This window comes from Zingiber officinale, chromosome 2A (genome assembly GCF_018446385.1).
Source record: "Zingiber officinale cultivar Zhangliang chromosome 2A, Zo_v1.1, whole genome shotgun sequence".
Classification (NCBI taxonomy): Eukaryota; Viridiplantae; Streptophyta; class Magnoliopsida; order Zingiberales; family Zingiberaceae; genus Zingiber; species Zingiber officinale.
Window position 1 is genome coordinate 168446043 of NC_055988.1, and position 72089 is coordinate 168518131.

The window sequence follows — 72089 nt, forward strand, 5'->3', positions numbered from 1 at the left end:
AGCTGCGTCTCTTGTTCTCGGAGCAATCTTCCGCTCCAGCTTTCGTCCCTTGGAACCACCGCGCGCTTCCTTCTCGTCCGCCGGTGTACTCTTCCGCAGCGCCTTATCCCTCAGACACACAGCGTGCCGTCCTTCTCGCTAGCTGCGTCTTCCGCTCGACTACCTGTGCTCCTAAGCTCCTGCACACTTAGACACAAGGTTAGAAACAGGACCTAACTTAACTTTTTGATCACACCAAAACAACCTTGGGGTTCCAACACAAAAGTTCTATGGATTGTATAGTTGGCGATTACCGCTCGAATGATTAATACATCATCGTGAGGAATTTCCACTCCCTCCAGATCACTAGGGTCGAAACTGATCTCTGGCCCTTCAGCTCTTCCTTGCTGCAGCCAACAATGTAGATCTCGAGTCGCCGAGCATGCGACTTCCTGACCTGGTTAGAATCTCCATCGGTTGGGCCACCGACGATCATCCCTATATCTCCCTGAGAGGTGTTACTCCGGTTCTCTACCTTCCGAGCCGAATGTTTGTTCCGTTCGATGGAGGCTCAGGCAAGACTTGTGCTCCTATGTTGAAGCTGATGATGGCATGGCTTGGTTGTTCTCCTTTGTTCTTCCCTTTGGACGCCCAATTGATGCCTTTGTCGTCGATCAGGTGATGGGGATCGATGATGGTATCCCCATGAAGCCGGCCTGCTAGCTGCCAGGTCGTAGCAGTCCCGAATATTGTGCGTCACTAACTGGTGGAAGGAGCAGTACATTGGCGTCCATACCTTGCCCCTTGTAGCCTTTGGACGAATGGTCACCACATGCTGCACTGCCTATGTCCTGGGCTCGTGGGGTGGCGGGGCTCTTGACCGAGGCCCCTTAGGTGGTTGATGACTACTCAATTGACACCGCTCGGATGCTCCTACGGGCTCGGTGGTCATCTCCTTCTTCCTTACCACCTGGGCTTCTTCCACATTAATGTATTCATTAGCCTTCTTTGGGAGATAACCAAAGTCCTTCGGCGGTCGTCGAATGAGCGGTCAGAAGAACTCTCCTTCGGTGAGCCCTTGGGTGAAGGCGTTCACCAACACGTCTGAGAAGACCGCTGAAATGTCCATCGCCACCTGATTAAAGCGTTGGATATATGCCCTTAAGACCTCTCGGGGCCCTTGCTTCAGCGAGAATAGATTCACACTCGTTTTCTAGTGGCGGCGACTGCTAGCAAAGTGATGCACAAAGGCTACTCGGAAGTCCTTGAAGCTGTGGATTGAGCTATTTGGCAACCGTTTGAACCACTGTTGCACCGATCCAAATAGCATGGTAAGGAAGACTCGACATTTCACCCCATCCGTGTACTGGTGAAGGGTGACCGCCTTGTCAAATTTGGCAAAGTAGTCGTCAGGATTGGTCACTCCACTGTACTTCTCGATCATCAGTGGGGTGTAATGCTTTGGCAGAGGGTTATTTAGAATCCCCTCTGAAAATTGTTGATTGACCCGCTCGAGCAAGTCGTCTTCCCTTGGCGCTTTACCCTTTTGTCCTTTCCGGATGGGTACATCATCCAAGGAAGATCCCTGGTCTTTGTTTGCTCGGCCCTTCTTTATTGACGGAGCTCAGAATTGTGCTCGATGCATGGAATGAAATCGGTGCATTAGGGGCTTCCCCATATGTGCCAATCGGTTTTTTGTTTGGTTCCCGAGTGGAAATTTGTTCTGTTCAGTCCCCTTGCTCAGCTTGGCGACCTGTCGCTGAGGCTGCAGGCTCCTACGTTGGGTGATCGGCTAGCGCCTGTTGCTGTTGTTCTATTATTTTCGCCGCTCCGGCCTACACCAGCATGTCTAATTCCTCCTACGTCAGCATCACCGTCGTGAATCGTCCAACGTCATTCATCATCTCGTTTGGATGCAGGTTACATTCCCACAGACGATGCCAAAATGATCCTGTTTAAAGGCGTGAAGTTGGGGATGTAAGCGGCTCTGCTGACTAGGGCGCTAATGGTCCTCGCTCCTCTCTGCAAAACAAAATCAAAACCAGGGAAGGGGTATCTGCCATTGGTCCTCCAACGCTCATGTTAGAAATGAATCCTGGGAAGAGAAATTGAGTAGAATGATTATCTTACCGGAGATGAATCCTCCCTTTCTTTTATACCTTTTTTCATGACCCTCCGTCTTCCCTTGTTTAATGCTATTAATTATCAACAGAAGACAACTTTGTTTTGGCTTACCACATTCATGGAACCGGTATTAATCACCGGCAACATTTAGGCCGACCGAACACTGGTTCATCCAGTCGGCCGACCGGACAGTGATTCATCCGATCGGACGGTGTACCATCTTCCGCTCGGGTTATGTGAGTGAGCCCTGTTTAGCCCTGACGTTGACCACCTTGACTTTGAACCCTAACGTTGATCGTCTTAACTTTGACCTATACTGTGACAATTGATCCATGTCAGATGAGCTCCGTCTTATCGCCGCATCAAGTGGTAAACAAGCCAAGTTAAATTAAGTTTTGTGATGTTAAAACTTGTTTGATAAGCAAGGTTATATAGATAATGTATGTGTAATGCTTATTTATGAGTTCCTAGCTCCCCTCGTCAATTTATGTTGATATTTAGTTCATTCATCCAAAACTGAATAGATGATGTATATGTCATACTTATCTATGAGTTCCTCATCTAGAGGAGAGTGTAGTGAACCCTTATCCATCGTGGTGTTATACAGGGTAAATAAGGATTGGAGAAGTAAATTTGTTGAAAATATGAATAAGTGAATATCTCGAAAGTTAGTTTTAAGTTTGCATAAGTTGTAGATTAATAATAATAATAATAACAATAAACAATTCAATGATTATTCTAATATCATTGGAACATATTTACGTTGTTTAATAATCAACTCTCAATTAATTTTATACAATAAAAATTTAAATTATGTTAATATCATTTTTTTCATGTCGAAAATAATTTCAAAATTTATTAGTAATTTTAACTTCTTATCCTTCTTAAATCACAGACACATAACATATTTTCTACTACCTGCATCGCTTCTTCTCGTCACCTCAATAATTATCGGTTCTTTATCATTCTCTCCTCCTCTCTTCCTCTTTAATTTTTGGTATAGTTTTCACCTTCTTATCCTTTTTATATCACAACGAATTATTCCATCTGTTTCAGCTCTTCTGCATATCAATACAGTCGCATCCATCCATCTAAATCTCATCGATTTTTCGTGAAAAATCACAGTCACATATATCCATCTCTATATTTCATCAATTATCTCATCGGTTCAGGTGATATAAAAAATTCTCATTAATATAATTAATAACATAATTTCTACTTTAATTTCGGATTAAAATTTTTATAAAATAAATTATATTAGCATTGAATAATATAGTTTATTTATATGACAGTAAATATTTATTTTATATAATTTATGTATATTTATATATTATATACGTATATAATCTATGCATATTCATATATTATATTATACATGTAATATGTGTGAACGATAGCTAATATATTTTGTGTTAACCTAAAAACATGCCCATCTCAGTCTCTTCTTGCCTAAAATACCTACATATATATACATAGTTGACACCTAAATTTCTTTTGTGAATAAATATTTAATTCCCTAAACAAATATGAATTTATTTTTATATTTGATTGTAAAGATTATTTTATAGCTATTTCTTATAATAATTGTTGATAAGTTAAGAAAAAAAGGTCACACCAAAGATAGGTCAAAGTAACGAAGATCAATTAATATGGAAGTTAAAGTTAAGAAAGATAAAGATCAGGCGAGGTCAGTCGTCTGGCTAAGTTATGGTCGAACGGACGACATGCCTAAATGAGAGAGTAGGGCCAAGTGGACAGCTTAAGGTGGCGAGATGAACAAACAGTACACTCCCGGTGACTGTCCTTACTGAGCGTGTCACGCCCCAGAGGAGTCCCCGTCCGAAGAAATTTCGACAACATCTCCCCTGTACGGCAGACAATCTGAAACTTTCTACATATCTCCATACCTCAGCTACATGCGGCTGGAATAATAACAATAAATATAACACAACCACACAAACATCCACGCAGTTATATATAATCAAACAAAGCAGTAATACTCTGACTCGAAAACCACCCTACTCAACTACACTCGTAAAGCTCAAAACCGATGAACTCACCTCTTCTGCCGTCTAGGCAGGCATGTAGTAGAATAAAATCCAAATCCAAATCCATCGACATAATAAAATCTGTACCATGTCCATAAGTAGATTAATCCAAAAACAAAACAAGTTCAAAACATAGTCTATGAAAGAAAAACCAAAAGACTAATCATATCCTCGAGGTCTGCAGGGACCCGCAACTGGAACTCTCTCCTGACAGCATCAACCTGAAAATATCAACAATGGAGGCGGGGTGAGTCCAACACTCAGCAGGTACAACTGATATACAAAGTAGGGAAACAACACCTAGCACTAATCATGCGTACAGTCTCCTGATAAGAAAGATAAAAATGCATCTGAAGTAAACAGGAGAATACTGTACTAACCAGTCCCGAGTATAAGGTCAAACAATCCGAGTGATATAGGGATCCTGTATGTATGTCAAACATAGGTATCCAAACAATATGCAGATATAAATGCAAAAACACAAACACAGCAATAAATGCATCATGCATATGATGCCAATGATGCGCCCTGGTCACCCCGACGCCACGATCATCTCACACAATAGTGAGGCCGAGTGGGTAGGGTTGTGACAACCGTGCACTCTGTCGTCACTACTCCCCGATGAGTGACCGAGTGGACGAGATGTTGTCGAGTACACCTATCCTCCTACCCCAAATCATAAATGGGGAGCGCAATGCTCTCAACTCCGAAGACAAAGCGGAGGCTTTCAGGATAACACTTGTGTCACACTACCCATGAGCGGACCAACGGTGCCTAACAGAGTCTCTGCTGCAACACACTCTGCCTGAATCGACCACTAACCCATGAGTGGTGGTGTGTGCAGATCCATGTAACTGGCGATGTGCTCAACAATAATGGAGTGGACTATCGCACAGCATGCAATCATGCATATGGTGTATGGCAATAACCATAAAAACATCCTGACCAAATCCATATATATAGAAAAGTGCACCCTAGGTCAACGAATCATATCGAATCAAAGGTACACAGAAGGTATAAAAACCTAGGTCCGGAACATGGTGAAGCATGGTATATCACTACCCCCTATAAGCATGTATAAACAAATAAAGTATACATGGGATGCAAATCAATCAATCATATATCAAATAATAGGTAGTGACTAACCGAAACAAATAAAGGACATAATTAATGCAACTTGTTAAATTCACTACTATGTATATCAAATGACATAAGTCAAAAGTACCCGCCTCCAATAGAAATGTCCAAATCCGACATCGAGATACTCGTCTCACGTCAAAGTCCTGTATCAATCAATGTGAAATTTTATTTAGCTAAAATCCAAAGAAATGGCTAAATAAAATCCTCAAGCCTGAATTAGGGTAAACCCTAATCAACCTAACCATCTAGTATAATTCACCCACAACCAAAATAATCATACCTAACCAATATCAAGTTCAAAATATGAACTATAAGTTATCATATATCAAAACGTACCTAAAATCACCCATAATAAATTACATTTATGTAACAATTTGTACCTATAACAACATGTATCAAGAACGTGCCAACTCAACCATACTCCAAACCCTTACATTAGGGTTGCTGGACCAAAGATTCTGTTGGAGACAAAGGTTGCTGCTCAAGCAGGAAACTCCACCGACTGTCCAAGCAAGAATCAAGATCTGTGATCAGCCACATAAAAATCAAACCACAACCCTAATTCCCAAACCAACCTGAGCACTTACGTAATTTTCCTCTTTTCAACGATGGCAGCAGATCCAATCAAATGGTGGGTGGTGACATTAGGTCAAGTTGCTGCCCAACAAATCAACATTTCTAAAATCATACACCTAACATAGTTAAATGCCTAAATCCACAATAAATTCCTCAACTAAATAAGATTAAATCAATGTTTACCCTAAACTTGTGTCGGTAGCTTTCTTCCTGCTGGCATCTGATGACGAAGAAGGATGACCCGATAGAGAGGTCTCAGACACGGCTTGAAGGGCTTCGACAGAACTAGGGCAGATCAGAAGGGCTCTGCCCCACAACAAAGAACTAAGCAGTGGTAACTGCGGCGGCGCTGAAATCTCCACAGCAAGGGGTGACGGGCCCCGGTGACTAGCTAGGCACGAGCACAGAGGAAGATGACCGGCGCTGCTCCGTGCGTCGCCGGCGGCAGTGGCGACGGCGGTGCGGTCCATCACTAGGGCACAAGAGAAGAAAGTCTCGGCCGAGGAAAAGTAGGCGGACGGCGGCGCTGGCTCCGTGCGTCGCCGGCGGCTAGGGCACCGAGACGGTGTCGCTGTGGTGGTGGCACTAGAAGAGAAGCCTAGGGCACAGCCGCGACTGGTGACGGACCTGGTGGTCGGCGCTCCTTTGCTGAGGACAGGTGGTCGGTGGTGTGCGGTCAGCACTAGTGCTCGGCACAGAGAGGAGGTGACCGTCAGCACTTCTCTGGGCGGCGTTGGCTGTGGCAGTGGCGATGGGCGTCGCGAGGAAGGAGACAGATTCGGCGAGGATAAAGAAGAGGGGAAACCGCTCGGGATCAGGGGGAGGAAATTAGGGCTCGCGGGGAAAGAATAAGAGAAAAAGAAAAGAAAAAGGAAAAGAAAATAAATCTTTTCCTCATTAAAACAGGGTAGCCTAAACAGGCTTTTTCCCGGACCCCGTTTTTATCCCCGTGAACTTATCCATACGAGCTCTGAAAAATTCCCGAAAAATTTCCAAAAATTCCGGAAAAATCCCTTATTAATATTCCCTATTTCTCCGGTATTTTACATTCTCCCCCACTAATAAAAATTTGGTCCCCAAATTTCAGTATCTACCATCAGCAAGTATTAATAACAGGTATAAAGTATAAATGCTGAACGGTAAATTAAATCACATACCTCAAGTGAAAAGATGAGGATATCGAGCTCGGATAGTATCCTCGAGCTCCCAAGTAGCCTCCTCGTCCGAATGATGCTGTCATCCGACTTTAACCAGCCGGATAGTCTCGTTCCGTAACTGACGCTCCTTCCGGTCCAGAATCCGTACCGGAATCTCCTCATAAGTAATGTCAGGCTGTACCTGAACTGGAATATCTGTCAGCACATGAGTCGGTCAGGTACGTATCTCCTCAGCATAGATACGTGGAATACTACGTGAACGCCTGCCAAGGACGGCAATAGTGTCAACCGATAAGCTACTGCTCCAATCCTTTCCGAGATCTGGAAAGGTCCAATGTATCGCGGAGCTAGCTTACCTCTGAGGCCAATCTCTTCACCCCTTTCGTGGGTGAAACTCGCAGAAATACCTTGTCGCAAATGGAGAACTCTAAGGGTCTCCGACTCCGGTCAGCATAACACTTCAGGCAGTCTTATGCCTCTGACATCCTGTATATGATAATATGGACCACTTTGCCTCACGTTGAGCTCTATGAGGTCTTAACAACTGGGTCTCTCGGATTCTCGTCCTGATCGACGACTAAGCAACCATCGTAACAAGACTACCCTGCTCGGTCTGTCCCTGCTCCTCAAGGTCTAACTCGGAGAAACCCTGAATCAAGTCTGTGACCACAACTCGGTGGCAAGCTAAAGTCCCTCTGGACTTCTAGCTAAATGCATCGGCAACCACATTAGCTTTTCCCAGGTGATAGCTAATGGTACAATCATAATCCTTCAGAAACTCCATCTATCTCCTCGGTCGAAGATTAAGTTCCTTCTGAGTGAACAGATATTTGAGACTCCGATGGTCAGTGAGAATCTCAATGTAATATCATACAGGTAATGCCGCCAAATCCTTAGGGCAAAAATAATAGCGGCCAACTCAGATCATGAACTGGGTGTTTCTTCTTATGCCCCATCCACTATCGATAAGCATATAAGAATACTCTACCGTGCTACATAAGAACAACACCCATACCCTGTAGAGGCGCGTCGGTGTAGAGGACAAATCCGTCCTCTTCATAAGGTAAAACCAAAAATCAAAGCCAACACTAGTCTCCGCTTCAGCTCCTAGAAGCTGGTCTTGCAATCCTCAGTCCAAGTAAACTTCACGTCTTTCATGGTCACGCGTGAAAGTAGCATAGCTATGCGGAAGAAACCCTCGACGAAAGGTCTGTAATATCCTGCGAGTCACAAAAGACTGCGGATCTCCTACACTGATTTCGGCTGCTCCAAACGGTAACAACCTCTATCTCCTGTGGAACCACGGTACACTCCTACTGGTGACCGTGTGTCCCAAACATCATAACAAAAGACAATCCAAACCAGCACTACTGATAATCACATATAGATGTTCTCGTCGAATCATCTCTAGATCTATGCAAAGGTAGTGTACGTGACTCACCTCGGATCCGTAATAGATCACAACATCGTCCACAAAGATAATGGAAACCTATCCAAACATTCTCGACATACCAGGATCATCGAGTCCCTGAAAACATCTAAGGCACTGTAAGCCTATATGGCAAAAACCAAGACACATAATGTCCGTATCACAGACATTCCTATCCATAAGATCTCCGATAATAAATCGAAAAATCTGATCATCAATAACATAAATCACCAAAGAATAAATCCTCCAGGGTGAGAGCAACGCTCCATCACAGGAAACACCACATATGTGGGAGCAACGCTCTACCACAAGAAATCCTCAATATATGGGAGCAACACTCCACCACAAATAATCTGAAATATGTATCTGCAATAAATATAGGAGCAATGCTCCGCTACCAGCAATCCGTGATATGTGGGAGCAACGCTCCACCACAAAACAATACCTATGTACCCTAAGGCACCTAACTATCCAGCTAGAGACTGTACAAGATCTCTCTACCACAATTCGCTGTGGTTAGCCTAGGATATAACAACCTAGTAACTAATCAAATCCATCATCAACTCTATCAGCATCCTAGTGGGTCACCCACTGATAGGAAAATTAGTTGATGGGTTAATTCAACAAATGACATGATGCAGTCACTCCACATTCTGCATTCAGTATAAGTAGAATCATCATACTGCTACCAATGTATACACCTAACACACATGCTCACACAACATATGTATGATCAACAAAATCCTCCAATTATTATACACCAAACATACTCACAACTCAGGTATAATCAGTATGATACCTCCAACAATACATATCGAACACGTGTGCAAAAATCAATGTAGGTAAAATCAACAATACACCTCAAACAACACTCACATGACATATCTTCACCTATGCCAAGAGTATAACCAACATATACTTCCAATAAAGCATACTAAACCCAGGTGCACTCACAAATCAAACATAATCAAAATGTTACCTCAGATACCACACCAAACACATATGTACATATCCCAACTCAGATTAAATCGACAAAATGCCTCCATCAAAACACCACTGATGTACTTATACTACATCTCGGATTTAATCAACAAGATATCTTCAATAATACATCCAGATACATACACCGAACTACATATCTATAATCCACAAGGAACTTTCAAATCATATCAGAACATGGATACATATACTACTTGCAAATGGACAGTCTACCACAGGACTCCTACAACACATAACAATCATAATATACATCCAACATAGACATGCAAAATCAGCATACCAGCTCAATCAAAGAGACCAACCTTATGCTACCAACACTCATGGGTTACGGGTATATCTAAACAAAATTCATGCATATGTATCAAGCATGAATACATCAATCAAAAGCAACCCAAAATAAAGCATCCTAATCATCCAGTAACATCCCTGCTCTAGGTTCAAAGGAACTGGTATCGGAACAAGAAAGATATACACACCATGGTATAACATTGCAAGTCAATATCATAGACTACCAAGACTATATCTAATGGAAAAAAAAAATTATCATCATAAATCCAAATGTACTCTCCCAGTATACACTAGTAACGATTATATCCGATAAGTGTTAAGCAATTTGCTCTACACTTCCTTACATCAGTGGGGTGACATATCCCAATGCACCCTCTAAGTTATCCCACCAGATATATACAGTCCACGGTCAAAGTCTTCACGGACTAGGATACATCGATCCTCTAAACCAATCCAAGCCGATAATGATATATGGCTAAATCAGTCCTTTCCACGTCAGTATAAAACATGTACTCAAATGTGCTCTAAATACATAACTAAGCACAAATAACCTAAAGGTTCAAACCTCTAAAAATAGAGTATGGCAATCCTTTACTGATCAACCAACAAAAACTAAATCATTCATCTACTAACTAATCAAAAATACCTTAATCCTCCACAAGCAACTAAGGTATATCCAACCACATAATACCATATGCATAAATGTATACGACCCAAAAGATAAAGTCAGAATTCAAGATCATCAAAACACTCTCATTTTTATCCTCAAAAATATCAACCCACATAATATCAGATGAATCAGTCTCTACTCCACATGAGAGCAAGTTAGCATTCAAAACATCAAATCATTATTTATCCACATAGTCCAATATCAGAGGAAGCAAATATCAATTTTATCATCCTGTTAATTAACCACAACTAACCAGATATATTAAAATCTCATGGGCACACTCAACCGTAAACTCTCTAGCACCCGATTAATAATCTGATCACCAACTATAAACATCAAACCTGTGAATATCATACATGACACTCACTATGTCACCATCAACAACAACCCAAATAATAGATCATCAAAATAGTTATCCACTAATAGATCATCAAACAACCACATAACATTTACTCTCATAAATCATTAGAAATCAACACATCACAATATCTGATCTTCCAATATCCCTCAACCTCAAATCATTCTCAACAATGATCAAACATGATAACTCTCCAATGCCAAATTTTCATCGTATCGGATACCCTATTATCCAAAAGATACGAGTATAAAAACTCTACTAGCTAAGTCAACAGGAATATATAGGTATCATCCATTAGCCAGCTAACAATAGTAGAGGCTGGTAAGTGCCTCCATCTCCTAACCAACTAGTAGCAACAAAAGCTAAAACTACTGGTGGTAAAATATATAAAATCATCAAAGACTATAATCCTTGATCTCTATTAGGGTCGAGCAAGATCAGTGGCTAACTCATCACATGTAATATGGGCTACAGCAACCAGACAGGTACTAAAGATAAAGTGCTAATACATGTCATAACTATCATAAAATAAACATCATACCTATTTACTGTCTGGAGATGTTCCGTCGCTGTCCAGTCCCCAACTTTTGACCTCAAAATTCCGAACGAGAATATCACCGGAAATCCAAATAAATCCGAAACGAAAATCCGAAACATAACCATATCGAAAATCCGAAAATGCCCAGTTTAACTCGCAAACCTGGCTAACCCAAATATCCAGAATACCAACAACAGGTATCTGATAAATCTCCAGAACACCAAAAGCAGGTATCATAACCCGCTCTGATACCAATAAATTGGTATTAGATAAATCTCGAAAATCCATAATACAAAAATCCAACAAGTATCGCCAAACTTGGCGCTCTGACACCAAGTAAATAAATTGGTATCATGTTATCCCAAACATCCAAAATACGAAAACAAAAGATCGTATAACTGTTGCTCTGATACCACTAAATTGTCACGCCCCAGAGGAGTCCCCGTCCGAAGAAATTTCGGCAGCATCTCCCCTGTACGGCGGACAATCTGAAACTTTCTACATATCTCCATACCTCAGCCACATGCGGCTGGAATAATAACAATAAATATAACACAACCACACAAACATCCACGTAGTTATATATAATCAAACAAAGCAGTAATACTCTGACTCGAAAACCACCCTACTCAACTACACTCGTAAAGCTCAAAACCGATGAACTCACCTCTTCTGCCATCTAGGCAGGCATGTAGTAGAATAAAATCCAAATCCAAATCCATCGACATAATAAAATCCGTACCATGTCCATAAGTAGATTAATCCATAAACAAAACAAGTTCAAAACATAGTCTATGAAAGAAAAACCAAAAGACTAATCATATCCTCGAGGTCTGCAGGGACCAGCAACTGGAACTCTCTCCTGACAGCATCAACCTGAAAATATCAACAATGGAGGCGGGGTGAGTCCAACACTCAGCAGGTACAACTGATATACAAAGTAGGGAAACAACACCTAGCACTAATCATGCGTACAGTCTCCTGATAAGAAAGATAAAAATGCATCTGAAGTAAACAGGAGAATACTGTACTAACCAGGTCCTGAGTATAAGGTCAAACAGTCCGAGGGATAAGGAAATCTTGTATGCATGTCAAACATAGGTATCCAAACAATATGCAGCATATAAATGCAGCAAACACAAACACAAGCAATAAATGCATCATGCATATGATGCCAATGATGCGTCCTGGTCACCCCTGACGCCAGTCGATCATCTCACACAATAGTGAGGCCGAGTGGGTAGGGCTATGACAACCGTGCACTCTGTCGTCACTACTCCTGATGAGTGACCGAGTGGACGGGATGCTGTCGGAGTACACCTATCCTCCTACCCCATATCATAAATGGGGGAGCGCAATGCTCTCAACTCCCGGTACACGATGACGAGGAGGAATCCCTGCTGGATAACACGTTGTGTCACACTACCCATGAGCGGACCAACGGTGCCTAACAGAGTCCCTGCTGCAACACACTCTGCCTGAATCGACCACTAACCCATGAGTGGTGGTGTGTGCAGATCCATGTAACTGGCGATGTGCTCAACAATAATGGAGTGGACTATCGCACAGCATGCAATCATGCATATGGTGCATGGCAATAACCATAAAAACATCCTGACCAAATCCATATATATAGAAAAGTGCACCCTAGGTCAACGAATCATATCGAATCAAAGGTACACAGAAGGTATAAAAACCTAGGTCCGGAACATGGTGAAGCATGGTATATCACTACCCCCTATAAGCATGTATAAACAAATAAAGTATACATGGGATGCAAATCAAGCAATCAATCAATCATGTATCAAATAATGGGTAGTGACTAACCGAAACAAATAAAGGACATAATTAATGCAACTTGTTAAATTCACTACTATGTATATCAAATGACATAAGTCAAAAGTACCCGCCTCCAATAGAAATGTCCAAATCCGACATCGAGATACTCGTCTCACGTCAAAGTCCTGTATCAATCAATGTGAAATTTTATTTAGCTAAAATCCAAAGAAATGGCTAAATAAAATCCTCAAGCCTGAATTAGGGTAAACCCTAATCAACCTAACCATCTAGTATAATTCACCCACAACCAAAATAATCCTACCTAACCAATATCAAGTTCAAAATATGAACTATAAGTTATCATATATCAAAACGTACCTAAAATCACCCATAATAAATTACATTTATGTAACAATTTGTACCTATAACAACATGTATCAAGAACGTGCCAACTCAACCACACTCCAAACCCTTACATTAGGGTTGTTGGACCAAAGATTCTGTTGGAGACAAAGGTTGCTGCTCAAGCAGGAAACTCCACCGACTGTCCAAGCAAGAATCAAGATCTGTGATCAGTCACATAAAAATCAAACCACAACCCTAATTCCCAAACCAACCTGAGCACTTACGTAATTTTCCTCTTTTCAACGATGGCAGCAGATCCAATCAAATGGTGGGTGGTGACATTAGGTCAAGTTGCTGCCCAACAAATCAACATTTCTAAAATCAGACACCTAACATAGTTAAATGCCTAAATCCACAATAAATTCCACAACTAAATAAGATTAAATCAATGTTTACCCTAAACTTGTGTCGGTAGCTTTCTTCCTGCCGGCATCTGATGACGAAGAAGGATGACCCGATAGAGAGGTCTCAGACACGGCTTGAAGGGCTTCGACAGAACTAGGGCAGATCAGAAGGGCTCTGCCCCACAGCAAAGAACTAAGCAGTGGTAACTGCGGCGGCGCTGAAATCTCCACAGCAAGGGGTGACGGGCCGCTAGGGCACAAGAGAAGAAAGTCTCGGCCGAGGAAAAGTAGGCGAACGGCGGCGCTGGCTCCGTGCGTCGCCGGCGGCTAGGGCACCGAGACGGTGTCGCTGTGGTGGCGGCACTAGAAGAGAAGCCTAGGGCACAGCCGCGACTGGTGACGGACCTGGTGGTCGGCGCTCCTTTGCTGAGGACAGGTGGTCGGTGGTGTGCGGTCAGCACTAGGGCTCGGCACAGAGAGGAGGTGACCGTCAGCACTTCTCTGGGCGGCGTCGGCTGTGGCAGTGGCGATGGGCGTCGCGAGGAAGGAGACAGATTCAGCGAGGATAAAGAAGAGGGGAAACCGCTCGGGATCAGGGGGAGGAAATTAGGGCTCGCGGGGAAAGAATAAGAGAAAAAGAAAAGAAAAGAAAAAGGAAAAGAAAATAAATCTTTTCCTCATTAAAACAGGGTAGCCTAAACAGGCTTTTTCCCGGACCCCATTTTTATCCCCGTGAACTTATCCATATGAGCTCCGAAAAATTCCCGAAAAATTTCCAAAAATTCCGGAAAAATCCCTTATTAATATTCCCTATTTCACCGGTATTTTACAGAGCGGGAGGCATGTCCATTCGGCGAAAGAGCCCTCCGAATACAGAAAAGCAAGTGAAGGAAGATTGCGCTGTTCAGCACAATCAAGTGAGCACGACTCGGTCGAGCAACCATCGGTAGACCTACAGTAGGACCCACCTATGTATCCCCTCGTACCCTTTTGGAGGTTTGTGTCACTAATAATAGAGCATGTTCCACGGGTCAATCGTACGATAGAAGCTTCCAGCATGTCACATCTGAGATTATGCATGCTCGCTTAAAGAAATGTGTCAGAGACACTTTTGGACTTGTCTTTTCTTAGAATACTTAGAAAAACATGTGTCTGCTTTGAAATGCGTGCACCTTGAGACTACAGTAACACTATAAAAGAGGGTTCCTATCTATAGGCGAAGATATGCGCAACTTTCTTATTTCATACGCTCTAGTTACAGTTTTCTACTATTTTCAACTTGTCGAAAATTGACTGGAGCATTAGAGGGTCAATATCGAAAACTCCTTCCCGACCTGACACTGACGTCTCTTGTGTTACAGGATCGCGTGGAGTCTCCACTTTGTTAATCTTAAAGTTGCATCTCTAATTTATCATCTTTTCCACTTTCGGATAGGATCAATTATGAAAAAAAATATTTTCTAAGTTATTTCAAAAATAACTACTTATCTATTCTATTGTGTAAATAATGTATTTGCTTGACCTAATAATGAATCATATGGGTTAGACAAATTAAGCAAACTTGATTAGCTGAGCAAGTTGAATGCGATTGAGGGCCAAATAGGCCAAGCAAGTTAGGTGGGACGAAGAGATGATAGATTATGTAATATAGGCAGAGTAGTCATGTAATTGACTAAGTAATTAATTAGTTGGGTCGTTTGAAACCTTATTGTGTTGATCAAGTTGATTTGATTGGCCAAATAGATTGATTGAGTTAAGCTAATTTGTCTGGATGAATCAATTAGGCAGATTGAAACTAGAGGTGTAAATGTGGGCAAGCTGCTTAGATACAATTAAAGGTACGTGCAAATTTTGTCGGGGCCACGTGCAACCTGACTGGATTTAGATCCAACGCAACTCGTGGTAGGATGAGGCATGTTGTATTAGGCTTGGCTTGGTCCATGCTCGAGCTAGGCCACAGTTGGGCTAGGCAGGGTTTGGGCCATGGGTCAAGCCTATACATGTGAAGTCAAGGAAAGTCTTACTACATATTTATTAATTATTAAAGCAAAGCAAGTTGCCAAAAATCCATACGCAATTACGCAAACGTGTAATTGTTGAATGAGAACACCAAGAATGTTGAACAATCAAAGGGAAGTTTACAGTACAGAAGACTTGTCGAGATGCTCCCACTCCCATGCAATTTTTTTTTTTTTTTTTTTTTTTTTTTTTTTTTTGAAGAAGAAGATCAAAGCAAAGTTTTAAGATTAAAAGAAACACATCTCAGAGATGGACAATCAAACTCCTAATTGAACTCAACAAATTAACATATCTAAGAGCTATCTATGCAACTAAACTGATTCTAAGACTCGAATGAACATCCATAATTAATAAAGAACATAATTTTAAAATGTTGAATGGTTTGATATATATACAACTGATTGATTAATTCGATGTGTAGTGGCTGCGCTTCTTTTAATTTTCATGTGGCTTTAATTTTATCTGTTAAATAAATTGAGAGAAGCAATAGCCCAGCTAACAAAATAATGGGAGCCATGATCTTTAGAAAGAGCGGGATGGGGATAAGGAGTGCCAAGCGGAAGATGACAGCCATCACAAGGTTCACCGCAGAGAAGCCCATCGCCCTCTCCTGTACCTTTGCGAGCTGGGCGCCAGGATGGCTGAGGACGGAGTAGTAGATGAGGCCGACGGCGGTAACGAGGGAGAGGCAGGCGAGGCAGGTGCCGGCGGCGTAGAGGAAGACTCGTTCGGTATGGTCGAGCGCTTGGGGGGTGGTCAGCAGAAGCACGACGGAGATGGTGAGCAGGGCGATCGCCCAGTTGTAAGCCATCTTGCCCACACGTTTGAAGTCCCTCTCGTCGTCTTGGGCAAAGGGAGGCGGAGGCTTGGGAGCGGACGGGGGCGGGAGCAGAGGCGGTGGAGTTTGGGGATTATTCTTCTCCTTCTCCTTGGGTGAGGGTTCGCCGGTGACTCCTTCAACAGAGACGTGTTGGACATTTAGGGGCATGGCGGGTGGCGCGTCTTCGGTAAAGATTATAGAGCGATGGTTATGGATTTTGTCTGGGAGAACCAAGCTAAGCTCGTGGCATTTTATAGGGGAGGGGAACGGGGAACATTTTAATATTGCTACTATCAAAAAATCACTCGGTGCTCGAGTCATTTCTTCGACGGGAGGCCTGCGATACATCAAATATAAATCAGCCTTTATACCACTCAATTCTCAATTCTGAAGTTGAGACTAAATTCTCACACATAATTAGAATCCATGTTTATCTATTTTCCATTCACATTTCTAACAAAATTTCCTTTCTATGGTATTGCCTAGAGCATTGTTGCATGGCTACCGCTCACTGCCGCTTGGTTTCTAATCCTCGGTGAATGCTCTCGTATTTGGAAGAAGGAAAAGAGGATCGCTGCGTGGTGGCTACCGCTCACGGCCGCTTGCTCTCTAACTCGTGCCATAAATCTGTTGCTCCCATATTTGTAATAAAGAATGGGATGGAAATTTCCCAGAAATTTCTTTGCTTGTCCTTGCTTGGAATTTCTTTGCTGGTCCTTGCATGGAAATTTCCCAGAAGTTTCTTGCTTGAAATTTCGGAATATTTTTATCCACGCCTCTGCTTTCTCATCCTCGTCCTTCTTCTCCAGTTACGTCATTAGCCAGATTTTTCTTGTGTTTGAAGGAAATGGAGAGAAGAAACATTTGATTTTCCCTTGCATGTCCACTCATAATTTGTTGAATAAAAACGCTTCCATCATTTACATAATCATCAGGATGGGCATCTCATTTCTCATTAAAGTTAATTTTGATTTTATGGATAATAATTTAATTAAAATAATACTTCACTAGTAAAACAAATAATGATAATTCTATATTTGATCATAATCACAATTGACCATGTAAAAATTACATGTAGCTTCTACGCATGGTAGAAGTTTCGCTAGCTTTTATAATTATAACTTTATATTATTTTAATTTTATTTCTATGAATAATAATCTAGTTAAAATAATATTTCAATAAGTAAAATAAATTTATAGATTATATGATACTCATTATATTTTAAATGAACATAATTTAACTATGATTGAATGTATACTAGAATACATCTTCTACCACGTATAGTACCTGTTAATTTTTACATATTGTAAAAGTTAACCAATAACTTTTACGCATTATGAAAACTACTAAGTAGGTTCTACAGTAGCATTAAATCTGGGATTCTTTTGCGATAAAATCTTCTAAGCGCCTGTTTATTTATTTATTTTTTTCCTCCCAAAAAAACATAGGTTCAACACTGTTGGTTCAATTGGACTTAGCCATCTCCATCTACCCGACTTCTAAATTGAACTGTTTTATTGGCCATGTCCAAAAAGGTGGGCCCTTTTAATATTAATAAGACCTGAGACATTATCGATGTAGAATTAAGAAGATAAAAAAAAAAAAAAAAAAGGTTAAAAAACAGAAGAAGAGAGAAGGCGACCCGGTTCGGGGAGGGAAGCAACAGCCGGTAAATATATAATTTCACTATTAAATTGATTGATTTAGATCTTCTTACTAAATTTAGAATTAATCGAATCTAAAAAAAAAACAATCCGACCATTGAAGCTGAAGTGGTGGCGGGATCGGACGGCTGCCGTGTGGTGGGCCCATGGAACATCCGAAAACACGCAGTGTGATTTACTTTTCTGAATAATCCCTTTTTTTTTTTTTTTTTTTTTTTTTGTCAGTGCCCCGCAACTAATTAATTTGATGTATAGCTTCGATTTTATATACATCAAATTAATTTAGTTTTCAATTTAAATTTTTTTCTATACGATGATTATGTTTTTTCAGGTAAGATAATTATTTTATTATTAATTTTTAGTTATTAGGTGATTCATCACTTTGAAGAGCATATAGTATTTAACAGGAGGACTAAAATTAACCATTTTAAATAAGTTTTGTTTGTTTATTAATCAAACTCATATGATAAAATATTATTCTCACACCATAAATAATACAAAGTTTTGAACATCGATTCATGTCAATAGATTGGAAAGGAAGACATTACAATGATATTTTTTATGTACCTATCTAAGTATTCATAATTAATATTTACATTTCTTATAAAAAAACATAAGTTCATTATTTAAATATAATTTAAATTTATACATTATGAGAGAAAATAATAAATCATGGCAAATTCAATAAAAAAAATATTTTTAATCGTCTTTATAAAACAAGGAAGTTATATAGAAAAATAGTATAATTATGTACAAGCAATTTGATCTTCTAGCTCCTTTAAACATGCCCAAAATTTCCCTTAAATAATCATGAGCTAACCATGTGAAAATTTTAATTCGTTTTAAATGAAAAATATTGCAAGCAAAGCAAAAAAAGGTTTTATTTGTAAATTTCAAATATTTTTTCTACTCATTTTTCTAGATATTTCTACATATTACAAGAAAAGCAAAAAAATATTTCAAATTTATTTGTTTTCTCATTCTGATTCTTCTATTTTCTTCTCCAAGGACATGATCAATTCTCTTGTGTTTGAAGGAATTTGAGATAAAAAAAATTTGAATGAAGATTGGTGTTATTTTTGATACATGGATTTTACAATTATGTGTGCAAGGGCATGTCTCGTTTTCTTTCAATTTATTTATTTTTACCCTTTTCCTCCCCTAAAAACAGAGGAAATGATAGGCAATGTTGGGCCGACACAGAACTACTGGGCCGAAAGCTGTTTGTGACGTTCGGCCACTTTATTTAGTAGGGCCGAGCTACGTCTGTCTGCGAGACCTATGGATCAGGCCCGTCCAGAGCTCTTTTTACATTCGTGAATAATTTTTTAATTATAAAAAAAAAATAAAATACTTATTTTTATATTTAATTGTAAAGGTCATTTTTAAACATATTTTTTTCGTAATTATTAAAGAATAGCAATTAAGCCATAATCAGCTCCTGGCCCAATTCAGATTTCAAATAAAATCTATATATCCCAACAAATTAATATACATTTTTCATAGAGCTATTTATATATCTATACAACTGAACTGACTATTACTAATCTTCGACGAGAGACATGAACAACAACAATTGAAACTAGCTAGTTACATAACAATGATAAAGAACATCCTGACTTTAATTTGATGTATTTTCCTTTTTCATGGTAGAGCATGCAGGAAGAGTAGTGATATGCGCTCTGTGAAGTGGGAAAAGCACTAACGGGGTGAGCACGGCCACGGCTACCGTGATCGCTAGGAAGGGCAGGAAGGGAAACCGAAGTGCCAAGCGGCAGAGGAAATCGAGCAAAAGGATCAACTCGGAGGAGATCACTACCTTCATCTGCGCCTTCGCGAGCTCGGCGCTGATCAGTTGGATGGTGTTGGAGTAGTAGACGATGCCGAGGGCAGTGGAAAAGCAGAGGCATTCGAGGATGGCCGTCGCGGCGCAGAGGACGAACCGGTCGGGGTAGCGATCGGTCAGTCTGGGGAAGTTCTCCAGAAGCCCGAAGGAGATTATCAGAAGGGCGCACGACCACGATAAGGCCGTCTTGTTCTGGCGTTTGAAGTCAGGGGCGCCCGAGGCGTTGTACTGTAGGGGAATAAGACTACTGCTGTCCGGTTGGGTGCAGGGGACGTCCACTCGGTGCGTTGGCAAAGGCGGCGGAGTTTGGGGATCGATCTCCTTCTCTTTCTCCTTCTCCGGTGAGGATTCAGGGAAGACTTCTTCTCCTTCTTCATTTCTTTGACCAGGGAGGAGCATGGTGGGTGAGGCGATGAGCTAGGCACAGCCTTTGGATGACCCGACTGCTTATACAGACAGCAATGAGAATATTTTCATTTTGCACCCTCGGAGTATTCGATTCTACAGTTTGTTTTATAATCTTTTACAGAGAGGTTAAAGTAAAATAAAACAAGATACCGAGAAGTAAACTGAACAAGTTAAAAAAATGAAAAAGAGTAAGTTTGCTGAGATGTGAAGTATCTCTGATATCTCTAACACACCCACTCACTTTTTCAATGAGAATGTAGATTTATACATTAGGAGCAAAAAAACAAGTAAATAAATTGGGACAAATTCATTATATATATGTATTTTGTAATCAAAACAAAAGGAGTTATAAAGGAAAATAGTCTTATTACCTTAAATAATCATATGCTAAACTTTCTTGTATTGGGGCCTTGATTGGGCTCAAAGTTGATCTGTTATAAAATTACAATGGATCGGATAACTATCAATTTGCAACATTTTTCTATGTCACAAAATTTAGTAATCTTTTTTTTTACTATAAGAAATAGGATGGATATAGAATAGTTATTATTTAAAAAATTAACAAACTTAAATATTATTAATTATAGATATAAAATTTACATAAAATTCATCAGGGAGATAGAATTGAAGGGAGACAGATCTTTTGATCCAAAAAGGCTGGACCAGTTCATGGTCCAACCTTTGTATTAGTAGGGAGCAATGCGTCCCCACCTATTAACAGGTGGAGGTCATTACCTCCCATCAATCCCTTTATCCCGATCTAAGAGTGGACCAGAACAAGAGGACCAGAAGATTCGATCCCGAATTGAAACATGCGAAGAACCCTAGCGGAGAGAAAAACTGAGTGAGTATAATTCCCAATCCATTTTCCCATTTAATAGATCCAAATTATTATGCATGTTTTATTTATTTATTTATTATTATTGTTATTATTTGCAACGATACATTCCAAAACAGAAAAGGCCAAAACAGACACTCAATGCGAATCCTGAAGCAGATTTCTGGAAGCAAAAACACTTACAGTAATCAACATGCACATGTCTACTCAAACCCTACACTTCACTCACTCACACTCATCCTAGTAAAAGCACTTCCATTTTATCTTTTCAACTTGTGTCTAGTTACATATCTCACCATGTGTCACACAAGGCAAGTCGACAATGTGGTCCGACCCCTGATCGGTTCGGTAGAGTATAGTTAAATTGGCATCCCTAATTACCAACCTAAACAGTCACTTGTTGACCAAAATGTAGTATCCTCTATGATGCACTTACTATAATTGAACTATAGCATCTACTTATTTTGTTTAGCAAAACTTATGTAAACTAGGGTGGTAAACCGTCAAGTTAAGGTTTGTGGTATTCAAACTTGTTTGATAATAAGGTAACCAAGTCAATCCTAAAATGAACCAAGTCGTTAAAATAATTCTTCAAGTTTAACTTTGTTTCTTTTTTACAGGCTTAACCTTGGTTCGTACATGTTACAGAACTTTCAATTTAAGTTTCTTTATTTTTTGAAACTTTTGCATTTTTAAATTTACTTGATTGGTTGTTGAGCTTGATAATATAAATTTATTTGTTCATTTTAATTTTTTTATTATTTATTTACTATTTTTTATATGAGTTTTGTTGATGAATATGATTCACAAACAATATTTGTTCATGAACATTAACGAGTTTAATATAAATGTATTCAAACTTATTTATTTAATTAGTTTAATGAGTTATTCAATTTTATTTATTTAATTATCATGTGTGTATTTAACAAAAAGTAAATAAACTTTTACTAAGTCAAACGTTTGGAATATTTACAACCCCTACTTAAAATGAATTTCTTTCGCAAAAAATTCCCATTGAGCTATTAGATTGAAAGGGTTAGATGAAACTCATTTAGCTTAGATTGATTCCACTTAAGGCGAGGCATCCCATACGACAAAATCTCCTGTCTCCTCGAAAATTTTGTGTAAATTCTCCCTAGGATTCTCAAGTATACACGAGACGGCTAGCCGATAGCACTCAAGCATCGATCGGCCGGATCGGGAGGGACCAAATCATGATCCCTAATCATTATATAAAGAATTCCAAAACACACAGCCAGCTCTGAATCATTGAAGGCTTGTTGGCATGAATTGAACTGGGATGGGTACTCAGACAAGAGGGAATTAACTAAGATTAATTAAATGCTGGAAATTAATTAAGTGATGATCATGATGGTTTTTAATTATTAACTGGGGTCGACTCTGCATGCATATCTCAGTACTTGTTATGTCGCTTTTGGATGCATGGCATGTGACAAGCGAGATAGGCCCCATTTTATTTTTATAAATTAGTTAATAAATAATTAACTTATTAATAAATAATGGAACATGAGTTTGCCATTTCGGCAATAATATTAAGCAGTGTGTTCAGCCTTCACTGACCATCTCTTCCTCTTGTCGGGGTGATGTATGATCTAGTTTAGTTTGGGGTTTGACCCGATCGAACGTAACTACCGTTACGCCCGTATTTACTTTTTACATTGTGTATTTATGTTTGAGATAGATAGATATAATGGCAATGTATTAGGGCATGAAGGTGATTAGGTTGGATTTTGATTTTTTTATTAGGGTTTTTGAGTTGTTACAATGAGTATCAAAAGCTATTCAAATCTATTTATTTTTGGATTTTTAAACCTCAAATGCATTGTATTTCATCCATAAAAACGAACCCGACATCGTAAAACAATCTAACATTTTGAATTGAGTCAATTGAATCGAGTTCATCATGTTATTTCTTGTGAACACTTCAATAGATACATGCTAATTAATACGCTACTAATTTAAGATGATTGATACTAATAAATTACTTAACTAAATCTTTTTAAACTTGAATGACAATGGATCCAATATTCAACTTACAACACCATAACAATAAAACAAAATGATAGATATACAGTTTGATCATTAATCCTAGTTTAATAAAACCTGAATAATTCAATAGAAAAACAAGCAAAATGCATCATTATATTGCTAATCTTCTCAGACAAGTGCCAACAAAAACACTGCAAATAACCCTAATTCTGAGCTAACTTCTTCAACTTGCTAAATATAGATCGAACAATAATCTTTTCTTCAAATTATGGGGGCTGTCAATCTTGATCGAACAAACTCTATTGACTGATCCCATCAGATAAAAAAAACTAGAAAAAAACCACAACTCCAGTCCAAATTTGAAAACCCTAATCAGTGAGAGGCATTAAATTCTACCTGCAGGCCAACCCTGTCAGCGCCTTCAATGCTCACCAGTGTCCTATTATTAATATATTTCACGATCAAATTTTGAAGAATTTTGGCAATTAAATCAATAACAAAAGGAGATGAAATGAAGATCGATATCCATGTAATGAATAAAATTATTTACAGGAGTTTAATTTTTGCTTAATCGCATCGAATAATTATTGATTAGACGTCAATGATCTTGATTAATTTGGTTTGTTGCTCAGTGGACGTCGCAGCGGAGGGCGGCCTTGATCTTGAGCAGCGTGCAGGAGACGAGGCCGTTGACCGTCTCCAGCGACTCCGCCGTAAGCTCCGCCGTCCGGTGGCTGACTTGGAACGCCACTGTCAGAAGGGAGCCTCCGGCTGGGGTCTCGGCGTCGGGGAGGATGGCGAAGCCGGACGGCAGGATCGCCACGAAGCCGTCGTCGCCGCCGTTCATCATGTGGTGCAGCGCCGGCGCGTCCACCGCCGCGTACACCACCGTCGCGCCGGCGGCGTCGCTGCACGTCTCCTGCAGGATCAACTGCTGCGATGTCTGGAAAATAATAATAATAATAATAATAATAATAATTAAATTGCTTTCTATTTGTAATTTTTTAAAGAGTTTGGATGTGATTGTAGTTGTGCATACTGAGGAGCGCAGTAAGGACACGGCGTTGACGGAATCGTTAGCGGACGTGGCGACGTGGGCCATCTCGTAGACGGCCCCACCGTTGGCGAGAATGTCCCACCGACACCGGAATCCCGCGTCGCTGAGGAAGTCGAAGAGCCGGCGCGGAACCACCGGCAGCCACACCGCGGTGGCGGCGCTCAGAACCACCCCCGGAGGCTCCCCTGCCTCCGTCACGCTCTTCCGCATCGACACCCGCACCGCTTCCTCCGCCGACTGCGCCTCCTCCACCGCCACCTGCTCCACCGCGCTCCACTCCCCTGCCGCCGCGGCCGCGGGCCGGCGCACTACTCCCGCGCAGAACGCCAGCGTCATCCGCTGCGCGAGCTTCATTATTCTCCGCCGCCCGACGCCGGCCATCATCGCCGCCGCTAAATGCAATGAACAAGTAATCAATCGCGCGCAGAAAGCTAACGACGCCGGCAAATAAAACAACCCATACCGGTATCGTCGCCGGAGGCCGCGGCAGGAGACATGAGAAGGCGGAGCGACTCGCACCTGCGATGAAGTCCCGCGACCCATCTTCCGGCGCCGAACCCGAGGCCGGATCGGAGCAGCGATCGGTACATCGGATGGACTCCGGCTTCGTCGTACTCTGCGTGCTCCACCCATATCAACTGTGTTCAGATACGGCATCGCCGTTAAAGATTTTACTTTTTTTTTTTCTCATGAATCACAAGATTCGACATGAACAATAAAAAAAGTAGAAAACGAGGAAATATAAAATTCGGAAAAAGGGGGAAAATTTTGAACCTTGGAGTAGCCATTGGGCATGTCTTGCACCAAGCAACCGGAGGGCAGTCGCCGGCAGCTCGAAGAAGCAAGCCCGCCGTCGACGGAGATATCCACGATGGCCCAAAAGCCGTCGGCGTGCTGCTTACAGAACCTGAGGAAGCTCACCTCGCGGACCGCTACCAATGGCGACAAGATTTGCAACTCCGCTCGCATCTAAATTATGAAATTTTAATCAAAATCTGATGAGAATAATGAAAACAAACTGCAGTTTATGGATCGCTCACGATTTGAAGCGCGCCGTCTCTTGTTCCGGCGACGCCGCTGGATATTACTTCGGTTGCAGTCGCTTTGGCGACGATGGTAGAGAACATTTCCGCCCATCGATCCTACGGAATTTGATGGAAATTGTAAGTAATTAATGGAATATATGCGCGAATCTTATGTCATTAATACGAAGAAGAGATTGATTGTATTACGGGATCCATGAATGTCTCGACGAGGGCGACGCTGCTTATCAGCACGATGCCGGTTTCTCTCGACGCCTCCGACACATATGCCGCCGGCGATGGCATGATGAGGCGGCGGAAGTTTCGGTGGTACTGCTCGTGGTTGAGAGTTTCTGCTCCGGCGACGCCTTCCACGAAGCTCCGGACCCAAAGCGGCTCCTCCATCTGCGCCATGGCGACGAGCTCATCCATCGCGGCCAGCGCAAGGTCGACCACCAAGCTCTGATCGCTTCCCATCGTCGGTAGAGGCGGCGGCGCGATCGAACTCATCAACGGGTCGTATTCCGGAAAAACGGTGATGGAAGGTGCCACCGCGAAGCTGTTTGTCATCCCCACGCCGAGCTCGAGCATGGAACTCGGCGCCTGCAGGGAGGAGATATCGATGGGCTTGCCGAGGAACCTGCTGGCGAGGGTGCAGACGCGGCCGAGCTCCTCCTTGAGTCGCGCATTCTCGATGCGGAGCTGTTGCTCTTCCATCGAGATCTCTCCGAGCACCGCCGGAGATCCGCAGTTGTCGCACACCGGAGTACACATCGCCTCACGGATGGCCATGTTCTCCGTCCGCAGCTTGTCGTTCTCTTGCCGAAGAATCGTATTCTCGTGTCGCTCGATTTGAGTCTACGTACACAATCGATCGCGTCAAACCCCAAATTTTAACGCAGAAATCGAATCAAAATGCAATTTTTAACAATGAATCACTGAAGATTAATATTTTTCACCTTCATTTGGGTGCGTCTGTTCTGGAACCAGAACTTGACTTGCCGAGTCTCCAAGCACAGCCGCTTGCTGAGATCGTGCCGTTGCTTCTCGTCGGGGTGAGGACACTCTTTGAACAATCTGCAAGTACATCAATTGATCAGAAAGAAAAAGAAAAAAAATCAAATCAAATCATCGATCTATCGATCGCGCTTACGCTTCGAGTTCTTGAATCTGCTGCGGAGTGTGACGATGGTATCGCTTCTTCTTGCGAGAATTGCTATTGTTGTCGTTCACCTGGTCTAGATCGTCTCCGGAGATAGCTTCCAAGTTGTCGCTTCCCGATCTGCTTTCATTCTCATCTTCTCGGTTCCGCTTGGAAGAATCCCCATCGCTGCCGCCGCCGCCGCCGCCGGCCATCATTGGCTGCACGACAAAAAGGCGCCGTATGAAGCAAACTTTGCAAAAAAAAATCGCCATCAACTTTCAGTCGATTACCAGTCCGAGAGAGAGGCCGGAAGAGATAAAACCAGCGTCGCCGGACAATCTTAGTCGCGGCGGAGACAACTTCCCGACGGTCATGGCTGCCGCCGCCGCCTTGCCCCCAAAACTCTTCCAAGACGCTTCCTTTTTCTCTCCGGCCCGATCCCTCTCCTCCTCGCTTGATTGCGCTCTCATAATCTCAATCCCCAGCCTAAGATCAAGTTTTTACCGACTCTGGCTGATATGACCTCGATCAACAGTGATCAGAAGAAGAGAAAAGGTGGACACAGATCAAAAGATACTGCACAAAACAAAGGAAAGAAGCAGAAACGCAGCGATCACTGATCAGAGAAGGAAAAGCGACGAACTTTACTGCAAAACCCCCTCCAACTCCGCCTCCTCTTTCCTTTATCTGAAAAAGAGATCAAAAAAGCAAACCTTTTCCGTCTCCTTTTCCTGATCACCGCCTTTCTTTCCTCAAAAAAGAAAAAAAAAATCAACTTGAACCCCCCCTCAAAAAGATGGTTTCGATCGAGGATACACGATCGAACGCGATCGATTAAAAAGGCCGTAATTTTGGACTCTTCGGCTGCCTCACACATCAATAATAACAACAGCAGAAACACGAATAAGAACAACCAATAGATCAAACTTCGTCCCTGTTCATCCGACCCTACCAGCGCATGTCCTTGAGCGCAGATTTCCATTTCTTCGGATTTTAAACATAAGCAAAGATCCAAATCCAACATGACGATTAAAAAGAGTTTGACTTCGCAGGAGTCTTACTCCCCGGTCGAAGTTTAATGGCTCTGCTTCAGCTTTCCGACACCAAACTGCTATTTTTTTTTCGGATTAAGGGATTAAAAAAATCAATAAAAAAATGAAGAAATTTACCAAATGAAAAGGATGGGAGTGAGACAGCGATGGCGACGGCACGAAGATTGAGGAGGAAGAGAGGAGGAGGATTGGAGGAGGATCGATGGGAAGAAGGCGACCCACGAGGGCTATAAACTTGCAGGAAGGGGTAGATACTTACGGGTTTGTAACCGGTCCGGTTCAGGATTCTGAGCGCTTGAACCGAGTGCCGCCGGATCGGGGAGGGATTGATTGACTCACACGTTGAGTCGGTGGCAGGCGGTGGTGCGCGTCTCCGGTAGCTGGAGCGTGCCGGCGAGCGGGGAGAGATTAAAATAAATGGGCGCGTGCATCCTATTTCTTTTCGATGCTGCAGAGCATTTTGTGGTGGCTGACTTACAATATCATAGATAGCCGTTGGATTCGATGATGATGATTAACCGGTGGCCGTGATGGTGAAGCTGTGCAATATTGATTATGCCGGATCCGAAAATTAAATGGGAGCAAGCAGGCACCGACATCCCCAAAACTACGAAGTTTCCTGTATTGCTTAATCTTGTTATGCTTACAATGGCCGTTCGATCTGGCAGTGATGAAAAATTGGTGAGATCTGTACGTCGGATGTTTCGGTGATGACAGAAAAGTGCAACGAAGATTGGACCGGATCCGTCCCATAACTTGTTTTTTTTGAATAAAAAGCAGCTTCGATATCTTGATCTTGCAAAGTAATGTATCACCGTTGGATCTGGAGCGGATGATAAAAGGGTCCAATCTGGCCGTACGATTTGCTCTTGGTGATGGAACGGTGAGCTAGAGGTAGGACTGGAACCTGGATTCTCTCTCCCTGCTCATTGGTTGCCATGCATGGCCAGGCGTTGACTTTGTTGTCGGACATTTTGACTGTGTTTTTTGATTTGTTTTTAAAAGGGTAATTTTGCATGCAGTCCCTATTGACAAACAAATCTTTGCATGCAGTCCCCACCCATTAAAATCATTATTTTCACTCCCCAGTTAAGTATCTTTACCAAATTGCCCATGATATTTTTAGGTACAAAAAGTCTAAAAATCAGTATAAATCCTCTTAAATTGAGTATATTAACTTAGAATCTAGTATATTTTTTATCAAATTGAGTACGATTCTAAACCCTAAACCCTAAACCCTAAACCCTAATCCTAAACCCTAAACCCTAAAAAATAAGAGGAACAATTTTGATAGAAAATATACTCGATTTTTAATATAAAGTACTGACTTTAAGAAGAATTATACTCATTTTTGGACTTTTTGTACTCAATTTTGAAATTTTTGTACTAAAAAAATCTGAGGAGCAATTTAGGTATCAATATTTGCATGAGGGAGTTGAAACAAGTAATACTTTGCATGCAGGGAGTGGAAACAAAGTTTTTTGGACATGGAGATTGCATACAAAATTAATATTATGATTGGGAATTTTTCTCTAATTTACCCTTTTTAAAATCTTTATGGAAATAAAAAAAGAGGGAAATTATATTTAAAATGATATATAAAAGGCACCTTACTTTTTATGGAGTCGCAGAAAATGACGATTTAGTCAAGGTAAAGTTTTTTAGGTTTGGAAAGTCAACTAGGAGAAATATATTTAGGGTAAGTGGCTATCCATTGCATATATTATATATATTTGTGAAAAGCTATTGTGAGGTGGATAATTGTCGTGAATAAAACGGCGCTTTACTATTTTTAGCCTTGCGTTGCGTATCTATGTCTCATATTACACCTTTCATTTTTAAATTCCTTAAAATATCTTGTAATAAAAATTAAAATATTTATTATTTTAAACTTAATGCTCTATGGTACCATAGAACGATCCCCTTATAGGTCAAAGAGAGGTAAACATCTCCACCTATGTGATTCGACTTTAGGTCTATAATCTATCTAAACAAGCTCGATATTTGTGGCACGGGTCAAATTCTTAGCTCTACCTAGACTGCAGGAGGTCCTACGAAACCCAAATGCTTGACTACCCAAGCACCTTAATTTGACATTGGTCATTAAATCCTAAAGTGTCTGCAGCACAATTTAATAATCCAACATATCAGATTTATCATCTACCATAAAAAAAAAAATACTCTACATTATGTCATAAAAAAAAATACTCTACATTATGTCATAATTGAGAATTGAATCACAAGTAGTTGAAAAATTATAAGAGCATCCTACAGTGGCACAATGGCTTGGAGGCTTTGAGTTACTTTAACATTAGAGCAATATGTAAAATCGTCACCTTAGCGACTCCTTCAAGTTAGTCATACGCTCTCTAAAAGAAGTAAATCATAAGGGATATTTATTTTAGCATAGTCACACTTTATATGGAGGAGATTAGACACCCAGTAAAATATTTTGCACCCACTAAATATTGACGCTAAAATCTTTTGAAGTAATCATTCATGCAAGGACCAACTAAGTCAACCCATGAGAACTTCAAGTTACTCTAACATTTATGTAAAGGGTCATATGTTGTGATCCCCCACAATTACTCCACGTCATTGAGAGGAAATAAATTAAGAAATCGAAGTTAGCCATCATATGAGAGGATAATTCCTCGATCTTTATCAGGATTTGACCCTTGTTCAATTCTACAAATATGTCATGTGATAACTAACTCGACTACGCAGAACATTAAGTTACTCTAACATGTGGTAAAAAAGACGATTCGCTTGCCCCCACCATCCCCGCCAAGTCGTCTCTAGGTTAATACAAGTAACTATTAGTCATTAGTGCAAGTGGCGAAGGCATGGAGAAAGACATACTCGGACACACTGAGTTTTGATCTCAAGATCTTATATAACAACGTCCCATATTTTAACCATCGCACCATCCTTAGGGGCCATTAAGTTACTCTAACATGGTGGCAAAAGGCGCTACGCTCACCCCAGCCCCCCTGTCAACTCGTCCAAGTCGCTTGCCCCTAGCGCCCCGATAACCCGTCCCAGGGCCAACACGGAGGAGGTAAATCACGAGTGGCTACTAGCCTTATGGAATTGTGACTAACACATAAGAGAAGTATTTACCTCAGTTATATCAAAATTCAAATCCTAAATCTCATAATAATAGTACCTCATTTACTAGTTACTAGATCGTCCCGAGGCTACGTTAAGTTACTCTACCATGGTATATGATATGAGGGCTATAATCTCTTTTCTATTATTTTCTAGATCATGTCGGTCTTTAAAAATCTCATTTCTTTTTCTTGTTTTTTTTTGTTTTTTTTTTGTTGTTGTTGTTGTTGTTGTTGTTGTTGTTGCTGGAAGACAAGAATTTTCATCATTTCTTTTATCTTAATGATAAAAATTAAAAGGGTATGTTTTAAAAAAAACTCTAAAGTATTTTGATAATTACAAGGTGATTACAATTTGCTAAATTATCAATTCATTTTTTATCATCTGAACTATTACTGATTTTTGTGACAATATTACGTGGAATTTCATCATACTCAATAACAAACACATTAAAATAAATCATAGATAATTACGAAATAGTTAATTAATTTAGAATTCCAAAAACACAATCTTTATTCAATTATTAGTGATTAGGATTGGGCACATATTTATGGACACACTTAGAATAGTTTCAAATTAAAATTAATGACCATATTTAATGTCTTTTGTCTTTTCCACTAATTGAAAATAGACGTGGCTCAATACAATAATTAAGCTACTTTTATCATATTTAATTTGTTTATATTATATCAAAATATATAATAAAAAAATTGGAAAGTTTTCATGAAAATAAAATATCTTTTTTTTTATTATTGTTTGAATTCAATATATAGGTGAATAGGCCTACAATAGTAAGTTGTCTTTTTAATGACTTTGCAAACAAAAAAAAGGAATAATAATTATGTGATGGTCAATTAAATTAGTTAATGATCGAAAGCATTATAAGTATGATTATGGTCATGTAAAATAGTTCTACATATGTTCATTTAATTGGTTCTATAGTACATTTCATTAATTATCTCTTTAATCCCCTCAAATTGATGGACTACATCATTAAATAAAGATATATAACTTTTCAACTAATATTTCAACAGTTAGATTTCATGCCCCACTTGAATTAAAAGAACTGTAAAATAAATTTAAAATACAAATATAATAAAGCAATTATAAATAATTTTCTCAAATAAATTTTATTAGTTTTGCTTTGATTTGCATCAACTACACATTTTCACAACAATGTTATTGTTTTTTAAAATTTAAAACATAGAAAGTGAAAAATACAAAATAAAAAACACTTCTATATGTGTGTATATATAAAGAAAATTTGGAAAAATGTTTTAATCTATATATATATATATATATATATATATATATATATATATATATATATATATATATATATATATATATATATATATATATTTCAATCAAATGAATGATTAAATTCATCTTGCCTCACTAATACAAACATAACAACAATTGAATTAATGAAGATTACAATAGCACGCAAGGTTTTCAATGAATATTATCATAATTAAAATTTATAATAAATAAAATGCTGTGATTCTTTAGGCCATATGAGAGCCACGCAATGAATTGTCCATAACCATAAATAAAGTAGGCAATTAAAAAAATCAAATTAATAAAATAAATAAATAAAATGATGTTTATTTGTTAGAAACATTCTTATCTACAACATGATTTATGTGACATATTGTCCCACATAAATTGATTGGAGCCACATAATAACGGACGATCATATTGTGGTGTAATTATAATGTACATAACTTGATGGGATGGAAATTAATATAAATATTTGGAGCCATTTGAAAAAAAGAACCTTAAAGGCTGCTCTTGTCCTTATGGAAAATTGCAACTCGGGGCTTGTTTTTATCTCATATTTTTTCCTTTTCCTATCTTAACTTTTAGTAATCCAAATTTAGTGGTTTGGATGCATTTTATGCATGCACGGTTCATCTTGGAATTGCTCGTGTTCTAAGAATAATTCCAAAGAATTAGGAAGGAGGGGAATATTTTAATAGTTTTTGTCTAGTCATTATTAAAAGTTTATTTAAGTTTGACAAAAAATATGATTGAATTTGTTTGGTAGTGTCTTGATGATTGATCTTCTAGTGGGGAAAAAAAATGGATATTGTTATTAATTTCTATGTGGCCATATATTCATACCACGAGTCTATTGTAAGAAAATAGAATAAAAGAGGGGCATAATTAAAAATTCATGTTGGATTGGGTTGAGATTGATTGGGGCCGGCCCATTGGCCCATGGCCTAATGGACATCAGCCCAAATATATTTTAGCAAACGAGTCAGCCCAACACAAACAAGTTTAAATTCGAATTTAGTCAACTTATATAAATGTGGCAATATACTAATTTTCCTCTTAAATTCAAACCCAAAAGGAGTGCTACTTGCTTACTGAACATGATTAACTCTGGATTTGTGAATCTGCTGTGTTTCATCTTAAATCACTTAATTGAGATCTTAATAACATCTTAATCAAGTTTAAGTTAAATTTAAATCAAGTTAAAAGTCATTAAAAAAAATTAAGCGAAACTTGAATAATCATTTCAAGGTGGCAAAAGACGAATACGTTCGCCCCTAGCGCCCCGTCAATCCGTCCCAGGACCAACACGAAGGAGGTAAATCATGGACGGCTACTAGCTTTTGGAATAGTGACTAACACATAATGAAGGTATTTACCTCGACTTTGCCGAGATTCGAATCTCAGAACTCATCATGACAATACCTCATGTGCTAATCACTAAACCGTCCCGAGAAGACTTGAATAATCATTTCAAGCTCAGTTACTTTATCAGAGTCCTCTAACAACTCTAAAAAATAACACACTGCTGTGCTGATCATGCAACGAAGAAGAGTCGAGTGCCACAATGTCTCACTTGGAAAAATCGGAAGGATGTCTCTGATACTGCATTTGGATTTCTTGACTGTACGAATGAAATACGATCTTATTTTCTTCATGATGATTGTCTTTTTTTCATTCATCATTCATTCATATATTATATATAACATTTTTTATCCTGCAAATTTTGTCTGATCCACGCTCGACAACAGTGTGCCATTTTGTTTGTTTGTATCCATTACTGAATTTTTTTCTTCGATTAAACAGAAATGATTGAAGATTAATTTTATTTATTCTTCAAGATAAGACTCAATTTCTGTTTTTTTGCCAACGTGTAGCCAATTTTGTCCATGCGCCTATATAGCAAAGATCTAACTAGATTTGGCGATGTATTCTTATCTCCGTGCCTATATCTCTATACCTATACCTATGCGTTTTATCAGTGGTCTTATTATTATTATTTTTTAATTCACACAAGATATACACAAATTTTTCATCACCCACCCACCCACTCACCGACCCACCGAATCAATTGAGAAGTGTTTACGATAAACAGTTCATCATTTTTACGTTAACTATTCATTAAAAAAAATTATCGGAATTATTTGTGAGAAAAAGAGAGGTAAATTCGGTACTGAACGGTAAATTATGAGGAAAACACACAGATACGTTGAATTCCGATCCCATAATTTAATATGATAATATTGCAAACCAAATAATATATATTCGGAGATTTACAGGAAATTAATTGAATCTAAATACTCGAATTAAATTCAACTTATAATTAAGATGACTTGAGTAGATAATCTCAAGCTGCCAGCAAGGGTTAATTTTCTGACCTCAGAGTCTTGGTAATCAAAGTGTCCGAGCAGACTGAAGGATAGACAGACAGAGCGGGAGATCGGTCGGGCAGATTAGAAGGGCGAGTGGCCGACCCAACAGATGAAGAGTCCAACCGAGCAGACAAACAGAGCAGCGGACCGAGGCCTACGATCGACGCAGTTTCCTTGAAACAGATTCGTCCTACCTCCGGCTGTGTTTCGAGGTTTTCTCATATTGTTTGTTTCCCAGGATACAAAGGTAAAACCACGAACGCAACTAAGCACTAGTTGTTCGTGGCGAACTGAGAATGCACCTTGAGTGCTATCATAAGTAGTTTAGCCGAGCGGATGCACAACTAAGAGAAAAGAATCGGGGAACGAAGGTGGAGGAATTCTTTTGCTTTTGCTTCGCTATTATGATCATTTAATGTTGAGTTTAATTTAGTCATTAAGGTTTAATGTCTTCATTAATATCGAAACGTTACAGAATCATTATTAATGAGATTAATATCGTCATTAATACTGAGACGTTACGAAATCACCATTAATGAGTTTAATGCCGCCATTAATATCGAGACGTTACGGAATCAACTCTGGCATTCGACATGCGCAAGTCGTGCTAGTGCACGAGTCAACCTTGGATCAATACAATCCAGACCCTGGATTTGCACCCACCCCTGCGCACTCACGCGTGAGAGAGTCTCTCCTCATGCATATGTTTACAATACATGTGTCATAATTTAAACCAACAATAAAACCAAGAGACTTTTAATATGGGACTAAACTCATACACAATAGAGTCTCTTCGTCTCCACCTCTTTATTCTATTCACATTTCCAACAGATAACATCTCATATTTTAATCATCATACCGTCTTGAAAAAACTTCCATTTACTTACTCATAGTGAACCAACAAGAGACGGATCAAAGGATACAAATATGTGAGAAAATTTACCTAAAGTCGATAGATTTTCTTTCGTATAGTATGCTATCTCTATTCTACACATTTGGGTAGGAGAGGAAGCAAAATAAACTTTTGCAAGGTGATTTCGCATAAAATTCTTTTCTATCAATCATTCATTCATTATAAAAATTCAACAACTCGATGAATCATCTTTTGAAATAAAAATATTATCTCTAAATTATTTTAAATGATATCAATACACATCAACCAGAAACTTCATAAACAGTGTACATATTAGTAAATTTTAAATAATTTATCATGAAGCATTATTTATGAAACTGTTTCAAAATGAAATTTGTTACTCAAAAGGTTTCAGTTAAGTATTTTCATATATGAGGGGTCTATCTGAAATTTTTATTATTGTTAAGAGCTCGGTTTCGATATTTGCCCTGATTCATAATTTTTCATGAGAGATTTAGATTTTATTTTATTCTTTAAAAATAATTTCTAAATATGCAAAATTGAATATGTCGAAATCAATATAAATGTAAAATTCCTCGGATTTAATCGCTAGCTATCCATCACTATATCTCCATAATTTGACATGTGGCTTTCATTATTAAATTTAATTTCTAATATTATTATAAATTTTAATTTATAAGTTTATAATTTCCATATTTATACGGATAAGATGAATAAGGTGTCCCCGAATCTGGGTCGAAGTCATGAAACTAGGTAAGAAGTTAGTTAATGTGGTAGTTAAAATTAATGAGCGGTTAACACTCGAGGTTGGCCCGATGGTATAATTCAATCAAATAGTCCAATTGATCAGACTTATTGTTTTATCGGATCCTCGAATCCTCTTGGCTCGATGGAATCCCGAGCCGAATCCTAATTCAATATAATTCAGACCAAGCAACACGGTCGCATGACTCAGTTAAAGAATCTAATCGATTGAACCTCTTATCCAATCGAATCTAGAATCCGCTCGACTCAACCAGACTCCTTGACCTCGGAAGAGCCGAGTCCTTAGAATACCCGAGTCCTCAGAAGGGCCGAGTCCTCGAAGAAGTCAAGTCCTCGAGATGATAAAAAATCACTCTTTAGCTAACCCGATCCCGTTCGAGAACAAGGTCCGATCGGACCTTAAAGGGGACTTGGCCGGCCTACCATCAAAGTACATTAAGGGTCCATCAGCTCAATGACCGAATATTCCTTTTTATCATCTTGTGTTGTCAGAGAATCAAGGGGATATGTTCCGCGCGAGTCGTACGACGGAAACTTCTACCCTACAAAACACATATATGGTGGGCCTATTTAGAAAAGTTGTTAGAATGCCAAAACACTTGGTCCTATTTTGGTAATGCCTCAATATTCGTGGAGAGAGAAAAAAATACAATGTAAGGGGGTCTCCATCTACAAGCGTAGGTACGCTTCACCATCAAAATTTGTAATTTGCCGTCACTTTTCTTCGCTTTCTTCTTCCACTACCTTATCTGATTTGAGCATTGGAGTGTCTATGTCGGTAACCCCTCCCTGGCCCGGTGACTAATGCTTTCTTCTCTCAACTCCTGTTTTTTGCCACACAAGTTCATCCGTATCATCTGGGTCCTCGTCCTCTCGCAGTCAACATTGAAGCCACCTAGCCAGTGCACCATCTTCCTCGCTTTTAGACATGATCAAATTTGACACTATCTGTTAAAACTTCGCCTGAATTTTAAAGACAAAAATGGAGGAACCTGAGCTATTTACAACAGTCATTTTATCGCAAAAGGACTTGGAGTTACTCCTAACCACTCAAGCACAGAGGTTAGTACAACAACAACAAACAGTAGTGGAGCGTTCTTTGCCGAACGACCTAGCCTTATCAGGGATATGCCCACACACCAAGTGAAGGACATGGGTGGAAGGGCCAATTGTATTTCCACCGACCCCTCCTCCTCCTTCGATCACCTTCATGCAAGCGCTTGCATAGTTGATTAGCTTGTTGCCCGTGCTCCTGTCTCCGCTTGCATATCACCGAGCCCTGTTCCGCATGTTGTCAGAGGATGTGGGTCTAGTGGAGAGGCCTCAAGGATCATCTTCTGGAAATGCACGTGCTCGGGATGTTCGGAAGGCAAAGCTCCAATCGCCAGTAGCTCTCCCGAGCGGATAAGCATGTTGCTCTCCCTAGAGATATAATTGGAAGACAAACTACCGAGTCACTTCTGACCCTTAGCAATCGGGGAGTATGGAGGCGCAACCGACTCAAAGAACCACCTACTCAAGTTTGAGAATGCAACCATCCTTCACCAATACACGGATGGTGTCAACTGTCGAGTGTTCTTGACAACTCTCTCAGGCTCGGCACAAAGATGATTCAACTAGCTTTTGGCCGACTCTATCTATTGGTTCAAGGACTTCTGTAAGGCGCTCCTCTAGTACTTCTCTAGCAGTTGTAAATACAATAAGACCATGCTGAGGATATATATCAAGTGGTTCAACCAAGTGGCCATGGGCATACCCTCAGCCACTCCAGAGATTTTGGTGAGTACTTTTTCTCAAAGGCTCACTGATGGAGACTTCTTCCGGCCCCTGATGAAGAAACTCCCTAGAGATTTCGATCATTTGCTGGAAAGGGCGACCAAGTACATCAATGTGGAGGAAGTCTAGTCCTCTCAAAAGAATGAGGTAGCTACGCCCGCTCCTGTCCTTGCCTCAGAGCATGGAGCTCCACTGCCACACTGCTTTGATTGAGTCATCCACCATATCCCCATGAGTCGAGGCCGAACACAATCCAACACGTGGGAGCCAAGCGGACGCAACTCTCCAAGTCCCACCGATGAACTCCACCATTCTGTACTTACCATTGATCGAGAACCCACAATACTAAATACTGTTATCAGTATAACCAGAAGATGTGTTGGGCAGTCAACAAAGAGTTTCTCTATCGTTTACCATCTCCAAACAATTGGCGCCATCATTGACCGAACGCACCCCAGGGAGAGGCCCTGGGAATGCCGATCGGAACCAACAACAACCCCAACAACAAAACAACCAAGCCCCGACTCAAGCCCCTGTCGAGTCGTCGAGCTGCCTCGCTAGCCAACCTGAGAAGAAGAAAACCATGACAACATTGCTCGGGGGACATAGACATAATAGCAGGTGACCCGACTGACGGAGACTCTAACAGAGTCTGAAAGTCACACGCCCGTTGATGGGATGCATCCAAGAGCAGGTATAGGGGGCCAAAGATCAGTTTCGACCCTAAGGGCTTGGAAGGGGTGGAGATACCCTATGACGACGTATTGATCATCAAAGATATTATAGTCAATTATAGCATACATGGTACTTTTGTTGATATAGGAAGTTCTGTAAATATTATCTTCTAAAAGGTGTTCGATCAGTTGTAGATCGAGCAAAGTGATCTTCAACCCATGATGACATCACTATATGGATTCACTAGCAACGAAGTGTAGTCGATCAGACAAATTTGATTGACTATCTCTCTGGAGGAGGAGTCCTTGATGAGGACCAGCCGATCAACTTTCATCGTAGTGGACGCCCTACGTGATTTTGGATCGACTGATGTTGAACGAGTTCTATGCAGTCATCCTCACATTTTTCCCAGAATATCAAGTTCCTGGTCGATGACCAAGTGGGAGAAATGAAGGTGGACCAACTAGTGGCACGTAAGTACTACATAGATATGGTCAAGACCAAAGTTCACCCCGCTCTGAAGATTCCTCAAGTGGAGGTCAATGTCATTCATGAAACACCTCCAATATTAGTTTACGAAGAGAATTATACAGAACTTCCCAGGCCAACCGGAGGCCACCACTCAAATAGCAGCCGACTTGGCCTAAAAGTTTAAAGCTGGTCTAGTCATGTGCCTCACTCATAATAATGACGTGTTTGTCTGGACCCTAAGGAGATTATTGTCATCTTGTTGAATGTCATGGAACACATACTACATGTCCTCTTGGACGCTCGACCTATCAAGCAAAAAAAAAAAGAGATTTTGGAGCTAAACAGAATGAGATCATCCGAGCGGAAGTTGATAAGCTGGTTGGCCACATGGTCCTGGTAGCTAAGTCCGGGAACAAATTGTGTGTTTGTGTGGACTTTAGGGATTTAAGCAAAGAATGTCTAAAGTATCACTATCCCTTGCCACGCATCAACCAAGTGGTAGACTAAACTTCCTGCTGCAAGCTGATATACATGCTGCAAATAAAGACTTGAATCGATCGTGGAGTGCAAATCATTTATAACCCTATCAGACTTGAGGGTTTGCTTGTTATGTATAAATATCTATCTTGTCAAATATTTGTGCTCAATAAAAATGCAAGTAAACTTAGCTCAGAAAGCTTATTATCCAAACTTTCGTGTCATTCGATCAAGTTATAAGTGTGCTTGCTCACATGCCTAAGTCCCTGACTCTCGTATAGTTTGACCGAATTATAAGCATGCTTATTCACACACCTAAGTTCTAGACTCTCAGACCATTCAATCAAATTATAAGTGTGCTTGCTTACGTGCCTATTATCTAGACTCTTAGACTGTTCAACCAAGTTATAATCATATATGTTCATGCGCCTAAGTCTCAGACTCTCACGCCATTCAGCATCGTTATAAGTTGCTTGTTCATACGCTTATATATCTAAACTCTCACGCCGTTCGGTCGAGTTATACGAGTGCTTGCTCACACTCTTATATATCCAGAATCTTGTGTCGTTCAGTCGAGTTATAAACGTACTTGCTCACACACCCATTATTCAGACTCTTAGACCGTTCGACCGGGTTATAAGTATGCTTGCTCAAGCACCTATTATCCAGACTCCTGTGTTGTTCATCCAAGTTATAAATGTGCTTTCTCACACACCTAAGTCCTATACTCTCGGACCGTTTAGCCAAGTTATAAATGTGCTTGCTCACGTGACTATTATTTATACTCTTAGACCATTCAACTGAGTTATAAGCATTCTTACTTATGCGCCTAAGTCCCAGACTCTTGCGTCGTTTAATCGAGTTATAAGCGTACTTGTTCACGCGACTATATATCCAGACACTCATCTTGTTCAATCAAGTTATAAGTGTATTTGCTCACGCGCCTATTATCCAAAAGCTCAGACCATTCGGCCAAGTTATATACATGCTTGCTCACGTGCCTAAGTCCCAGACTCTCGTGCCTTTTGACTAAGCTGTAAGTGTGCTTGCTCACAGTTCCATTATCCATACTCTTGTGTTGTTTGGGCGAGTTATAAGCATGCTTGCTCACGCGCCTATATATCCAAATTTTTGTGTTGTTTAACCAAGTTATATGTGTTCTTGCTCACGTGCCCAATCCATTATCCAGATTCTCGTGTTGTTCAGCCGAGTTATAAGCGTGCTTGCTCACATGCCTATATATACAAACTCTCATACCGTTCGACAGATTTATAAGCATGCTTGCTCACATACCTATTATCAAGACTCTCGTGCCATTTGACCGAGTTATAAATGTGCTTGCTCACATATGCCTATATATATCTAGACTCTCACACCGTCCGACCAAGTTATAAGCATGTTTGCTCACACACCTATTATCAAAACTCTTTGATCATTCGACTGAGTTATAAGTATATTTGCTCACACACCTATGTCCCAAACTATCGTGCCATTCGATCGAGTTATAAGCGTGCTTGCTCACGTGACTATTATCCAAACTCTAGGACTATTTGACCAAGTTATAAGCATGCTTGCTCATGCACTTAAGTCTCAGACTCTTAGACCATTTGACCGAGTTATAAGCATGCTTGCTCATGCACCCATGCCCTAACTCTTGTGCTCTAGTGCCAAGTCATGGAAAGGGTTATCCGTATGCCATTCAGTCGCTCACTTGACATTACTTAGCTGCTCGTTCGACATTACTCAATCGTTTGCTCAGCATTACTTAGTCACCGCTCGACATCACTTAGTTGCTCGCTCGACATCACTTAGCCGTTCGCTTGAAATTACTTACCCACTCATCACTCAGTCGCTCACTCGACATCACTTAGCCGCTCTCTCGGCATTACTCAATCGCTCACTCGACATTTCTCAACCGCTCGCTCGACATTTCTCAGTCGCTCGCTCGACATCACTTAGTTGCTCGCATGACATTACTCAGCCACTCGCTCGACATCACTTAGCTGCTCGCTCGACATTACTCAACCGCTCGCTCGACATCACTCAGCCGCTTGCTCGACATCACTCAGCTGCTCTCTTGGCATTACTCAGTTACTTGCTCAGCATTACTCACTTGTTTGCTCGGCACTACTCACGAGTATTAAAACAAGGGTGTCAGTCGGTTAGGATGATTCCCAACTATGAGACCATCAATTGGTATCAGAGCTAGATTCGCTTCAGAAGGATTAACCGCCATCTCAAGCAAAAGAAATGATCGAATCCAGCATCTACCCGTAGAAATTTGAGGGAGATTTCGCAACATAAAAAAAGCACATGGAGGTATTCTTCAAGACCCATTTTGAAATCTTACTAATTATAAAATATGATTTTGTAGCACCTAAGAATCAACACAGAGTCAAGAAAGAAGGGTATATGTGGACGAAGAAGGAACAAACCGACTTTATGGCTAATGGAAATGCAGAGTTCAATCTGCTTTGTGTTCTTCCACTCCTGGTGGGCAGTCAGATTGGAAGCTATGACTCCACCAAAGATCTCTGGAAAAAAATTCTTAGAGATTTACGAGGATGCTTTGGAAGCTAAACTAGCAAAGCGAGACATCCTCCAAAGACAACTGATGAATCTCTGGATGAACAAGGGAGAAAAGGTAGACCAACTCCATGCAAGAATCAAAGATCTTATCATCCAGCTCAATAACCTCGGAGAAAAGGTAATAAATTGTGACTCTTTAAGGTACACACTTAACGTCTTTCCGAGAACTCAAGAGTAGTCAGGCTTAGTAGATGCTTACTACATATCTAAGGACCTCGAGGCAAGTACTCTTGAAATCTTATTTTCTACTTTTGAACTTTACAAGTCTCGTTGTGTAGATAATCAAGAAATAGAAAAATCTAACAACATTGCCCTAAAAACCAACGAAGGGGGAGGCTCCTCAAAAGAAAGCTGCAGTGAGGAGGCAAAGACAAACTTCAGAGTGGATCTGGTAAGTGAGGTATGTTTATTACCTTCTAACCAATTATATACATGTATCAAATCTATGACTAGATCACTATATAAACTCAAGTCTCAAAATAATAATTTGAAAATGGAAATTTTAGAATTGAAAATAATTTTAGCAAATACATGTCCTTTAGAAATGTATGATAAATTAAAAGATGAAAATAAAAAATTGAAGGACCAAATTAAAAAATCTAGAAATTCTGTATGTGTTAATCAAAATATCTGGAGAACATACAGAAGCTTAAATTGGTATCTTAAATATCAAAAAGGATAAATTTAAAAAATATCGTAAAAATATGGTCCAAAGAATTTCTTATCAATCTTGTAGTTAAAAATTTGTTTTGGAACCTAAAATCTTGCTTAGTATAAATAAATGATTATGCATATTTTATGTTCATGAATATCAATTTTAATTTAAAATTAAGTTCGTATGCTTATAGTCAATATTTATTGCTGAATTTTTTTTTTGTTGCTTGAATGAAAAATCTCTCAATATTAAATTTTTTAGATTTTTTTTCGAAAAAGTTTGTTTATGAATTTTAATTAAAAATTATAATTTTAAATTTATTTTTTTTTAGTTATGTATTTTTAAACACCTGATTTTTTTGAAGAATTATGTTATATTTTATATAAAGAGAAAAATTAACCAGATTTTTAGGCAAATAAAACTATTTTTAAATATTCAATTTCAAAAAGAATCATATTTATTTAAAATATTTTTCATACAATCTTAAATTCTTATCCAAATTTTTATAGAGATAAAATCAATTAATTTCTACTTGAAAATATTTTTTTTGTAAATTTTTGAAAAATAATAAATTTTTTTATGAATTATTTACTAAAAATATTATTTTTAAAACTAAAATGTCTTACAATTTTAATTTTTCATTTGTTGTGAATTCTGTTTTCAATACTTAAAAAAATTTGATAGATTTATTTGAATAAAAATAAATTTTTTAAATTTATCTTACAAAAACTATGTTTCTCTAAAATTTTTTTATGCTAAAATTATTAAAAACTTTTTTGTAATTTTTTTTCTAAATATTCATATATTTATTTTTAACTTTAAGATTTTTTTTTAAATTTTAAAGATATTAAACTTATTTTTAAATTAAATTTGTAAATATGATTATTAAATCTTGGGAATTCATATTTTTAGAAAAATACTTTGTAATATTTTTTTTTACTTTGAATTATGTTTTCTTAACCCCTAGAACAAGTTTCAATTTTTTTTTATCTAACTTAATTTTTTCCCCGATTTTATTTTGTTGTGATCAAAGGGAGAATGACAAATGAAAACTTAAGTTTAAGAAGAGGTTATGTTTATAATTTTAAAATTAGCAAAATTCCAATTTTAATTTATATTTTATTAGTTCTATGTTTTTACCCTAATTCTAACATGGGTTGATGCACATAAAAAAGGGAAAGATTGTAGGTACCCCGAGATAGTTTTGATGTGGTCAACTGAATTAAGTTGGGTCTTTTGTGTGTTTGATGCCTTGTGTCTAAGTGTGTAGGAACCTAGAAGCACAGGAAATCGAGCGAAAGACGCAGTTAGTGAGGACGACACGGGAGAAACTCAACGGACTTGGTGCGTCAAAGGGACGAGGTGCTGCGGAAGTGTACACTGGTGGACGAGAAGTAAGCGCACAACGTTTCCAAGGGACGAGATGCTAGAGCGAAAAGTTGCTCGAGGAGAAGGTCAGAAAATGAGTTCGGGTGAACTCTACTCTGGATGGCCAAAATCACTAAAGTGAATGAATCAGGAACGGATAAGAATCCAGACAGTCAACCTGCTGTTGACTGTTCGGGCGTCTGGACTAAGTCCAGGCGCCTGATCATTCCAAGTGCTCGGACCCCCCTGGGGGCAGCCTCGGGCGCATTGAGAAGGCACCTTGTTTAAAGGCTGGTCAACACGATCCGGGCGCCCGAAGCTATTCCAGGCGCTCGGACCAGATAAGTTTTATCCAGATAAGCCGTTACGAACCGTTACGATGTGAATAAAATTTTATCCACACACTAGGGGCCCTGAGTTGCCACATCAGTAAACTGTTAGATTTGACCAGCAGGCTATAAAATAGAACTCTAGTCTCAGTAGTTCATACAATCACTTGTACACAGGTTCATTTTTGTTTCTACTATTTAATTGTGAGCTGTCAACATTGTAAGAGACTACTCCGTCTGAAGGAGAATTTTAAGTGAACTTTTAATAGTCTTGGATTATCAATCTTTTGATTAAAAACTAAATAAATTTTTTAGCCTCTTCCTTTTATTAATTAGTTTATTATTTTTTTTATACATGTATTGTGTCTAAATTATCTCAAAAGATCGAGAAAAGTCTGTTTATTTTTATAGGACAATTCACCCCCTCTTACCGGCCGACTGAGGACCATCACAGCTTAGCCTACTCTGATGCACATGCCCTCCATATGGTTCCAGTTGTAAAACAATAAAAGAAAATCAGGTAGATATAACATCAGAAGGGGGTTGAGTCCCTTATCGAAGTTGCCGGGCATCTCACTTGGATGAGACTAAGCCCGAAGATATATAAGTCACGTACCCTCTAGGTGCATCTTGTGGATATTGAATTTTAAGTTGGATAGGGTCATCAAAGCGAGGGTATACACAGGCACCCCTCGAAAGTCACCCATCTTTGGTGCGGGAGGCAGTTCCATTTGCCAGCCGACCGAGAATGGCACAGGGACGACATGTCGGAGATAGAAGTAATGCGATTTCCAACCTTTGTTGGAAGAAGATATTTTATCAAAGAAAACAGAGCCCACTCGAGCTTGAATAAGAAAGATGTCTTGTTCAAATTTTTTGGGATAATAAAAATAGTGAAAGACGGGAGGAATCAGGTGGATGCAGTATAGTCAAAAGAGAATCACAACCCCACACAACAATTTAATGGAGTTGGGGGTCAGATGTTGGAGGGGGATGTGAAAGTAACGAGAAATCTTAGAGAAGAAGGGGTGAAAGGGAAAACGAAGACCGACCATGAGTTGGTCCTTGAAAAGAGTGATATAACTAGCGAGAGGAAGGTTAGGGTGATGGTAGCCTGAAGGGATGATTATATGGTGATTAGCAGGGAGCTTGTAGGTGAGATGAATTTAATCCACCTCTCCTCAGTTAAAATCCAAGGTGGTGGAGGTGTACCACAAACCAAGAATGGATGCGGAGGAAATGGAGGCCATGTGAAGGGGATAAAGGAAATAAGGGAGGCGTGAGAAAGAGACTTAAAGGGGATAGAAGAAACCCTAGGAGATCATGGCCGACAACGAGAAGGCTTGGAGAAGAAGAAATCACATAGGAGAATGATGAACAGATGAGGGTTGAAAGAACATTCGAAACCTAAGAAACCCCTAATGACGCTCTGCTAGGACCGTTCAATTTTGGAGAGAGAGCAAGAGGAGTAGATTAGAACCATTGAATTTGAAACACCATAGGTCACATCGAATCTCCACAGTAGCCTGTCATGTTTGACATTCTTTTCACAGGTGCGCCACATGACGGAGAGAGCCAGTCCACAATTATTAGGGATGGGAAGCGGTAATCATGATTATGGTCAAAAGATATGTTAAACGCACTGAGCATTAATTATGAGTGACGTACTTTGTTCTCGAGGTTTGAATATGACGGTGGGATAATGATGCCATCTCAAGCCGAGTGGCCAATTAGGGGCCGAGCGTCCGATTGGAAAACAAAAGGACACAAGTGTTTAGTCAATCGAGCTTGCAACCTCCATCGACTAGACTTGAAGGGGAGACTTGTGATACGACAAATAAGGTGGAACCCCTGAAGCTATGGTCGAAGTCAAGAAGCTAGCTGATGTGGCAGTCAAAGTCAAAGAGAGGTCAACACTCGGGGCCGATCCATTCATATAGCTTGATCGAATAGTCCAACTAATCAGACCTCTTGTTCGATTGGATCCTCGGGTCCTCCCGGCTCGACGAAATCCCGAGCCGAGTCTTAATTCAATTTAGAACCGAGCAGCATGATCGCATGACTCGGTCGAATAATCTAGCCAATTGGATCTCTTGTTCAATCGGATCCAGAGTCCGCTCAGCTCGGCTAGACTCGACCTCAGAAGAGCCGAGTCCTCAGAAGGGCAGAGTCCTCAAAGAAGTCGAGTTCTTGAGATGATCATCACTCTTTAGTTGGCCTGATCCCGTTCAAGAACAAGGTTTGAGCGGAGATTAAAGAGGACTCGGCCGGCCTACCATCAAAGCACATTAATGGTCCATCAACTTAACGACCTAATATTTTTTTTTGTCATTTTGTGTAACTGTTGTTAGAGAATCAGAGGGTATGCTCCGAGCGAATTGTACGACGAAAGCTTCCACCCTATAAAGTACAAAAATGTCTGGCCTATTTCAAGAAAGTTATCAGAATGTCAGAACAGTCGGTCATATTTTGGTAATGCCTCAATATTCGTGCATAGTGGAAAAGTAACATTATATAAGGGGGTCTCCATTCATCATAATTGTAAAACATCATGATCGGGGCACAATTATTACTTTTGCAGTTGTCTCGAGGCTAAGAGTTCCAAACGGTTAATCAAATATTTACCGATTGAATTTCAATTACGATACAATATATTATTTTTTTTAATAGTAGGATGATAATTCTAAAAATATTAGGAGTTAGATAGATGTTAGTAAGTATTTGTTAATTTATTTCGTCGATAAAAAATTTCTATAAAATTAGACCATTACTTTTATAATTAATCTGGTTTGAAAAGATGGACATCTGAATTATAATTTTTTTTTTAATAATTTTCAATTGTAATATTATTAATACAAAATGGAATATAAATTTATTATCTTATTAGGCTAGTGTAATCTTACTTATTTGATATTAAGAATCTGGATCATGAATAATTAATTTGGATGAAACATAAAATTAAATTATGTTACCATTCTTTATTTTTATTTCATATTAAAAATAATTTTAAAATTTATTAATAATTTTTATGATTATTTTAAATTTTTTTTTAAAATTTATTAGTAATTTTCTTTGATTTTTTTTATATAAAAAAATATATATTGTCATAATTATATTTAGTCTAATATCTTAAAATTGATAACACCGACGATTGTTTCTGTAAATATCTTGAGCTAATGATGATATTAAACTAATAAAAACATGTATTGCACTTAATCTTGACCTTTTTAACTAAAAGGTCAAGAATAATATACTTTCTAACATACCCTTAAAATTATTTTCAATTTAACAAGGAAAAAGGACTTTAATATAATATAATTTCAAGTTTTATCAAAATTTAATTTATTAAAGGTCAAGATTCGTATTAATAAAATGGAAAAATATTAAAGATTAGATTGGTAAAAACAAAACGGTCAATTTTACAAAATAGCACCTTTGACTTATAAATTTCACAGAAACTTATTTGCCATTTTTGAATTTTACCATAACTGGAATTGGTAATGGTGGCTGATAAACAATAGCACATTCGTACAACAAAAAAAAAACTAGAGGTGGGTTTTGCAAGTTTCCTAAACACGGAGATTATAGGGATCAAATTGTTTTTTTCTTCTTATTTTAAATTATTAATAATTTCTTTAAATACACACACTCACACCCACACTTATATAACCGATCCCTTGATTCGCTTCTCGACCACCGCTTCTGTAAGCTCGAATTTGCTCGCCGCTTTGTTTCCCCAAGAATCCATCGCTCTCCTGCTGAGTGATCTTCCTCGGCGCCGACTTCTCTCTTCTGTGGCTTGGTCGGTTAGTCATCGGGCTCCTTGCAGCTTTTTGGTAATTTCCGTCGTTCTCGATCCCTCATTGACGGTCGGCTGTAATAGCCGGTTGCTTTGAGGAAAAAAGGACAAAATCACCTTTTTCTTTTTTGTTTGTTGTTTATTTCTTCAGTTTTGTTTCTTTGCGGTAAGAGTTTTCAAAAAATGAGTTCTTCAAGTCATGCAAAATCAGCAGCTTTGCTTTGTCTGCAACCTGGGACAGAATATTTCATATCCTGTAAATCGTGAAGGATCCTTTCCACTTCTTCACCCATCCTTCAGTATTGGGATCAGCTGGTTTTGTATTTTAAACTTTGAGTTCCTGGTACTTAGCTTGTTTCATGGATTTGCGATGTCAATGTACTAAATACTCATAAAAGGAACCATTTTCGAGATTTCAATGCTCTTGTTTTTTCAAAAGGAGTCTAGCTCTTTGAAGAAAAACTACAACTAATGTTCATATGGAAGGATCGTACATCCTCAACTTGTTGCACCAAGATTATTGATTTGTTTCATCCTCCTTGATTCTACATTGGAAATATTTCGTCCTTTTCCTGATTCTTCCTCTATCCCATGCAGATTTTAATTGCCTAAATGGTTAACTTTGGGAAGAAATTGATGGCTAATCGAGTTCAAGAATGGGAGAAGTATGCACTCTTTGCTAAACTTTATTTTAGTTTCAATGCTTATATCAGGGGCTAGATATTCTGAATTATTGGATTATGCACATCCTACCAGCTTGCTTGTGTTCGCCTTTGCTGTTGACAGAATCGTAGCTTTTTCAAAATTACTATTCCAGTTGGGATAAGATCTAATAGTAGACTTGAAATATTTAGGTCTCACTTTCATCAATATACCTAGTTAATAACTAACAGTTTATGCCGTGTTTTTCATATTAGCTAGATCTTCTAAAATTGTATCATGATGCTAAGCGTATAGGTTGATGTTTTACATTGACTATACATTTTTTTTTCATTAGAGGTTTGTACTGGCAATTTACATTCACTATTATTCCAGGTATTATATCAACTACAAATTGATGAAGAAGAAAGTCAAGCAATATGTACAACAAATGGAACAAGGAGGAAAAGAACGTTGTCATGTTCTGAAAGAATTTTCAAGGACGCTAGATGACCAAGTATGGATTTCATCGGGTTTTCTCTTTATTTTAGCTTATTTTGGGCAAGATTACTTTGAATTTGTGTTCAGCCTATAATAGCTAGAACTTATAACTTTAATGTGGGTTGACATTAAAGGCATAGATCTTATGGATGCCTAAGGATCAAGTTCAACTTACGATGTGCTCCTGTTTAATTTTGCAATCAACAAATTTTGTTGAATTTGTTGAAGTTGATTTTCCTAATGCACACTACCAATCAAGTTCTTTAAATACGGTTTCTAAGTGCTCATATTAATCGGCAGTGTGTCTTTGGTACAAATGACGCCCAGCATTGTTCAATGATTTGGTTAAGATTCTTAAAAATTAGCCATCATCTGATGTCCAGTAAGATCTACCAAACTTCATATGATAAAGATAAGATTCAAATCAACTACTGTAGTTAATTGTGAACTTTTCTTTGAAGGAAATAGAACTTTTTTTTCTAATGGAACTGTGTTTGGGAATGGGAACCTCTTCCCGGTTTGTTTATTTTGGAAAATTGTTTCCTATTATTATTGCTATCTGCTATGTAAGAACATCTTGTGTATGATCTTGATCGATGTATTAGATTCCTTCTTTATTTCTCTAGATTGAGAAGACTGTTCTCTTCTTCTTGGAGCAACAAGGAATTATTGCACACAGGATTCAAAAATTGGGAGAGGAGCGAACAGTACTTCTTGAGCAGCCAGTTATATCTAAGATGTCTGAACTGCGAGAAGCATACATAGAAGTTGGACATGATCTTTTAAAGCTTCTCAGATTTGTAGATATGAATGCTACTGGGATTCGTAAAATTCTGAAGAAATTCGATAAACGTTTTGGCTACAAATTCACTGATTATTACATAAGTACTAGATCAAATCATCCTTATTCTCAGCTACAACAAGTTTTTAAGCATGTGGTAATGCATCCCTCTTTTTCTCAACTGTTCATGGAATCATCCCTTTCTGTTCTTGTCATCTTCCTTCTGCTTGTAGTATTTACTGTTAAAAGGAAATATACTCTGAATAACTAGGGAATAGCAGCTGTTGTAGGAGCCTTGTCTCGCAATCTTGCTGAGATTCAAGAACGCCAAGGAAGCTACCCATCCCTTTATGATCAGCCCTCTACAGCTATGATGGTACGATGAGTATCAATGCCACATATATATATTTTATCATGAGAAATATTTGATATTTCAAGACCTTGTTAGTTAGTAAGTTTATTTATTTATTGGCATCAGGTGCAGGACCCAGTCATTTACTTAATACAAGAATCAGTGGACAAGTTAACTCACTCTACAAATTTCCTAAAGTTTTTAGGGCAACATGCACTTATTCATGAAGGAGAGGAACAAGTTGATGAGAGAAGATATCATTTTGTATCGCTTCTTTCGAACTTGGTCAATACTTTTCTTTATATGGTGAACACTTATATCATTGTGCCAACTGCTGATGACTATTCGATGAGCCTTGGAGCTGCTGCAACAGTTTGTGGGATCATTATTGGCTCTATGGCCGTAGCACAAGTGTTCTCTTCAGTTTATTTTAGTGCATGGTCTAACAAGTCATACTTCAGGCCTCTAGTATTTAGCAGCATCGTACTCTTTTTGGGCAATACTCTCTATGCGTTGGCCTATGATCTCAATTCCTTGACAATTCTTCTCATAGGTCGCCTTTTGTGTGGGTAAGTCAAACTGTTTGTTTCATTTCACTTTTGTGATTATTCTGTGGATCCAGTAATTAGTAATTACCATTTGAAGATTTGCGATTAGTTTTCTGTTATCATTTAACAAAGTCATGCCACAATTATTGTGCTTCTCAGAAATTTTAATGACTACATTTTCTTTGCCCTCCTTTGCCTCTTATACCTTCCACACTATTAGATTCATAACTCTCCAAACTATAGAATCTAATTACGTGAAGCATCGAGCAATGTGTAACTTCTCCACATCAGTGAATTAGAAATGGAATTGGAAGATTTGTGAAATTCTAGTTTTTTTTAGCGATCATATTTTACCTTATCTAAGTTTCATACATCTAAATAAATAGACTTGGGATGCACATCTAATTATGGAACGTTGCAATACGGAGGTTTGTAATACCGAAATGTATGCTCGAGGCCAACATAATTAGAATTCTCTCCCTTGACTTTGAGCTGAACCATGTTCAGCAATCACCTACTGTCTATCTCTTCTCCTATTTCTTTTTTCTCTCTGCATTTTTTGGAAATAAATATGGACTCGAGAAGGATATCTGTTTAAATTCAGTGGTCATACCCATAGAATTCCGGACAAGATTACACCAAAAGCTAAGAATTTTGCTTAGTTTACACTCTGGTTGCTGCATTTTTTTATATTTCTAATGTATTCGAATACAGGATGGGGTCTGCAAGGGCTGTTAACCGGCGATACATCAGTGACTGTGTTCCAAATGAAATCCGCATGAAAGCTTCTGCAGGTTTTGTTAGTGCTAGTGCTCTTGGAATGGCATGTGGTCCTGCTCTTGCTGGTTTGCTTCAAACGAATTTCAAGTTATATCTGTTAACAATTAATCAAGATACTTTACCTGGGTGGGTTATGGCATTTGCTTGGTTAGCATACTTGATTTGGTTGTGGATCTCATTCAAGGAGCCAGTTCGCAATACCGATGATGCTGGTATGTTATATACTAAGGTTATCGTAATTTCCCAGAACATATGATAAACCCATTTAGTCTCATTGACTATCCCTTAATTTCCCAGAACATGCGTGTATGTTTATTGGATAATAGACACGATATATTAATCACTGATTCACTGCCCATCTTTTGCTTGAAACCAGGGCATGTGGGCATTGAAGCATTAGAAAGTGGTCTTGTGCAACCTTTGTTAAACGGTTCGGAGCAGAAGCAAAATGATGATGAAGAGTGCAATGGTAGTGAAGAAGGGCCGGAAGAATCTCACAAGCCAGCTACTTCAATTGCTTCAGCCTATAGATTGCTTACGCCATCAGTGAAGGTAAAGATTTCATCATTCTAATCAATGTTAAAGAATAATCTTGAAAGTGCCACCCATTCTTATTTAGGGATTTTTTTTTAACTATACGAAGAATCAGAATCGTTGGATAAGGCAGGAAAATCCATTCAATTCAATAAGTTTGAAGATCAGGAGAGAATTTGACATATGTTGTAGACTTGTAGTTATTATGGTTGGTTCAAAAATTATGCAGTCTGCTCAAGGATGAATCAAATGCTTTTTTCGTACATTCAACACTCAAAGAATCAGAGACTGGAGTATTGTTTCTCTCGTTTGGTTCTGGAGTTTCGTTTTTTTTTGTTATGTGCTATGGTTGGCCAAGTTGTCCAATTTAGTGAAGCAACTTCCAACTGTGTCACTGTTACAGGTCCAGCTGCTGATATATTTCATGCTCAAATATTCAATGGAGATATTGCTGTCAGAATCTAGTGTCGTTAGTGGTTATTACTTTGGATGGTCGACTGGTCAAGTGGCGATATTTTTGGCAGTCCTGGGACTTACAGTTCTTCCCATTAACGCTATCGTCGGGACTTACATCAGCAACATGTTTGAAGAAAGGTGTGCTTTGTTACAGATCATGCTTACCCTTCGCACCAATTGACATGTCGAAGATAGTTTAACAGCTTAGTATTTTGTAGTGCCGCTCTTAACTGAGGGCTGCCACAAAAATGTCTCCTGATCTCGAAAAAATTTGTTTCGCCTTTTTCTTCTTTATGCAGGCAAATCTTGTTAGGATCTGAAATATTGGTGCTATTGGGAATACTACTAAGCTTCAAAGTCACTGGTACATATGCAGTGCCACAATATGTCGGCTCGGCATTGATCACATTTGTGGCTGCTGAAGTTCTAGAAGGTAATTAATTTCGCTTACCGAAACACTTAAAAAGTATGCTCAAGTTCTTGAAGTTCTATGGTGTTTTGTTATTCTTGAGGTTGAATTACTTGAATTTCTTCTATTGCTTGCCTCTTGAGGTTCATTAGCAGTAGGTCAAAATGAACTGTGGTTTGTTTCAAACTTCACATAACAAAATGCATGCTTTTCAGGTGTGAATTTAGCCCTCCTTTCTCAAGTCATGTCATCTCGTCTCGCACGGGGGACTTACAATGGCGGTCTGCTATCGACAGAAGCAGGAACTCTGGCTCGAGTCCTAGCCGATGGCACGATCACACTTGCAGGCTACCTAGGCGAAAGCTGGCTCCTAAACGTCACCTTGCTTCCTTCTCTACTAATCTGTGTAGGCTCCATTGCCGCTACTCTCCTCACCTACAACTCCTTGTATTGATAAGCATTGTCGTCGCTTGCGATCTTACTCTCTTTGTCCACTGTGCGGATTATGTATAGTTTGTCGAAATTGTTGATCGATTTATTTAAATTGTAGGAGGGAAAAAATGTAAGTGATGTTTCGATCGCCATGTCTCATATTATTGTGTATGGTTCGTTTTAGATGTGTAATTCTTTTTGTGAAGTGTAAGTTTTAGTTGTATTAACATAAAATTTTCAATTTATTTATGGTAAGTTCTGAGCATTTTGTGCTTGTACCTGGCTTTTTCCGATCTCGGACGCGGTAGCGAAAAGAACAAGTACGAGGAAAACAGAGCTGATGACAATAGAAGAAAGCAGAGAAGAACAAGGATGAAAAAACAGAGTGGAAGATGAAAAAACAGAGTTGAAGATCGTAGATCGTAGAAGCTACACTAAAATACACTTGATTCCTTTTGATCGATTGAACCAAATTACGATTAGAGTTGTAAAATTAAGGTGACGTTTGATTTAAGGGTTTGTGAATAAGAAAATGGAATCATAGAAATATAGGGTGTTTAATGACCAAAACCCAATTAAACACATGGGTTTAAAATTGATTCCCGTTTCTTAATCCTCGGGTAGCTCTTTTTTACCCTAAGCCTGACTTCTCTGCGACAACAACGTCGGCTCTCAGTGCAAGTCATCGCCTCCTCTTCGACAACAGCGTAGGCTCTTTGAGTGCATCCATCGCCGCCTCCTCTTCGACTTCGTCTTCCTCCCCTATCGCCGCAATCCACAACAAGTTAGGAAACTCAAGGTAACCCTTAATCCTAAACCTTTATTTCCTATTCTGCAAAAAATGAGGGTGACATCGCCGGTTGACAGTCTCATTGCTGGTGAGTCGGCGAGGTAGCCTCCCGAGCGGTCGCTACCCCACCAAGCAGCGATGTATCCGCAGCTGTGTTCTCTTCTTCAGTAATGACAAGGATTAGCCATTTTTTTATTCAATTTTTGGGATTGGATTAAGTAAGATTTTATGGTGTTTAAGGATGTGTATGGTTTCAAGATTTTTTTTAGTGATTTCAAAATCTATATATATATGTTGCCGATGATGGCTAGATACTTATAGCAGCCATTAGTTTTGTTTTAAAATAAAAGATTCTTTTATTTTACATTCTGGATACTCACTGTGCCTTTTATTCATTAAGAAACCAAGAGATCAATTTGAATTAATAATGACAATATCTTTTGAAAATAGATTGACTTTTTATTATGATACTATCATTATATATTATATTTTTTTTTCTAATTTTATCTTATACAGAATAGATAGATTTAAGATAAGTGAGATTAGGGTAGAATTAAGTGAGTATCAATGTTGATGGTTACATTTACTGCTATGGTAAATACACAATAAATCACAAACAATACAACAATCTAGCTGAACTAAAATGAATAATAGATATATAATAGTAAATCTAAACACAGGTTCAAATTTAATATAAGATAAAATTTGTCAAATACAAAGTAATCTAATACAATACATCCTAATCAAAATAAGAAATAAAATCATTTCTAGTTCTATATGAAATTTCATTGAGATTAGTTATGAATAGAAAATGCTAGGTTAAAATATGAAAGATATAATTACTTATCTTAAACTGATAAGTAATTTATCTAGTGAATATTCTTTAAAACTATATACTTACGCCCCTAAGATAAAAATATGTCAAATCTAAAAGTAATCATGGAAATGTATAATACAATAAGAGATTCATATAATTATTAAAAAAAATTATTTTTGACTGAAATTAAAAATTAAGATAAATGGTACATAACCCAAAATAATCTACTCTGCTAGGGAATGACCGAGATCTTAGGTGTCTTGGATTCCAAATGATGTGGCTCAATATCTGTGAATCAAGCGACAATGTCGCTGCAAATGCTTGCATATGACAAACTGTCACCTCAATCTGAGTGTGTCACTGCCACATCTCCCGTATCTCTGCTTCCCTCCCGATCATCATCTCCTCCAATGACCATAGTCGAGTTCACAAGTCCTCATTTTTCTCTCGCAATTCTTGTACCTCACTTGATAAGGAGGAGGAAGTAGGACGACCCTTGATCCCCGGAACCCTGATCCGCTCATAAATAACTTCGGCTTGAGAGCCAAGCCCGTAGAGGGATGTCTTTTTCCTTCTACCAATGACATTATAATAAATGTTATTAACTGCATCGGTGGAAGAAGGTTGTGACCCTTCTCCCTCTGCCCCAGGTTGAGACGCCTAAGCAATTCTAGTGGACATTACTTTCTATGTCAAAATAATGATTTTATTAACCTCTACATAAAATCTACAAATATATTCATGAAATTTAATATTCTTATATTAATTATTGAGGAACGTCGATTGACAAATGACCTATCTTTCTTCTTATGAGTTTTGCTAAATATCTCCCAACAAGTGAGAGGTATTTATAATTCAGCAACTTGTGTATAGAAAATGAAAATGTATTAAAACTGATAACAAAACATATGTAAGAAATATTTATATAACTTAATTTTAAACATACCAAGTCAGAGGCATGCTCCACAATCGAATAGGATCCAACAGTATGCTTTGTGGATCTGGTGCTCGGCCTAGCAGACTCTGAATTGTGATTGCTATGTGCAATCGCTGAATTATCCTGCCAATGTTGGGTAGTCCAAATGGCTCTTTAAAACTATCAAATTGTATCAGGGACCTTGGATGTCCTAATGCTCCTCTACCTCCACTTGTTCAACATATCCCTGTACGGTTTAGAGGTAGATATTCCAAATTTTCTTGAACATTTTCTCCTGGCTCTCCTCCAAACATATCTCTTCTACAATAATATATTTTGACAATTAATATCATGCTAATTACAAATATGTTTCTATTCAAAATACTTATAAAAATTCACTATAATATAAATTCTTTATATCCTGGTCTACGAGTCGTCATGTAGTACTAGTAGGAGACAATCGTTCTTTAAACTTTTTAGATATATACGATACTACCTGGTGACCATTTAGGACAAAACTACATGGAAAAATATCATGTATTAGATATGTTTGATAATTAAAATGAAACTAAAGTATTGAAATAATTACTAAATACATAATTACTTACTAGTCACCAACAACTCACAAATAGTCTGGTCACCATGTGGTCTCTATGCTGCTTGCATAACTATATATACTGTTGGAACCCCAAGGTTGTTTTGGTGTGATCAACAAGTTAAGTTAGGTCCTGTATATTTTTAACCTTGTGTCTAAGTTGTTGGTTGCTACTCGGAAAACCTATAGGTTCCACTGTACAAAAATTTTGTACAAAGGTCTGAACCTTTTCCTAGCTACCATGTGTTCTTTTAAATTAAATTTTGGATCGCCTGCGGAACTTAACACGTTTGATCCAAAACTTAATCTATTTGTTCTTTTAGGTTTTGACTTGGATCTCCTGCGGAACTTTACACATTTGACCCAAGTCTCCTTAAGTTATTAATTCCATTAAATATTAATTTTCATAATTGGTTCTCAGTACTGACGTGGCGAGGCACATGACCTTCTTGGATATGGGAGCAACCACCACCGACTAGACAAAACCTTTTATAGAAAGCTAATATTTAATTTCCTAAAATAACTTTAGGTTAACCAAAGAGAACAATCAAATCACAAGGAAAAGAAAAAACAAAAGAACACAGCATCGAAAAAACATATTCGAAATTCTAGAACGTAAGCCTCTTGTATTTGGTATTATTTCCATAAATAACTAGCATGATGCGAAATAAAATTACTAGTTATACCTTGTAGAAAAAACCTCTACCGTATTCCTCTTCTAACCTCGGACGTTGTATGGGCAACGATCTACCGAGATGAGAAACCACCAACCACCTTCTTCTCCTCCAAGCAAGGTTCGGCCACAAAGGAAAACTTCACCAAGGAGAAAAACCAAAATACTAACCAAGCTCCAAGAGATGCTAGCTTTCTCTCCTTCTTCTTCTTCTTCTCCAAGTAGTATCCGGCCACCACAAGAGCTCCAAGGGGAGAGAGGGGTTCGGCCACCACAAGAGGAAGAGAGGGAGAGGATGGCCGGCCACACCAAGGAACAAAAGAGGGAGAGAAATAATAGATGTTGTGTCTCATGAAGGCACCCTCACCCCTTCTTTTATATTCCTTGGCCTAGGCAAATTAGGAAATTTAATTACAATAAAATTTCCTCAATTTCCTTGACATGATTTAATTGAGAAAAATAAAATTTCCCAATTAAATCTACATTGGTCGACCACATCATTGGAGAACAAATTGGACAAGTTTCAATCAACAATTAAAACTTCCTAATTTGTTTCCAGAAATTTTAAAATTAAAATTTCTCTTTAAAAATCTCTACATGGTTAATAAAAGAAATTTCTATAATTTTAATTTTACAACATGTGAATAATTTTTAAAGAGAAAATAAAATATCTCACCAATCTACAAATAAGGAAAGAGATCTAATCTCTTTCTTTAATCTTTTGTAAATTTTACAAGAGAGATAATTTAATTTAAATTCTCTTTAATAAATTATTTCTTCCACATAATAAAAATTAAAATTAAAATTCTTTTTAAGTTATTTTGGCCGACCCTACTAGCTTGGGTTCTAGCTAGGGCCGGCCACCCAATCTTATACCTAGGCCGGCCCTAGCTTGGCTGACCCCTATTGGGTGGGTATAGAAGGTGGGTATAGGTGGGTATAGAACTCTATAAATAAGAGGCTACGATAGGGACCGAGAGGAGGAATTGGTTTTGGTCTCCCGATAAAATTAAGCATCCCGTGTTCGCCCCGAACACACAACTTATTTTTATCAATGATAATTCATTCCACTAGAGAACTATTATTGAACTATCGCACCAATCCCAAATTACATTTTTGGGCTCCTTCTTATTATAAGTGTGTTAGTCTCCCTGTGTTTAAGATATCGAATGCCCACTAATTAAGTGAGTTACTGACAACTCATTTAATTAATATCTTAGTCCAAGAGTAGTACCACTCAACCTTATCGTCATGTCGGACTAAGTCCACCTGCAGGGTTTAACATGACAATCCTTATGAGCTCCTCTGGGGGACATTATCAACCTAGTATCTCTAGGACACAGTTTCCTTCTATAATCAACAACACACACTATAAGTGATACCATTTCTCAACTTATCGGGCTTATTGATTCATCGAACTAAATCTCACCCATTGATAAATTAAAGAAATAAATAACAAATATATGTGCTTGTTATTATATTAGGATTAAGAGCGCACACTTCCATAATAACCGAGGTCTTTGTTTCTTTATAAAATCAGTATAAAAGAAACGACCTCAAATGGTCCTACTCAATACACTCTAAGTGTACTAGTGTAATTATATAATTAAAACTGATACCTAATTACACTACGACCTTCTAATGGTTTGTTCCTTTCCATTTTGGTCGTGAGCTACTGTTTATAAGATAACATTATCTTCTGCATATGACACCACATGCTATGTTATCTACAATATAAATTAATTGAATAACTACAAACAAATGTAGATGATTTGACCAAATGTGATTCTTTATTCAAGACAAATGTTTACTGCGACCGAGGGACGAAGACTGCGGATGAGTATGCTAGCGGATGAGAAGGAAGCACGAGACGATTCCGAGGGACGAGAAGCCGGAGCGGAAGCCTGCTAGAGAAGACCGGAAGTTGGGTTCAGGTGAGCCATATTCCGGATGGTAGAAATCACCCAAGCAAGCGGAGCCGGAGCGGAAGACCCGGACCGAGGCGAGCAGCACCGAAGTAGAAGGCCTGGACTTGAAAGTCAACTTGGTTGACTTAGTGGTCCGGGCACCCGGATCCATTCCGGGTGCCCGGAGTTGGACCTTTTCCAGATCGCGATCAAATCATGATCCGTGCGTTGGGGATAAAGTTTTATCCCCCTAGGGCGCTTGGAACCCCTTAGGGGCGCCCCGACCAAGACTATAAATACAACCTTGGTCCAGAAGCTTTTCAACATTCCAAGCAATTCATTTTCAATACTTGTACGCTTCATTTCTAGATTAGCTTCTTTGTGCGCTTCATTGTTGTAAGAGGCTTCTCCGCCTAAAGGAGATAGTTAGTGCGACACTTTCCTTGGATTAACAATCTCCCCGGTTGTAACCAAGTAAATCTCTGTATGCCTCTTCTTTTCTAGTTTAATTTACTGCTTTTCTATTTTATACAAGTATTATTCTGTTGAAAAGTCAAGAAGGGTTGTGCTTTTTTTGTAGGCTATTCCACCCCCCTTCTAGCCGGCCGCCGCGATCCAACAAGTGGTATCAGAGTCAGGACGCCTCAGGAGGACTCACCATCGACTGAAGCAACGAGATGGACGGAGCTAACATCTATCCACTAACTTTCGAGGGGGAGTTCACATTTTGGAAGCGACGGATACAGGTATTTTTTAAAACAGATTTTGATTTAATGTTAATAATGAAATATGATTATGAAGCATCGAAGAATACGAACGGAGAGGAAATCGAGAAACACCTCTGGACCAAAAAGCAACGTGATGATTTTACATCAAATGGTAAGGCTGAATTTCACCTTTTAAGCGTACTACCGGTTGAAGATCTCGACAAAATCGGCGACTAACAGAGTGCAAAAGAACTTTGGAAAAAATTCTTAAAGCTCCATGAAGAACCCACAGAAGCCGCATCCAACTCCTCAATGGACACCCAGTCATCATCAGAGGAATTTGAAACCGAGGAAATCACTGGAACGACCTTAATAGCCGAGCACCTACCAGAAGACGAAGTAAGCTCATCCTCAATGAACATAGAGCATCGATGAAGGGGGAGAGTCTTCGGAAGAAAGAAGCTCAATAGGAGGAGCATTAGCAGGCGACAAGGTAAGTCAGGTACACTCTCTACCACCTGACCAAATGTTCAAATTTGTAAAGTTTTTAACTAAAGACTGTTACATGCTAGAAAAAGAAAATAAAGAATTGAAATTAATTCTAGATAAATCTTGTCTGTTAGAAGATTTTAAAAAATTAGAATTAGAAAATGAAAAATTGAAAGTAGAAAATGATAATTTAAAAGTACAAGTAAATAACTTGAAAAACCAGGCATGTTCATCTAATACCAATGTTAGAAAATTTAATAATTTAAATTAGTATTTTAGATATTATAAGGGACAAATTAGAAATATTTCAAAAAATATGTCCCTAAGAAATTCTTAGTTAATCCAGTTGGTTGTAACCTATATTGGGTTCCTAAGTCTTGCTTAATCTAAATTTTATTGGATTTAGCGCTTTCAGCGAGAAAATTAAACAGTGAGTTTCTTTATGAGGCTTTGTCTAAGGAAGTGGTTGTTGCTCCAATAACCAAGAAGGCCTAGTGTCTCGCCACGACTTGAAAGCCAAAATATTGAAATAAAATGTTTAATTAACTTTCTGATAAAACATTAAGGTTGAAATTTAATAATACTTTAAAAAGTCTTTTAAACATTTTTCTCTTAGATTTTTTTTTTGCGTAAAACTTTTACTTAGAAAAATAAGTTAAAGGTTCTTCTGAAATTAGAAATTTCTGTTTAAATTTTTACTTAGAAAAACTTTCAAAAATATTTTTGTAAAATTTCCTAAGTCATAATTTTTTTTTAAATTGTCTTACTTATAGCTTTACTTAGAAAATTTTTCATACTTAGAGTTTTTACTTAGAAATTTTTCTTACCTAAAATTTTACTTAGAAATTTCTTAACTTAGAATATTTTTTCGTTGAAAATTATTGTAAATTTTTTCAATATTTCAAAATTTCAAAATTTTTCCCTTAGAGTTTGTCTTTGAACCCCATTTTTCTTATGTGATCAAAGGGGGGGGAGAAGGAAGAGTATAAGTCTAGGGAGAGGTAGACCAAAAATTTAAATTTTCTATCTTTTTACACTTTATTGCAAAATTAGTTAGTTTACTTTTTATGTCTATTTTCACTAGCTTAACTTGTGTTGTTCACATCAAAAAGGGGGAGATTGTTGGAACCCCAAGGTTGTTTTGGTGTGATCAACAAGTTAAGTTAGGTCCTGTGTGTTTTTAACCTTGCGTCTAAGTGTGCAGGAGCTTAGGAGCACAGGTAGTCGAGCGGAAGACGCAGCTAGTGAGAAGGATGACACGCGGTACATCCGAGGGACGAGGCGCTGCGGAAGAGTACATCGGTGGACAAGAAGGAAGCGTGCAATGGTTCCGAGGGATGAGAAGTGAGAGCGGAAGACTGCTCGGGGAGCAAGAGACGCAACTAGCGAGAAGATCGGCACGGGGTGCGTCCGAGGGACAAAGACTGCAGATGAGTACGCTAGCGGACGAGAAGGAAGCACACGACGATTCTGAGGGACGAGAAGCCGGAGTGGAAGCCTGCTCGAGAAGACCGGAAGTTGGGTTCGGGTGAGCCCTATTTCGGATGGCAGAAATCACCCAAGCAAGCGGAGCCGGAGCGGAAGACTCGGACCGAGGCGAGTAGAAGGCTCGAACCAGAAAGTCAACTTGGTTGACTTAGTGGTCCGGGCGCTTGGATCCATTCCGGGCGCCCGGAGTTGGACCTTTTCCAGATCACGGTCAAACTGTGATCCGTGCATTAGGGATAATGTTTTATCCCCCTAGGGCGCCCGGAACCCCTTAAGGGCACCCCGACCAAGGCTATAAATATAGTCTTGGTCCAGAAGCTTTTCAACATTCCAAGCAATTCATTTCCAATACTTGTACGCTTCATTTCTAGATTAGCTTCTTTGTGCGCTTCATTCCTGTAAGAGGCTTCTCCGCCTGAAGGAGATAGTTAGTGCGACACTTTCTTTGGATTAACAACCTTCCCGGTTGTAACCAAGTAAATCTCTGTGTGCTTCTTCTTCTGGTTTAATTTACTGCTTTTCTATTTTATACAAGTGTTATTCTGTTGAAAAGTCGAGAAGGGTTATGTTTTTTTTACAGGCTATTCAACCCCCTTCTTGCCAGCCGCCGCGATCCAACATACACAAAATCACAATATAATATATACACATTTGATATAATATTGTCTTCTAATTAGGGAGATGGAAAAAAAAATACATACAATATACCATGACATTAATAATAATATTTAATCACCTGATATTATTCTGAATCAACTAAATTAACATTTTATAAGTTATCATCGCTAGACTCCATTGATATATCAACTTTCTCATTACTAGACATCTCTCCATCATCTATTTCCTCGTAAGTGATATTAACATCTATAAGTATTTGTGATATAGATTGTATTTCTGTATCAATTGAGTATATCTCAACTTCTTCATTTTGATATGCATAATTGTTTTAGGCAGTTATGGTGTTAAACATTTCTATGGTTGACCAAGGCTTTATCTGATACACTTCTAATCATTCACTAGGTCTTCTTATTTTTGTTGGGTACTCAAGATAGAATACTTGACCAGCTTGTACCACAAAGATGAAAGGCTCAAACTTATTGAATCTTTTGTTTGTATTAACCTCAACTAAATTATAGAAATGATATATTCTGGTATCTGTTCTTGGAGTTGGATCATACCATGAGCATCTGTATAATACACATCTTTTAAAGGTAAAGCTTAACACTCAATCTCAATGATTTCCTCAAGTCTACCATAATAATCAAATTGAGTATCATTGTTGTTTATGGATCCCTTTACGTAAACACTAGAATTATACATAAACCTTTGTGAATCGTGTTGGGCCACATGAATCTGAATCCATTAACATAATAATTTGCGTAGACTGGTATGTTATGGAGAGGTCCCGATGCAAGATTTTTTAGTCTTTCATCTTGCACATTTGATATTTTACGATCGTTTTCCTATAACAATAGTAATTATATAAATTAGATGCATATATAATATAGTTGCATTGTAATAAATAATTTAATCACTAACATAAATTTGAAACCAATATGTAAATTCATCCTCTAACTTAGTTTTTACCTCACTTGCATTTATTGATAGATTTTGTAGACGTAGTTGTTATTCGTATAATCTGTCAAAGAAGGTAATTTAAGGAAAGATAACATGTCAAATATTCTTCAATACTGCATTATATTTATACTTGAATGATTACCTTATGTATGCTTTGACCTTTTCACAGTTCAAAAAATCATTTATAATAAAATTTACATCTACATCCTTAACTAACTCTCGTTCAATAATTGGACATATATAATTAAACTCATTATATTAAGTAAAATTCTTGTTTGATATTGATCCTGAAACATAGGATGGAAAAAATATGATGGACCCACTAGCATACATGTAAGTGTACCCGATTGCATCCACTCACACCTTGATATATCACATCAATATCGTGTCAAATTCGACAAAAAATCAATCCATCCAAATTATATATGTTTTATTATATTATTCATGTAATAAAATTATTATGTGATTTAACCATTTAGATCGTCAATAAATTATTTTAAAGTATGATTTAAAAGGGTAGTTAAAAAAACAATAATGAAAATATCATATGTTTTATTGATTTATTTGTTTTTTCAGAATTTATTGTGCAAAGTGATTTGTTTTCATTTGATGTTCAATGTGCAAGCTATGTATGGAAATGAATCAGGCTCATTTCAATGCCTCGGTGCAGCAGGGAAAATTCAATAGGAAAAAGGTACTTGCTTGACTTTGGGGTGGGCTACAGCCCAGATTAACTATTAAAGGTTATCTATTAGTCAAGAAGTTTGGGGCTCTCAAATAATAAGTTCCAACAAATTGGTCAAAAAATTTGCACAATTGTACAAGATCGAGAATAGACAAGGAGGATAAAACAAAAATTCCAATGCATTTCGTTGATAAACAAATAGTATATTTATAAGCCAATACATAACCCACTAATTCCTTAATTATAGTCCACTAACTCCTCACATTAACTATTTATACCTAATACTTCTTCATCATGGAATCTTAGGGGGCGTTTGGTTCTCTCCTAGGAATCGGAATGGGAATGAGTATCATAGTATTATGGAATGGGAATGAGTATGAGCTTGGGTATCATTCTTAAAAATGATGTTTGGTTAGTTAAATATTTTCAATCGGAATGAACCTAAATTTCTTTTTTTACCCTTACAGGAAAATAAGAGAAAAAATTAGATGGGAGAGAAAGTTGAATGTGAGAGAAACATATGATGAGATAAAATGATGAGAGAGAAAGTGTGATGAGAGATAAAGAGTGATAGGAAAAAATGAAGAGAGAGAAAGTATTATGAGAGAAATTGAAAGAGTGAGGAGAGAGAAAGTATGATGAGAGAGAAAGTGGGTTGAGAGAGAAAGAGTGATGGAAAAAATGAAGAGAGAGAAAGTATTATGAGAGAAAATGAAAAAGTGAGGAGAAAGAAAGTATGATGAGAGAGAAAGTGGGTTGAGAGAGAAAGAATGATGGGAAAAAATGAAGAGAGAGAATGTGTGATGAGAGAAAATGTAAGACTAGGAGAGAGAAAATATGATGAGAGAGAAAGTGTGCTTAGAGAAAAAGTGTGATTAGAGAAAATAAAGAGAGAGTGTGTGATGAGAGAGAATAAAGAGAGAGAGAAAGTGTGATGAGAGAAAATGAGGAGAGAGAGTATGTTGAGAGAGATTGAGGAGAGAGAAAGTATGATGAGAGAGAAAGTATGATGAAAAAATAAGTAGAAAGTGTGTAATGGGAGAGAAAGTGTGATAGAAGAGAATGAAGAGAGATAAAATAAGGAGAAAGAGTATATGATGGGATAGAATATAGAGAGAGAATGATGAGAGAGAAAGTATCTTGAGAGAGAAAATGTGATGATAAAATAAGGAGAGAGAAAATATGATGAGAGAGTATGTGAAATTAAAAAAAATTGAACAAATATACTAAGGGTATTTTTGTCTAAAACTTAATTCACAATCCTATTCCATCAAAACCCAAGGGAGGGGGTGGGTTTCATCCATACCCAAATTTTTGGGTTTCATTCCAAAATCTTGATTCCATTCCCATTAACCAAACACAAGGTTTGAGAATGAATCAATTCCCTCATTCCCAAACCCATAAACCAAACGCCAAAATCTTAGATGTCTTTGATGATTTTTTTTTTTTGTACATTAAATGACTTCTAAGATAGAGTAATTAATAACTGAAAGAAATAATTCTTTATTTCAAATCTTGGATCAATTTCAACATCTCATGCTCCATCTTTTGCACCTATGTAAACATAATACTTTTGTTGGTTCTGCTATTTGAGAAATTATAATCTTTCAGTATTCTTTAGACCTTAATAATTCTCCAAAAACATGCTCATGGTCATGTGACTATAGAATCAAGGAATGACTACTAGGTGTACAAAACTTTTGGAAGTCATCACTCTTCTTGAAACTTAGCTATGATATTACTATTAAAAATTAAAGAGTTTTATACGAAAGACAAGGAGGATAAAAAATTCTCAATACAGTTCGTTGATAAACAAATGACCAATTTGTAAACTAGTATATAACCCACCAACTCTTCAATATTGACTATTAATTATAACAATACTCACTTAACTACATATCAACTATTTTTTTAACCACATTCCGGTTACCAAATAAATTCAAAAAGCACGATGACTTCTGGCGTGGCGGCCTTGCTTCACCAATAGTTCAATCGTTATAGGTATACATAAGAATTGAACCCTAATTATTTAAGAAATGCACCACATCCTACCCAGGGCTTTAGGGGCTATCTTGGACTATATATCAATCCTGGGTGGCTTCATCCCTAGTACAAAGTCACGGAGTAAAAAAAAATAAAAATAAAACAAGACTGATCGATGAATTTCCCAACCAGGCAAATAAATACCAAGTCAAGGGGGAAAAACAAGAGAAGCATATGTGGCTTTGTTTTCTCATATATTGCCACCCTCCTTCGCCTCGCTTACTCGTCCCCATGCCCTTTCGTGGTCAACGTTTGTGGCCAAGCTCTCGCCTCCGGAGGCGTAGTCGTCAACATGACTGCCCTCGGCCGTGGCTGCCATGATTGGATCAACGTGTTCTCCACATCGACATATGCTTACGTTGACACCGAAAGCAAGCAACTGTGGATTGAGGTCTTGCGTAAAACGCTCGAACATGGCCTAGCACTGCGCTTGTGGACCAACTACCTCTACCTCACCATCGGCAACACTCTCTTTAATACCGACGTCATCGACCAGACCTTCCGCGATGACCCTCAAATTTTCAATGTCTACGAATTAAATATTATTACCAATAAATTAAATTAATAATTTCATAAATAATAAAAATTTATTTAATAAAAATTTAAAATTTGGTAAAATATAGAAAAAGATGAGATTGTAGCGTTATCACACGAAGTGAACTCACACCTCACCTCTTCTATTACATCCTTGGCAAATTCAGCAATTCGAGATCAACTCATTCTATCTCTTATTCCTGCATTCATCACTGTCATTGCCTCTTACCACCACAACCAGCCTTAGGAGCTACATATCTACTACTTTAAATACATTCAACATGAATATTTTTTTAATCATTAATTGTCACTACTAATTAAAATCTGATAATTTATCACCACTAATTATTAACTCATCAACTGAGCAACTTGCTAACAAAATCAATAATAACATTTACATTAAAATTTATAACTTAATGGAATTAAAAATATGACTCAAACCCAACATTTTAAAGAATTTACTAGTTAGATTATTTAATAAATGGCGCACACATTCGTGTGAATTACAAGTTAGTTATACTGAACGAAGAGAAAAAACAATCACTAAAATTTCATTTCAATGCAATTTAGCAATGCTAGAAGATACTTGGAACAGAGACTCCTCAGATGCTAATATATTCTTGAACTGATCCATACTGGTGCGACTTCTCAGCATTTGCAATCCCATTTCCTTTAATTCCTCTGTCATCTCCTTTTGATTTAAGAGAAACCCTTCAAATGTCTTTTTAGGCATTCTTATTTGTAAATCAATTAGTTCTATTTCTGTAGAGCCGTGGAGCAAGCAATCATCTTCATTGGTACTCTCTATATGAGTAGAATCTGCTAGTATAATAGAGTCATTGCACTTCCCGAGGAACTGGGACAATATCATAGTTGACGAACAATTTTTCAGATTGAAGTTGAGGTTGAAGATCACGGAGTCCTCTTTATAGTCCAGATAAATAAATTCATCGATTCCGTTTTTTTCCGCTGATCCCTGGCAATCGAAGCAAATTTTGTTATGTCTCGATCAAAGAGAGTATGCATGAAAATTAAGAAGGTCGGCTTTATGGATCTTATCTCGCTCATGTTTGGGGTTTTGCTAGAATTCAGCATGGGCCAAGCATTTTCCTTTCGAAAATCAGCTTTGAGAAAAATTCTTCAATGCAACTGGAGGATCTGCAGGCGGATGGAGGGCGAGAAGGAATGACGCGTTCTGGACCTTGGGCACTTCAATGCGTAGCTCGTCGACGACCCATACAACGAGCGACTCGAGCATTCAGCCGTGGATGTCGATGGCGTTAACGCCGTCGAGAAACTCAAGCAGGACTAGATGCTTGATGGAAGTGGAGTGGATGCTTATTCTGCCCATGCCGTGCCGAAACCCTGTGCAAAAGATGAGTTGCAGAGTCTCGAGGAAGGGGCAGGAAGCGAAGAGGTTGCACAGGACATCATGGCGAAGGAAACAACATTCCATTCATGCTAATGGGGAATCAATCATTTCCGAGATAATTAATTTGCTCAAGAGCCTTCTGTTAAAGGTGAACAGAAAATTATGATGCTAGTAGACTTCTCCAAGAAAAGTTCTAAGAGGAAACCAAAACATCTAAGGGGAAGAGCAAAAAGGCCAAGACAATAAAACCAGCACAAAAGGGCCCATGTCATCATTGTGGCAAGATGGGACACTAGCGAAAAAACTATAAGATCTATCTTGAGTTTGTGAAGAAGAATAAGACATCCAATGCCCATCCTCTTAAGGTATTTTCATTATTGATTGTCATGCTATTTCCTCAAACACTTGGATATTGGATACTGGGTGTGACTTATCTATCTATATATATATATATATATATATAAAATGAGATACAGGGGCTAAGTAATAGCAGAAGACTCGTCAAGGGAGAAACGGTGGTATACCGTCATTATGTCCGTGCTCAGATTGCACCAATAGAAAGATCCCGACAATGATAACCTTTAGTAGTTGTTAATGTTTATGAAATCTGCCAATGAGATGGATTCTAAGATAGAGGTAATGAAGTGAATGCTTGCTGACCTAGTGGTATCGAAGTGGAAGTTTAGTAGTACCTATACAACATATAGTCTCACCTGCATATACAAGAGCAGACAGAGGTTATTTCCAACAAGACGTATCCGATGCTCAATTCGCCAATGGACAATAGAAAGTATGAAAAATAGAGTTTCATTAACATTAGTCTCTAAATGACAAATGTAACTAGTACTTATAGATATGAGATGAGAGATATATGTGTAGATTGTGATCATGATCTCTGAAAAGTTATGGACCATTCAACCATTTCAAACATTAATCATATAACAACCTCTAATCATATATAGTGTTGTCAGCCATTAATATCAATCTTTTGATCGTTACTGACCAGAAGTGATGATCGGCCGTTGTAGGGATTGTAGACTACATCTGCTTGTTGTCAATAACCCATAGTTGATAGTACCTCTATCTAAAGAAGACCAAGAGAGAGCCCAAGAACTGAGCCTTGAACAGGAGATCGCTTGGAAAATTAAGCTTAGAGTGGAAAGCTAGGAAAATTGAGCTCATCAACACAGTTGATGGCGTTTACTTCCCAACCTCTAGAAATGCAGAAAACTGAACTCTAATAGGGAGAATACGAAGAGCTCAAAATAGAACTGAACTCAGAAGGGAGAGCTCGAAGATTTGATCTTATATAACTGGGTTTCTTAATACAACTGATGATTTGTCCAGAAATGCAGTCTCCATTAATGTCAACCGTTCAACCATTGCAAGCTAGAAATGATGATTGTGAAGAGGTTGTTGCAGAGATTGTAGGCCTCTTAGTTTGTGGCTAATAACAACATGGGTGGAAGTACTTCTATCTAAAGAAGATTGAGAGAGAGCTAGGGGAATCGAGCTTGAAGGGAAGAGCTTGGAAAAGGTCAAAGCATACTACGTTTAATTAAGATAATCGTAGTCATATTTTGTTGAATAAATAATAAATTTTTTCTGTTATATATATATATATATATAATTTTTATTATTTTTTAATAATATATATAATTTAATATATTAAATTTGAGCCTTCCCAAGTTTAAGCCCAGTACATCTTTAATTTCTGGACTCGTACCTGTCGTTTATGTTTATGAAATTTGTTGGTGCAGCGGGATCGGCAAGAGGGGATGAATTGCCTGCAAACAAAAATTATACCCTCCTCAAGAACTTTCAACTCAAATATAAGCAATGATTAAAAAATTGAACAGAACTAAAATAGAACAGAAAAAGTAGACTCAGTGATTAACTTGGTTACAACCGAGACGGTTGTTAATCTCAGGCGGTTGGAAAGCACACTAACAAAGTCTCCTTTTCTAAAGGCGGAGAAGTCTTTTACACTTGGAGAGCACAAAACTATTGTTTTGAAAAATAAGAGTACAAGAGTTGTACTGTTTAGCTGTTTGAGACCCGTTTATATAGGGGTTCCAAGACTTATCAGATCACCTGATCTTCGGGATCAGGTTTTGACTTCGAGAGGGATCGGTCGACCGAACCTGCTATACCTGCCTAGTCTTTCGTCCAGGTGCAGTCTCTCTGGATCGAACTTAAGTTCGATCGACCGATCCCCGCGTTCGGTCGACCAATCAACCAACGATCTCCACTCGATCTGACTCGATCAAATCGCTCAACCAAGTCTTTGATTATCTTCGGTTCGGTCGATTGATCAGAAGGTTCGGTCGACCGATCAGCCAACTGCTGGTTGCTGACGTGGCTGGAACGGCTGGCTTCTGAAGATAGGGGTTCGGTCGACCGATCATGGGGTTCGGTCGACCGAACACTTGTCAAGTCAACTCCCGGTTGACTTGCTCTGGTTCGGTTTGCTTGGGTGATTTCGCCATCCGGAATAGGGCTCACCCGAACTCAATTCCCGACCTTCTCTTTGAGCAGTCTTCCGTCCCGGCTTTACGTCCCTCGAACGCCGTGCACGTTCTTCATGCCCACCGATGTACTCTTCCGTAGCTGTTTCGTCCTTCGGACGCATCGAGCCCGTCGGCTCCCTTCCCGTGTCGTCCTTCTCGTTAACTGCGTCTTTCACTCAACTTCCTGCGCTCTTAAGCTCCTATACACTTAGACGAAGGGATCAGGCAAACATGACCTAATCTAAAATTGGTTGATCACATTAAAATAATTACGGGGTCCAACAAAATCTACCAATGAGATGGATTCTAAGATAGAGGTAATGAAGTGAAAGCTTGTTGACCTAGTGGTATCGAAGTGGAAGTTTAGTACTACCTATACAATATATATATATATATATATATATATATATAGTCTCACCTGCATGTACAAGAGCAGACAGAGGTTATTTCCAAGGAGACGTCTCCAATGGTCAAAATGTAACTAGTATTTATAGATATGAGATAAGAGATATGTGTGTAGATTGTGATCATGATCTCTGAAAATTTATGGACCATTCAACCATTTCAAACATTAATCATATAACAACCTTTAATTATATATAGTGTTGTCAGCCATTAATATCAATCTTTTGATCGTTACTGCCCAGAAGTGATGATCGGCTGTTGTAGGGATTGTAGACTACATCTACTTGCTGTCAATATAACCCATAGTTGACAGTGCCTCTATCTAAAGAAGACCAAGAGAGAGCCGAAGAACTGAGCTTGAACAAGAAAGGGTGAATTCAAAGAAGAAAACGTGGAGAGCTCAAGAAAGTGAGTTCGGAAGAAAGAGCTCGAATAATTGAGCTTAGATAATCTATGCGACATCAACCTTGTATTGTATCGTCTATCTTTTCATCAACTGATACGGTAGATTTCAGATGCTCGTAGCTAAGTACTTCTCGAATGTTGATGATCGAGCACTCTTTGTTCTTTCCGTATCAAGTTAAATGGTATTTCGCCCAAGGATAACATATAGACAGAGGGTACCGGTCTTATTTTGACAAGGTTGCTCCAATAATTAAGTGAAAATTTAAGAATTAGGAAAGAATTAAACAAAAGAGATGATTATATGAGACAATCTGATCAAGCGCCCGCGTGAACAGGAAGTCACGCCAGATGACGGACCACTACAAGCGCCGGCGTGAACGGAAAGTCACGCCGGAGGACCGTCTCACTTGCCTCCACGACGACCTCCTTATCTCCATCCTCTCCTTCCTCCCCATCAAGCAACGCGTCGTCCTCTCCGCTGTCTGC

At 38.5% G+C, this 72089-nt stretch overlaps 3 protein-coding genes across 8 annotated transcripts; 1 reads left to right on the forward strand and 2 right to left on the reverse strand.

Annotated features, from left to right (window-relative positions):
* Positions 1–16200: 16200 nt before the first annotated feature.
* On the reverse strand, positions 16201–17486 carry LOC122043158. 2 transcript variants are annotated; one of them, XM_042603641.1, is made up of 2 exons: positions 17179–17486; positions 16201–17010 (listed from the first exon to the last, which is right to left on the reverse strand). In XM_042603641.1, the coding sequence occupies exon 2, from the start codon at positions 16992–16994 to the stop codon at positions 16296–16298; it is 699 nt and encodes a 232-aa protein (XP_042459575.1). In that variant the 5' UTR covers positions 16995–17010; positions 17179–17486; the 3' UTR covers positions 16201–16295. The 2 variants fall into 2 exon arrangements, with proteins under 2 accessions (XP_042459575.1, XP_042459574.1); XM_042603640.1 differs by having other exon boundaries at positions 17085–17483.
* Positions 17487–23947: 6461 nt separating this feature from the next.
* Positions 23948–27644, reverse strand: LOC122043159 (homeobox-leucine zipper protein ROC5-like). Of its 2 annotated transcripts, XM_042603643.1 has the most exons (10): positions 27377–27644; positions 26954–27239; positions 26673–26881; positions 26479–26596; positions 25730–26377; positions 25538–25639; positions 25272–25466; positions 24961–25135; positions 24480–24889; positions 23948–24383 (listed from the first exon to the last, which is right to left on the reverse strand). In XM_042603643.1, exons 2-10 carry the CDS (start codon positions 27131–27133, stop codon positions 24069–24071), a joined length of 2352 nt encoding a protein of 783 aa, XP_042459577.1. In that variant the 5' UTR covers positions 27134–27239; positions 27377–27644; the 3' UTR covers positions 23948–24068. The 2 variants fall into 2 exon arrangements, with proteins under 2 accessions (XP_042459577.1, XP_042459576.1); XM_042603642.1 differs by having other exon boundaries at positions 26954–27644.
* A 20485-nt stretch (positions 27645–48129) lies between these two features.
* Positions 48130–53894, forward strand: LOC122043160 (SPX domain-containing membrane protein OsI_21475-like). 4 transcript variants are annotated; one of them, XM_042603644.1, is made up of 11 exons: positions 48130–48264; positions 48855–48922; positions 49293–49413; positions 50024–50335; positions 50450–50554; positions 50657–51099; positions 51793–52070; positions 52235–52410; positions 52796–52986; positions 53148–53281; positions 53473–53894. In XM_042603644.1, the coding sequence occupies exons 2-11, from the start codon at positions 48870–48872 to the stop codon at positions 53709–53711; spliced, it is 2052 nt and encodes a 683-aa protein (XP_042459578.1). In that variant the 5' UTR covers positions 48130–48264; positions 48855–48869; the 3' UTR covers positions 53712–53894. The 4 variants fall into 4 exon arrangements, with proteins under 4 accessions (XP_042459578.1, XP_042459581.1, XP_042459579.1 ...); XM_042603645.1 differs by having other exon boundaries at positions 48136–48294; XM_042603646.1 differs by lacking the exon at positions 48130–48264 and adding an exon at positions 48323–48600.
* The last annotated feature ends 18195 nt before the right edge of the window (positions 53895–72089 follow it).

Coding starts and splice junctions, on each gene's coding strand:
- LOC122043159 (XM_042603643.1), bottom strand. CDS start 27,133: ATGAGAGCGCAATCAAGCGAGGAGGAGAGGGATCGGGCCGGAGAGAAA. Junction 26,882..26,953: donor CCGGCCTCTCTCTCGGACTG/GTAATCGACTGA, acceptor TTTGTCGTGCAG/CCAATGATGGCCGGCGGCGG. Junction 25,640..25,729: donor TCGAGACATTCATGGATCCC/GTAATACAATCA, acceptor CAAATTCCGTAG/GATCGATGGGCGGAAATGTT.
- LOC122043160 (XM_042603644.1), top strand. CDS start 48,870: ATGGTTAACTTTGGGAAGAAATTGATGGCTAATCGAGTTCAAGAATGG. Junction 50,336..50,449: donor AACAAGTTTTTAAGCATGTG/GTAATGCATCCC, acceptor CTGAATAACTAG/GGAATAGCAGCTGTTGTAGG. Junction 53,282..53,472: donor GGCTGCTGAAGTTCTAGAAG/GTAATTAATTTC, acceptor CATGCTTTTCAG/GTGTGAATTTAGCCCTCCTT.